Genomic DNA, 72,089 nt, shown 5'->3' on the forward strand with positions numbered 1-72,089 from the left:
AATATAACACGTAAATTGATGACTCATTGAAAATAAAAACGATAAGATTTATAAAATAAAAAAAATAAATATTCTCATAAAAATATTTAATCACCCATTAATTTAAATTAATATAAAATATTTTGATCATTTTAACATTAAATGTTCGTATTCTTGATATCCATAGTGTTCAAACTTAAAAAATAACAATAATTTCTTTAATATCGAGATTACTTGGTTCATGCATAAATCTTATCTTTATATATATATATATATATATAAACAAATAAATTAAAAGGGGACCATCTGTTGCAATTTATTCTGAACGTGTGATCAGACAAACATTTAAAAAAGAAAAAATAACATCAGTGACCAAAAATGCCTTATAATATACGATTTTAACCAACTTTTTTTGGATTTGCCAAAATGACCAACTAAATCGCAATGCGATCGATAATTCGCAACGCGATCTCCGGTATCGCAAATCAGTTTCCAGATTCGCAACGCGATTCTGACTATCGCATTGCGATTTCCCAAATTCGCGTTGTGATTTTCCTAATTCGCAATGCGAATACGTAAATCGCAACGCGAATTTGAAAAATCGCAATGCGAATACGTAAATCGCAATGCGAATCTGTAAATCGCAACGAGATTCTGACTATCGCAATACTGAATTTCAAATTCGCAACTCGATTTCTGAATTCGCAATAGGTTTTAGTTTCGCAACACAAATGTTCTGGGTATATAACTACGCAGCAGCAGCAACTCATAACCTAAATCCCTAAATCGCAACTCATTTCATCTCCATCTATCACTCTCTCCGGCGACATCCGTTCCTATATCCAACGACATCCTTCCCCATCCGGCAACAGGTTTTAGTTTCGCAGCTCGTTTGTTTAGTAAATTAATTTACAATAATGAAATCATCTAATGTTGATCATGTTTGGATAGATTTGTGTTTTGGAGGGTCATGGGAGAATGTTCATAGTGTTTTACAATATATGCCTTTACCCATGAATCTTCAACTAAAATTGTCATTAAAAAAGTTAACTTATGAAACTCTAATGTTACGTGTTGCAAATAAATTGAATTTAGAGCCCCTAAGTGGATTTAGGCTATCTTATCAGAGAAATGGTAATGTTTATTTTTTAACCGACAATGAAGATGTTGAACGATTCATTGCTTACATTAGTGTTTCAAGTGATGATGTTACATTGTATGTTGTTGAACCTAGAAGTAGTGAAGTTGGGTCAGTAGCGGGTAGTAATCAACTAAGTTTTTCAACCCTAGTTTATGGTGCTCAAAATTTAATGGTTCCACCACAATTTCATCACCAAGCAAATTTTGTTTCACCACATTTCCAATACCAAACACAATCTCAAAACCCACAACCTTTCCCTAATCCAAATCTCAATCAACTTTCAGCACCAAATTCCGGTTTTCGTATTGACCAGTTAGACGATGATGAGCCAACAGAAAAATTGTGAGTACTAGTCAGTATTCGAAATTTGATCTTGGTCAATACCCGGACTTTGATCTTGGTCAATACTCGGATTATGATGATTTTTCAGAAGAAGAAACATACCCTACATGTAATGATTTTGATATTGGTCAATACCCGAATTTTGATGATGAAACAGCCGTTGCCGAGGAAGATGTTGTTGATGATAATGAGGAGGAAGTTACGACTGTAAATGAACATGTTGAACATCCATTCTGTAATTCATATAACACTGAAGAAGAAGAAGAAGAAGAAATCCCCAAAGAAAAGTCCCCGAAGAAAATGCCACGGGAGTATAACTGGAATATGCCAGAATTACTTCAGATACCGGAAGAAGAGTTGGTAAAGATAGCAGTTGATTGTTACATAAAATTTATTCGTATCAAGAAAGATGATTGTTTTGATACAAAGGAAGACTTGAAGATAGCTTTGTATACGAAATGTGTGGAAGATGGCTATCAACTAAAAGTTAACAAATCAAGCAAAGATCGTTTCAAAACAAGGTGTATGATTGACAAAAACTGTACGTGGCGTATGATTGCAAAGAGGATAAAAGATTGCGAAATGTTTCAAGTTAGGACTTTTATTGATAAACATACATGTTCAAGAACCCAAGTTTTTCCTCACCATAGACAGGCAAACAAAAAGGTGTTGGGTGGTTTTCTGGCTGAGTTAATGTTTTTGAATGGCAGGGTATATCGGGGACATGAAATTATGACTGACATGAATGCTCGGTTCAAGATTAGTATCTCATATTCTCAAGCTTGGAGAGCCAAATGTTATGCCTTGGAATTGTTGAGGGGGTCACCAGAAGCATCGTTTGCCCAACTGCCGGCTTATTGTCACAATTTAAAGCTGAAAAATCCTGGGTCGGTAACTCATATCAAAACAGATAGAGATGGACGCTTTGAGTTGCTGTTTATCGCCATTGGTGCTGCGGTTAGTAAATCAATATAATTTTGTTGACTCATTTTTGTTAGTTACATGCATTTCACATTTAAATGATTATATTTCTTGTGTATATGATTTTGTAGATTCGTTCGTTTATTAATTGCATGTGCCCAGTTATTATAGTTGACGGAGCACATTTAAAAGGTCGATACCTTGGAGTAAACTTATTAGCAGTAGCCATGGATGCTAACAATGGGATACTGCCAATAGCTTACGGGGTTGGCAAATATGAAACCTCTGATTTATGGACATGGTTTATGGGGCATCTTAGGGATTGCATAGGTCATATTAGCAATCTGACAATCATATCCGATAGGGCAAACTCAATTGACAATGCTATTAGAAGGTGTTTCCCAGATGCTTTTCATGGACTTTGTGGTGTTCATTTGTATAGAAATCTAAAATCAAGGTCTACTGGTATAAAAAATCACAAATGGACATACTGGAAGGCTGTAAAAGCTTATCGGGAAGTGGATTTTAATAAGCATATAAACTGTTTAAGACGTGTTTTGCCTCAGTGTGCTCAAACACTAGAAGATGTCAGTTTTGAAAGATGGTCAAGAGTACATCAACTTGGAGGAAGATATGGTTTCATGACGTCTAATAGTGCAGAATCAATCAACGCTCTAAGTCGTCATTCCCGGAAATTACCCATTACTATGTTAATGGAGTTTTTTCGAGCCTCTATTCAACAGTAGTACTACAAGAAAAGAAACCATGCATGTATTATTTCTTTAAATTCGTAACTTATCATATATTTTACTAAGTATTATTTATTTAAATTTACAGGAACATTGGAACATCGTGTTACACCATGGACAGAAAAAAAGATAACGAAACGTATTGTGAAGTCAACGTCATGGAGAGTTGAACCATGTTCAAACACTTTGTTTGAAGTACTGGATAATAACTTAAATGGGCTTGTCGATCTAAATGCAAAGACGTGTAGTTGTATGAAATGGCAAACATCTGGTTATCCGTGTGGCCATGTTATAAAAATTTCTCTTCATCTAAACCAAGATGATTCAAGCGCATACGCTATGTATTGCTACACTACAAAAGTATATCGACATACTTATGGCGAGATTGTCTACCCTATTCCACATCCTTCTGAGTGGGACATACCAGATGACTTACAAACAGTTTTGCCACCAGCCATGGACAGAAAGCTACCTGGCCGACCAAAAAGTCACGATCGTATACTGTCTAAGGGTGAAGAGAAGAAGAGATCGACATGTAGTCGGTGCAAGGAAAGTGGTCATACAAGGTTGACATATGGATCACCAGTGCCATCACAATCATCTTTTCCTCTACCAAAATATGGATCCTCATCAAAATCTCAATCACAACCGGCTTCACCTTTTGGGACTGTTAACTTAGGTGATTTTTAAATGCAAACGTTGTATTATGTGTATATTATGTGTGAACTTTTAACATTTTCAGTTAGGCATGTATTAGTAACTTGAGTTTGAACATTGCTATGATATGTTCAGTTGTTATCACTTATTAGACATTCATTTGACTATCGCAACGCGGAAATCGCAACGCGAATATGACTATCGCAACACGGAAATGACTATCGCAACGCGGAATTGACTATCGCAACGCGGAAATGACTATCGCAACGAGAGAATCGCAATGCGAAATGAAAATCGCAATGAGTGAATCGCAATGCGAAAATGAAAATCGCAACGCGAAACTAATTTCGCGTTGCGATTTTCATTTTCGCATTGCGATTCACTCATTGCGGTTTTCATTTCGCATTGCGATTCTCTCGTTGCGATAGTCATTTCCGCGTTGCGATAGTCTGTTTTGCATTCAACATAATGCAGATTGAAATCAACAAATCAACTATTACATTTCAATCAATTAAACAAGCACAAATATTATGTACACATCAATTAAACAAATCAACATTTACAAATCATCTTTTACAAATCAATTAAACAATCAAAAAATAATAATGAAATCAACTTTTGCACCCATAAATCCATTTCACGCAGCTCACTTCAGGATTAACCTGCAGAAACCAAACATTGAATCAACAACACTTTCTACACATCTAAAACCTACAAACAGCAAATTATTGAATTCTAGCTACTTAACCAAACATTTTCAAACCAAAAAGAGTATATATGTTTAACAACACTTGCATTTGACTTACAAATTGTTTATGGACACTTTCATAACGCGGATGCAGGTAGGCAATGTCTCACATATATCGCTCTAGTCATAAAATGCCGAAACCACAAGCCTACTGCACCTCTATCTCTATCGGTGGGAGGTAGAAAATGTGTACTTCTTGTCGTCAAACGCTCCAAGCACATGCATACGAGAGGACCACAATCCCCTCTGGCTTCCTTCGTTTGTTGTGGCGCGGTCTCGTCTCTGATAACTGTAACATTGAACTTCTTTGGCTTCTTGTTTCCAGACTTAGTCCAATAATTAATTGCATCCAAGAATTTAGCCAAATGAGAGCTCCATCCCTTAATAATATCTCTCAAATCAGACAATGATATGTAATTTATCATGCTGTCATATACTATTGTCTTTAGGGATGGGAGCTGAAGCTCGACGAGAAGCCAATGAGTACGGTCCAAAACAGGGATAAACACCTGTATCGAAATGTAATAATTCAAATTGCACACTTATTTATGAACACCTTTAAAATATTTAAACAAATATACTAACCTTATCGACCTCCCATCATGCAGGATAAAGTTTAGCTTGTCTATTAGCAAACACATATGATTCATGTCGTTAATTCTTCAAGTGAACTACGTGAAAAGACGTCGGCATAATTGTATATCATGTTTTTTTATATATTTCTTCAATTTCCTTACAATTAGAAGACGTGTCACTCATGCATCAATATGTTGTTTTACAAAAAAAGACATATATTAGTGAATTACATAAATTTAAAAAAAAATTAATCAAACTGAAATATAAGAAGAAATATAAGACTTACCCCCCATCGAAATAGTTGTTGTCTTCAACCCCTAATAATACACCCCACCAAGACCGTTCAATCAACAAATGCATATCATCGTTGAGTTTGTATATATCAGTGTAACACCCTTGGCTCCGCTCATGTATATAAAAATCAACTCGGTCTTAGCCCAAAGGGTATTATCCAGAATTGTTTCCGGTAGTTGTTTCCTCTCCACTTCATCTACCGGAATGGTACTGGCCGGTAACTTATACGAAAGCCAATAGTCATCCATCATGTCCGGTACGTGAGGGGGCTTCTCATTAATTCGATATATTACGCCGTGTGAATCGGGCTCTAGAATGTTGGGAGGGACCTCTTCAACGATGACAGTGGCCTCTTGAACGGTAGGAGGGGACTCTTGAGGGATGATAGGGGCCTCTTGAACGATAGGGGAGGCCTCTTGAACGATGACAGGTGAGTCGGGCTTTTTCTTACGGATTCTTCGCACTATTGGGGTGAACGGAGACGTAATGGCACGTGCACGCCGTCTGATGCGTGAACTCCGTCTTGCAAGAAAAACCCGACGTAGAGCATCCACCTTAGCGGGCCGCTAAAAATAAATTAATACATAAATCAGTAAATAAACAGACATGATATTAAACAGTGAAAACAAAGACAAATATATTTCAAACTTGCACGGTATTCACCCAAGTCATTATTATATCATTGTTTACAAAATGCATCAGATAACATTCCAGAAGTAAGCACTTATATAAACATTTAAAAGGACAACATATAGGTTTAGTGCAGGTTCAATGACAACATAAAGAGTAGTAGTTTATTCTTGAAACTTAAATTTTCAACACTGTGAAGTTAGTATTTATCTTTTGGTTGAAGTAATGCAATTCATTCAAGTTTCAATTTGCACAAGGAGAATAGAATCTGAAACTTAAAATCGCAACGCAAAAATGACTATCGCAACGAGAGAATCGCAATGTGAAATGAAAATCGCAACGCGAAAATGACTATTGCAATGCGAAAATGACTATCGCAATGCGAATTTGACTATCGCAACGAGAGAATCGCAATGCGATTTTCATTTCGCATTGCGATTCTTTCGTTACGATAGTCAAATTCGCATTGCGATAGTCATTTTCGCATTGTGATAGTCATTTTCGCATTGCGATTCTCTCGTTGCGATAGTCATTTTTGCGTTGCGATAGTCATTTTCGCATTGTGATAGTAAACTATTCTTCTTCTGCAAATTGAAACTTGAATGGATTGCATTACTTCAACCAAAAGACAACCAAAAACAAATACTAACTTCACAGGGTTAAAGAATAAACAGTTAAACAATATTGGCAGCAACCGAATGAATTTACTAAGCAATCTAAGTGAAATTACGAGTAAATTTATCATCAAGTTAAATATGAAAAATATTAAACTTACCTCGTTGCATAGAGTATGAACCTCGTTCTGCAACGGTGCTACAATCTCACGTAGAGCTGCTACCTCACCACGTAAAGTAGACACCTCAACACGCCATGCACCATTGTCATCGCGTAAAGTACCGACCTCCTCACGCAAGGCATTGACCTCATTTCGTAAATCCCCTAACTCATCCCGTGGAGGTGGAGAACAGGGAGATAAACTTCGTGGCATCTTTGCCGGTCGCCTATCATGAGGTGATGGTGGAGAAGAGGCTCGATGATGTGACAGAATAGGTGATGACTCTCGTTGTGGAGGTGTATATTCGGGTCGATCAGGTGATGGCTCTGGGTGAGGTGATGGCTCTCGAAGTGGTGGCTGCTCATCATCCGTGCTATCAAAAAAACGCTTACTAGCTTGCCACCAATTAGTGGCAAGCTCAGCTTCCGTGGGTGTCAGCCTCTGTAATGGAGTGTTGGCCTCCTAACAATATAAAAGCTCAAATAAAGTTAAACGTGTACTAGTAATAACTTGTTTATAAACATATGGTAGTATTTGTGTTAACTTACATTATTTATTGTAGTATACAGTAGTAAATCTTCCCATTGCTGCAAGGACCGTTTTCTTTTCCAGGAAATAGCCCTAGGAATATCATTAGAAGTTTTTAATGCATATGTCTGCATGGCGGGAAAGGCCTCAAATATCCAAATCTACAAACAATATAATAACAAACATTAGTAATTGTTAAAGAATTAATTATAATTTTGGAAACATTATATAGAAATTATTACCTTAAAGGCCCAAATAAAGCCTGACAAAGTGTATTTGGAACCATCGCCACGCAAACTTTTTCGATCATCAAAGGCAGATGACAACTTATTCCCTGTATCTCTCCATAGATACGAACCCCACGGAAACAAGTTCCATGCATTTAGGTCCTCTACCAATTTAATTAGATCATTAGGAATAGGTTGTCGGGCCTCTCTGCCTAAAAAGCCGGCTTGCAAAAGTATTAGAAGGCATACTCGGACAACATCGACGCCATCCATCCGAGTAAAACCATATTTCTTATTCAATAATCTCGTCAAGTCTTCCACATGTAAATTCGGCTTCTCCGTTGACAGCTCAGGAAAAACTCGGGAAAACCATGATAGGCGGGTAATATGTCTAGTGTACTGATCTACATCATCGTGTCCGAAGCGTAGACCGGTGATTAAGCAAAACTCCTCCCGCCCAAAACACGTATACGCCGGTGGAAAATCAAACCATATCTCTTCATCACGACGTTGTATAGTCTCTGGTAGATCGCTAGTCATGGTTTGAAGAAACAGATGGGTCAACATAGCATCTCCACCCGGATGTTGTACTTTCAGCCATGGCCCGAAGCAAGTATCCTCAAATATTTTTCTTTGTGCATGTGAAAGCTTCGATGCAATTGTTTTGGCCAGGCTTACTTTATTTCTTAAGGTCAATTGAGCCGAATAAAAGTTCTGCAAAAACAATAAACATACCAATTTAGATATACCAAAAACTACACTGTGAAGATATAACAAGAACAATAAACATAAAGAGTAGTAGTTTATTCTTCAAACTTAAATTTGCAATGCTGTGAATTTAGTATTTGTTTTTGTTTTTTTGGTTGAAGTAATGCAATTCATTCAAGTTTCAATTTGCAGAAGAAGAATAGTTTCTGAAACTTTAAATCGCAACACGAAAATGACTATCGCAACGCGAATTTGACTATCGCAACGCAAGAATCGCAACGCGAAATGAAAATCGCAACGACAGAATCGCATTGCGATAGTCATTCTCGGTTTCAAATACTAAAATTGAAAGAAACTTGAATGGATTGCATTACTTCAACCAAAAGACAAAACAAAGACAAATACTAACTTCACAGGGTTAAAGACTAAACAGTTTAGCAGTATTGGCAGCAATCGAATGAATATAATAAGCAATCTAAGTGAAATGGTTAATCTATTATTGAAAATACCAGTAAACTTATCATCAATTTCAATATAAAAAAACCTAATAATAATGCAAAAATTTCAAAATAAAAATAATTAAAAAAACTAACCCTCGGTGGTTGATTTGGTTGATTTTCCATTTCTGACCGTGAATGATTTCGCCAGAGATAGAGACTGATATCGTCGTGGGGACTGATTTCGTCGGAGATGGAAACAGATGTCGCCTTAGAGAGTGAGAGATGGAGATGAGACTGAGTTGTGATTTAGGGTTTTAGGTTATGAGTTGCGATTACGGGATATATTGTGGACGGTTCAGTATTCCGATAAATTAATATATTCGTGTTTGGAATTTGAAAAAAAAATATGCGTTAATACGAATGGCGCTATGTAAATCGCATTGCGATTTAGGAAAATCGCAACGCGAATTTGGGAAATCGCAATGCGATAGTCAGAATCGCGTTGCGAATCTGGAAACTAATTTGCGATACCGGAGATCGCATTGCGAATTATCGATCGTATTGCGATTTAGTTGGTTATTATGGCAAATCCAAAAATATTTGATTAAAATATTACATTATAAGGTATTTTTGGTCAATGAGATTATTTTTTCTTTAAAAAATAACAAAACCAAAGAGCAGAGCCAAGGGTAGCGGTGAACCACACATCTATATAAAAATATAGATGCTGTTTGACTAAGCATTTTTGTTTTTTCTGTTATGTATGAAAGTGACTGAACCACAACACGTTGCACCCAAGGCCGGGTCGATCGATAGTGGAAATTAAAGATTCCTCTAGAGGAACCATACACGATTTCATAAGGTTTTTATTTATCGTCTTTCTAGTATGTCTGTTATCCTTATTCCTATTTTTCTAAGAAAGACCAAGTAAAAGAAAGCCTTTGTCTTGATTGAAACCTAGTGTGTTTTGTTGCAATGGATGCGTTGGGACTTCTGAGAATCAAGGTCATAAAAGGCTTCAATCTTGCTGTCCGTGATAAGGTATCGGGTACCAGTGATCCTTACGTTGTCATCACCACGGCTGGTCAGGTTTGTTGTGTTTGTGTTTCCCTTCATCTCAGCCATTAAAGTCTCTTGGCAAATTTCATCTGGATAGATTATGTCATAATTTAGGACCTCTCAATGAACAGAGTATAGGGTTGTTGATTTATCTGACAATAAATGTTGCAGAAAGTGAAGACCCGCGTTTTGAAGAAAAACTGCAATCCGGAGTGGAACGATGAGTTAACTCTCCAAATCAAAGATCTCAATGCTCCGATCACTTTAGTAAGTAACATCTGATTCCACCGCTCCAAATCTGCAGTTTCTATGCATGCCATTCACCGCAACTTACATCGAATTCGAATTCGCTTCGATTTTGCAGACGGTGTACGACAAGGACACGTTCAGCGACGATGATGCGATGGGAACCACGGCGATCGACATTCAGCCGTACGTAGAGGCAGTGAGGTTGAGGAAGAGCTTGGGAGAACTCCCGAACGGCGTTGCACTGAAGAAGCTACAACCATCGGGGACAAACGACCTGGCTGATGAGAGCTGCATTATTTTGGAGGATGGGAGGATCACCCAAAAGATGCGTCTCAAACTCAATGATGTCGAAAGTGGGCAAGTGTTGATCCAAGTGGAGTGGGTCGATATCCCTGGCTCCAAAGGTTTGGACCCTGATTACTGAACCTATGTATGGCTTCAACAAGTTTATTCTATCTGCTTTAGAGTTTCTGTGAACCGATCAGTTAGTACGTTGTTCCACTTCCAGTATATTCTGTAAGCCTAAAAATCTTGTTTCGATTCGTATGTAATGATGCAGAATAGCACGTAATAGATGAGTTTTGACATAATATCTAAACTAATAATTGAATTTGATTCAGGGGTGTAAATAAACAAAAACGTATGATGAATTGTTTGTGTAACATTCGTTTATTAAGCTAAATAAAAGAGTATGGGTAAATTTTTTTATTCATTTAATAAACGAATGAACATAAATAAATGTGTGTTCAGTTCGTTTATATTTAAGAGTAAACTCATTTAAAAGTTGATTTATTGGCTCGTTTATCTTTTTCTTTTCCTTTTATTTCTTTATATTTTAAATATGGGTGAAGATAGAGACTAAATCAAAAGATATGGTTTAGTGATGAAATGTATAACATTTTATAATTGTTGTCCCTAGAATTAGAAAAGTTGAGTTATAGATTAAATTTATTTAATCTCAATTATTATTTTTCATTAATATAAAAACATTAAATTTATTTAAAATTAAAATAATTTTATACTATGTAATTCGATGTTATCTCTTCTAATCTTAACTCTAAATATCTTAATATAAATATGCATTCAAAAGTAAAATATGATTTTACAAAACATAGCGAATGAAAACATATTCTAATATTTTATGACTAATTTAATAATAATATTATATTTAAAATTAAACATTAAGTATCTAGTTTTGAAATTTTAATTGATAATAAAATTTATAATTTATAATTTTATTTTGTTTATCGAATATATCATATCACAATTTTTTGAGCCAAATCAATAAGAAAAATGTCACAAACTCTAATATATCTTATAGGTCAAGGTTGGGTTAAATTACAATCCCTAAAAATAATTGAATTTGAATGAAATTAAACATAAATGATAAGATTTATATATATATATATGGTTTTTCATTAAAAAAATATATCAATAATTCTATATATATTTGATTTTCCCCATACTCAACTCAACTCGAATTGACCCTAAGATTCAAGTTTGACACAAACTAAAAATGCTTGATCTGATCCGAGAATCAAGTTATTCGATTTGACCTGACCCAAAATCAAATGATTTAATATTTACTCGAACCAAAACTCTAATTGATATGATTTTGACCATAACATACACCCGATCCGACTTATATACCTGAATAAAACCAAATCTCAAAATAACAAACGTGACCCGAATCAAATTTAAACCCAAAGTAACTCGACACAAAATGACTCGAACAAAATCCGATCCAAATAATTCGTTTGCTATCTTTATAGTTTACCTTACATCAATAAGACAAGTTTTCATTATAATACTTTCCATATTATATGATTTTCTAATAACTGAAAACGATTATAAGAGAATATTTGTTCATAATTTTTTCTTAGTCGTTGATAATATATACATACTCTACATATAGAGTTACTCGAACATGGGTCATTTAGAGAAAATAGCATTATCTTTTATCATTGAAACCACTCAATCAATGATAGACCGCCCTTAATCGTCCAAAAAAGTTTTAAGTTATTATATATTTCATTTTTTTCCATTGATAATCTATTTTCCCTCATAGAATTTTATAAATTCATCACCTAATCTTTTAAAAGTTCACCCTTAACATAAAATTATATGTTTGCATCTGCACCTAATGTGCTCCATATTATATGATCTTGAATATTCATATATAGTTTTTATCATTGACTATTTTATTAATTTATATATACGAATAAATCTATTAAAACAGCAAATAATCTATAATCGTATACCAAACTTTTTATGAAGTCAATATGATAATTACTTTCACAATAGAATGGCAACATTATGTGCCATCAATGACTTCGGATTCATCATGGAAAAACTCAGATCAATTAAACTATCCATTCTGATTTTTTAGGGGAGAACAGAAAGAGTGAAGATGAAAACGAAAATCAACCACCGCAGCTTGTAATGCATGGAATGCGACCTACATTGATTAAAATTAATTCAACCTCATCTTTGGGTGGTTGATACTGTGATGAAACATCAGCAATTCCAGGCAAGTATACAGCCTTTGTAGGGCCTGCTTTTATTAGCCATGCTTTCTATACTGGAAATAATAATCAATAGTGGGCTGAAAGCAGTAGCGAATGTACGTGTTCTTCAAAATGAGTATGTGTTTATTTTAAAATTTGAATTGTTTTTATGTTAGTTATTCGTTTTTCGATGTTCACATTAAAATCTTAATCGTGTATGTGCATACGAAAAATTTATGTTATTAATATATATATACCTACTATTAAAATATTTCTAACTCTATTAGTGAACTTGGAAGAGAGAGATGAGGTAAGCAGTTCTTTAAGTCACAGTTTTAAATGCCCCATCCCCTCCCTAATGGCTCACAGGCAAACATTCATTTCATTGGGGGAGAATACTATACACTTCCCTTGCACAAAACTAGTAGCTTCTTCTCGTACTTCCAAAGAATCTTTTGAACTTCTCAAAACTTTATAATATTTAGAGAAGAAAGTTCTCTCCTTTTTTCAAGTCAATTTTATATTTCAAAGGGTTCTTTTTTCTATGGGTTTAGTTTGACAAAAACTGATTCTAAGGAAGTTTCTATGACTTATCGTATATCTCTCTTCAGTCCCCTTTAGTTTTGAACTTTGCTGATTACACTATATAACAGTATAATTTGGTAAATTATTTATTTGGTCACCCACTCATTACTTAGCTTCTATCTTAATCATCTAATTATTATTTTTTCAACATACTTAACATTATGTTTTGGTTCTATTTAGATAACATGCCGTTAAAAAATTAACAATAATGTTAGTATGTCATCTTAAGGTAATGTCACGTCTGCAGTATTAAAAAATAATTAAAATTTTACTATATCAATATTACAGTTAATTTGTTAATGACAGATGATTAAAATAGAATTAAAATATAATTTTAGATGTAATTTTGATAATAAAAAAAATCGTAGTTATCTTATCCATACAAAAATTAAATAATAGGTGAGTGATAAGAAGTAAGTAGTTTACCCTTTAAAATTATATGTCAATAACCCACATTGGCACACTGAATAAATGTTAAGTTCCAACTAAAGATACAGTTTGGATATATAAAAACCATGACCTACATCCCTAGGCTAAAACCCTAATAATAGTAGTATTCCCAGATGTCAGAAATTGCCTTAGCTTCAACATGTTTCAACTTTTCATTGTTGGGTAATTAAAATTGATTGAAAAGAGAGAAGAACATGGTTTGGTTTTGTCCCATAGTAGTTTTCATATATTTGCACTCTTATTTATATTAACTCGGAGGAGTAGGTAGAGTGCATATGAGGATTGTTTGGTAAGGAGTGGAACTGTTGTACATAAATGAACTGTGATTTTTTTATCCGTTTGATTCATCAATTTTTTTATCCGTTTGATTCATCAATTATTTCAGATTAAATTCTGAAGAAGTTTATATGAGAATAATCCTCTTAATTCAATTTATTTCATTCGTAAACGTTAAAATAAAGATTAAATGTTAAAGTAATTATAACGCAGGATGAATATGGTAGGTTTCAAGATCACCAATTCCATGACAGAAATGGAATGGGAAAGGGAAACCAGCGTGATGGGCAGGCATAACAGTTGCAGAACATAGTAAAGTAGAAGAGTGAAAGCAATTGCATATCGAATTAATGCAGAAGGCAAATTATATTGAATCTTATAGCATTATAACAGGAGAGCGGGTACAGGAGAAACAAGAGCATTAACACTAGCCTTTTCCCTTGTCTTCCCCTTTTTTTCTCATCATTCTCTAGACCATTGCTAAAGGTGCACTGCCCTATAAAACCCTCATTTAAACCTCCCACTGAAAAGGATATATTCAATACTCTCCCATTCACTGTAATAAATAATAATACAAAGAAAGAAGAGAAAAAGCTGGTAACATGAAAAAATTGCAGAAAACTTCCCTAATTGTGAAGAGGATTAGGACCCGTATGAACTATCCTCTTTTCATCTTCATTCCCAGCAAACTGAGATAAGCTTGATGGAGCATGAAAAGAAGCAGTGTCCAAAAACTGGGTTTTCCTTGGAGGATGAAACGTAATACTAGTGCTGGTGCTGGCTTCTTCATTATGAACAGCACAATGGGAACTAAACTGATAAGAAATCAAGATAATATACATCAAGAAAACTACAGGTCTAACTCCACTAAATCTTCCAGTGCCACCTGTAAGAATTTTCATTGCAGCTGAAGCATAGAAGGACCAAATAGGATAATGCTGAGTTGCTGTATACAGTGTAAAAAAGAAGGGAGTTTTGAGTTAGTACTCTCTCTAAATCTATGGAATTTGAGAGGAAAAGAAAAGGTCCTTACCTTATTGGAGTGGTCACATGATCTTGACCCTTGATTCCCGGGAACTTCTTATTTTTCCGCTTCTGAAATCTTTGGACTTTGCACCTTTTTTACTCTCCCACTGCTCGAATTTTCTTTGCATATGTTTTCTAGTTTTGGTTTGTGATTGTTTATTACATACTGTATGTACTATTTTTTTGTTTCTTTTTTTACACTCAAATGTTGCTGGGAGAGGGTGTTGGAGAAGACAGTCCAGTCTTAATAACCGTTGTCTGCGGGAATTTACACTTTTATATTGCTGTTTGATGCGCCATTGCCCTTGGGTAAAACAACACTTGACCCTCTCCTACTCTTTCTATTTGTACCACTGTTTCTGTTTCTGTATAATGAATTAATTGAATTGCATGTCCTACAAATACCCTTCCTTCGTATTTCTATATACTAGACCTAAAACGGTCTATTTATCTTTTAGATTGAAGCACTTCTTATATATTATGATTTATGGTTCAACTGAATCTCGAGATACATGTTCGAAGATCCGCCTGGAGGGATCGGCATTGCAACCGCCGGTCTTGCTGATGACGTCGCCTGCCCCTGCAGATGCTGCCTATCCTTGGGTGCCTGCAACGGGATCATGCCGGTCACTCAGTCAACAAGCCAGGCTGTATCATAGCCTGCTCTGCCCGACTCCCAAACAACTTAACCATGGTTTTGGGGTTTCCTAGGAAAGTCAACACCAAGTCCTATGATTAATTTTTTCCTATAAATAGAAGATGAAGCCACAATGTTAGAGACTTTAGTTCCACCCTGATTTGAGCTTAAAAAGTTAGAGAAAGAAGGTCACACTTTTCTCAGTCAATCCTACTTGCTGTGGCATTTCTCCTAGACAAGCCTGAGGGAGTGGCGTTCTAAGCATCCGAGATGAGCTAGATCGCTAGGGGCAATTCTTGGTGGTCGAGGGAAGCTCAGGCAGTGCACGTCGAAGGCTTTCTCTCCTCCCCTTAGTTCTTTGTTTTCATATTTTGTTATTGGGTTGTAAGGAACGAATGAAACTTGCTTTGTGCTTGTTTATTTCGAACCTCACCATGAACTAATCCTATTTGGTGGGAGTTTGCTTGAATGTTTAAGTTTTTATTTAAATGAATGGTTGATTTTCTATGCTTTAATCTATTTTGTTTATGAAACTTAATGCCTTAAGGTTGTAGGAGCTACGAGAGTAACCTTTTCTTAGGAGGTTTTTAGGGTTCGAGAGAATACCTTGACAAAATATCCTTAGTATTCTAGAGAAACTAGGGAGGAACTACATAAACAAAGGGGTTCTAGATAGTAACTAGGCCAATCCACCTTAGAGATAAGGCTAGGATTTCATTCGACTAAAATGAGTTATACATGAACGCTAGGTTAGATGTTAATGCTGTCGTAAAAAGGTATTACCGAGACATATCCTGTTGTCTGGACCAATAGGATCACTGCAGGGGCTTACGCCAATCGGTTTTGCCAGGACATCTTCAATCTGTCGAGTCCCTTACTAGAGATAGCATAGGGCACTTTAGGAGACTTTGTCGGGCAGACTAGGCATAGAAGAAATACTATTCGTAGAAATATACTTAGATTTTCCCAGTGATTCCTATCACTCATTCCCATAGCAGCTTGTCGTGTGAGAAAGCTAAAGTCCTACATTTTAAATCTAGTATTTACATTTTATTTTGCCTTGACATTTCCATTTATTTGCACGCATCACAATTTATTTCCCACGACATATCCATTTGCTACCACACTACCACCATTCGATTTTCACATCAGTCATTCCATTTTGCCACAACATTCCCATTTGTACATACCATCACTAACTTTGCTTAGGTGACAAAGTAAAGTACCTTGACAAACATATTTGATTTCACCAATTCCCTGTGGAGACGATACTCAACTTATCACTGTATTACTTGTTCAATTGTGTATACTTGCACATATATTCGCACCCATTTATAGTACTCACAAATAGCGGACAATACCCATTGTATGAGTGTTGATACTTATAATCGAAATCCCTTTGTTTTTAACATCTATTTTGGACACGAAATACTCTATTTTGGGCACGAAAATGTCTCTCCAACCCTCTCAAATATCCTATTGAGGTTCCCAAATGTTATTAGAGTGTTATGTTTGATAATAGGGTCATAATAAGTCTATAACATGTTGAAAACACTCAAACACTGAAATTTACCATGAACATGCTTCATGACTCATGCAAGCTAACAAATTCACCTAGTGATCTACAGTGCAGTAGAGTTGAGTTAAAAGTGAGTTACCTTAAATGTCTAGACTGCTGGAAACACACAAGGATCAACCAAGCACTAGCTTCTCATTTCCCCCAGCCTTGAAGCATTCTCTAACTTATTTCACTAGAAAAAACCAAGCATAAGTGTTACTAACGTTGTTGGGAAGTTTAGAAAATGGTTTAGAATATTTCTTGAGGTTTAAACCCCTTCAAAAATGAGCTGGACAAATAAAGTTCTCTTAAACCCCCATATTTGGTCACCATAAAATTACCAAAGAGGGCTTGAAATGAAGCTTGGAATAAGGAGATTAAAGTTCTTACCTTGGTGTTGCTAGGCAAGGCTTTCAATAGAATAAAGCTTGTACATTTCTTAAGATGCTAGGGAGGAGAGAGTTTGAATGGATGAAGAATAAGACAAAGTGTTTTTGAAAAATGATAAATGAGAATTTTCTCCCCGTTGACATCAGCCTTCATTAAAAAGATTTAGCCTTTGAGAAAGTTTAGGGGTAAATTACTTTTTAGGTCCCATTTATTTTGGTCACCATATAAAAATACCTTTTTTAAACACATATTGGGCCAAATCTAAGCCCAAGTCAAGGCTAACTTGGTCCAAGTCTTCTTACGATACTAACAGATTTATCTAAACCCACTTGAGTTAACCTGAAACTACTAAGTTGGGATTCGGGGCGTTACAACTCTACCCTCCTATAAAGAAATTTCGCCCTCAAAATTTACTTAGATAGAAGAGGTAAGAGTACTGAAGCTATATGTCCTCCTTGGTGTCCCAAGTCGTTTTCTTAGCACCTTCATTAAGGGAACCTTCTTGTTCCTTAGCTCTTTTACATCTCTCGCTAAGATTTTGATCAGTTCTTCCTTATAGGCCATGTATGGCCTCACTTCGATTTGATCTAGAGTTATGACATGATAAGGATTAGAATGGTATCTTCTGAGCATGGATACATGGAACGTATTGTTAATGAGCCCAACTCTAGTGGTAAGGCCAACCGGTAAGCCACTAGTCCAACTCTCTCTAGTACCTCGTAAGGTTCTATGAAGCGTAGAGTCAACTTTCCTTTGCACCAAAGTGAAGTACTTTCTTCCATGGGGAGACCTCTAAGAACACTTTGTCCTCCACTACGAACTCTATACCTTTGCGTTTTAAATCCGCATGGGATCTCTGTCTATCGAAACTCTCCCTCAACTGACTCTGAATCAATCAGATCTTTTCCTCAATTTCTCTGATCAAGTTTGGACCTAAACTTTGACCCTCACTAAGCTCTGTCCAACATAAAGGAGTTCTACCAACTGTTATTGTACGTGGACTCCACTAGTGGTAAGTGATCCTCCCATACAAGGCATCATACAGAGTTAACTGAATGCTCGACTAGAAATTGTTATTGTACGTAGACTCCACTAGTGGTAGGTGGTCCTCCCAACTACCCTCGAGATCTATGATGATACCTATAAGCATTCCTCTAGGATCTGGATGACACGTTTTGACTAACCATTTGTCTGGGGGTGGAAAACGGTACTGAAGTTTTGTTTGGTGCCTAAGGATTCACGAAGTGATTTCCAAAAATGAGAAGTAAATAAGGATCTCTATTATAAATAATGGAAGTCGATACTCCGTTTAACCTAACTATCTCACTGATGTACAACTAAGCTAGCCTCTCTAAGGTATAATCTATTCTGACTACGAGGAAATGAGTTGATTTGGTCAAATAATCTACTATGACTTAAACTGCATCTTGCCTCTATCTGTTCATGGGTAACCCGGTCACAAAGTCCATGGTTATTTTGTCCCATTTCTACTGATGAATCTAAATGGGTTAATATAATCTTGAAGACGTGACATTTCTCTCCAAAGATGTAATGTCGATAAATATTCAAGGCAAATATTATTGATGCTAGCTCTAGGTCATTGGTGGGATAATTACGCTCACGACGTTCAAGCTAGCGGAAAGAATAAGCTATGACATTTCTTTCTTGCATCAAGATACATCCAAGACCATTCAACGAAGCGTCACTGAAAAACTATGAAGTTCCTATCTGACTCCGTTTGGATCAACACTATAGCCTAAGTTAAAATGGTATTTAACTGTTTGAAGATCTTTTTTCACTTCCCATCCCACGCAAAGGGAACTCCCTTTTGAAGCAACTTGTTCAGCGGAGTAGTTATCATAAAGAAACCCTGAACGAATCAAAAATAGTACATGGATAAACCTAGGAAACTATAAACATCTAACATGTTCTTAGGTGGCTCACACTCAACTATGGCCTGAATCTTTTGAAGGTCGACTCGGATGTCTACTGTTGATACGACATGAATCAAAAACAAAAAATCTAGTAACCAAAACTCACACTTACCAAACTTGGCTTACAATTGTCAATCTCGGAGTGTTTGAAGGATGATACGGAAGTGTTGGTTGTGCTCTTCCTCTAATCGGGAGTACACAAGGATGTCTTCTATAAACACCACTAGGAACTAATCTAGGTAGGGGTGAAAGACTTAGTTCATCAAGTCCATTAATATCATCGAGGTGTTGGTGAGTCCAAACAACATTACTAGGAACTCATAATGATCGTATCTCGTCCTGAAAGTTGTTTTTGCCACATCGGTATCCTTGATCTTTAACTGGTAATAACATGATCGCAAGTCGATTTTGGAGAACACACATGCTCCCCTAAGTTGGTCAAAGAGATCGTCTACCCTTGGAAGTGAGTAACTGATCTTGATGGTTAACTTGTTCAACTTTCTGTAGTGGATGCACAGTCTCATTGACCCATCATTCTTCTTAATAAACAATATTGACACTCCTTATGGAGAGATGCTCGGTCGAATAAATCCCTTCTCTAACAACTCTTGTATTTGAGCCTTTAACTCCTTTAATTCTATCGATGTTATGTAGTAGGGAGAAATGGACACCGGAGCTAAACCGAACATTATCTTGATGCCAAACTCTGGTTCACGAACGAACGGTAAGCCTGGTAACTCTTCTGCGAACACATTGGGGAAATCTTGCACTGCTCGAATATCCTCGAGTGTTGGAATTGAAATTTGGGTGTCGACCATATGAGCCAAGAATGTCTCACAATCATGGTCAATCAACCTCTCAGTTTTTATAGTTGACACAATCCTTGACTGACTCGACTTCTCACTAGTAATCACTAACTTGGTACCATAATATGTTCTAAGCTTAAGTTATTTGGCTTTGCACTTTAAACTGGCGTCATGCTCGGTTAACCTATCCATACCCAAGATCATATTGAACTCTCTAAAGGGTAACTCTATTAAGTATTCTAGGAATGTATGACCTTGAATTTCTATTGGGCATCATTGATGAATCTTTTCTACTAGAACATCTAAACCTAGAGGGCTTGATACTCAAACTCCTACCTTTAAATCTTCGATTGGGATTTCTATCTCTCAAACTAGGTCAAAGCATATATAGGAGTGGGTGGAACGGGGATCTATTAATTCAGTAATTGGAATGAAAAATACTATGAAAGTACATGATATCACGTCAGTTGCATCACACTCCTCGCGGGTTCTCACCGCGTACTGTCTAGAGGCTACCCTCGACACTTCACCGACCACTTATCTGGATATCCCTCTACTCTATTTCCCAGATATAGTACTATCACCTCTCACTATCCCTTGGCCTCTCTGTTCAAATGATGTTGATCTCTGGGTTAATGCTAGAGTCACTCCCTAAACCCCCGAACAATCTTTAACAAACTGATCTAAGGAACCGTAACTAAAACAAACCCTTGATCCTTACTAGCATATCCTTAGGTACCTCTTCCCAAACTAAAAATAAATAGGGTGGGTGAAGACTCTCGTTAAATCACTGGCACTAGCTCTAGAGAATAAGGTCAGAGGTCTATTCTTGGACTCAAATCTACCCCGTCAATCTTAACTCTACCCAGCTCTCCTCGACTACATAACTGGGGATCTCCATAAACTTTGACTATCTCTGGCCCTCTTGGACTGAGTCATCGATGACCTCACCAATTCAGTGGCTCTCCTAGTCTATCCCCCGATCACATTTAATTGTCTAGCCCTTATGTTCAAGACCCTCTTGACTGCCTTCATTTGGCAGGATAACTCAGCAAAGACTCTATGAGGGTCGGGTGCAAGGTGTGACAAAATGTCAAGGTGTAGGCCCTTTCTAAATCTACGAAAGTGGTGATCCTATATCAAAACCAACTCTGGCACGTACCTATTCAATATGAGAAACTTTCAGTCATACTCTATCATAGAGCGATTCCCATGGGCTAAATGCAATAACTGCTCCCTTAGATCATTTGTGTAAGCCTCTTTGATGTATTTATGTCTGAGCTCAAATAAAAATATCTTTCATGACAACCTCTCTGGATCTAGTACCAACTTTATTGTCTCCCACCAGTCAATGACGTCACCCTTGAGCAGGGTGGTGATGCACTCGAGCTTACCCTCTGGGTAAGGCGCAGTTATCTAAAGGTGCAGAAAGTCTCCCTAAGCCACTGGTCTGCTACTATGGGATCGACATCCCCTAAACCATAGAAGTTGATAGTCTTGTATCTACGGAGCCTCTCTACTAGGGACTCTTGGAGCACTACTACGGGTTGGGCTGGAGGTACTGATAATGGAAGTGGTACAACTAAGGTGTTAGGTATGGCCCTAACTATCTGTCTAAGGGATGAGATGAGATCCCTAAAGGATGTTTCCTCCTCAACCCTTGTATCTACGAGTACCTCCTACTGGTCCATATCTAGGATGAACTCGTCATCAGTTTCGACCACTAGGGATGCATGATACTCGTCCCTACCGTCTTGATTGTAAGTTGGATCGTATGTCATAGGTTTTCGCTGAAATTAGAAAGAATTGGAGGTTATTATCGTCATTATAGTCTTTATGGTACTCTTGAATCTTTATAGGCATGTACACTTATAGACGCTGACTGACTCTAACCCAATTATCCTAGGAACGACTAAACCTGACACACTGATACCGCTAATGTAACATTCTAATCTAGTCTAACCCGAAGATTCATGGATTATGATGTCTCAGATAACCACTAAAGTGGCTAACCCAAAAATTTTCTTTTAAAATACCATATAAAAATCCATTCAAGGAAAATGAGATAAATGTAATAATCAAGTTTATAAAATATGGGGGAGCTTCCAAATCATCCAAATAAATACACTAAGTTTAAACTAAAATAGAGTTACGATTGAATACAAAAGGGGTCTATAATAGTACATATCCTCTAATACAAATCAATATGTACTTTGAAGTCTATGTTGTGCTAGAATATTTGGAGACGATAACGTTCCTCAGACAACCTCTTAAGAACTTACGCACAAAAATTTATTTGTAACATTGAGCTTACAAGCTCAATGCCTTATTAATAAATGTATTATACTACATGTATTCACTAAATATGTATGCTAGTGGTGCATATATAAAGATATGAGAATACTAATCTAACATGCTGAGGTAAGCATCATGGTGTGGTTGAGGGTTCTGCATCTCGGAGCTCACACACACCTCTAGCCTTCTTATATACCTTTCGGTATCTGGGGTAAGGTTTGGAACTACATTGGAAATATACACCCGATCAACTTACTCCATCGAGCCTTGGGGAATCTACGCCCAACTGACAATTAAAATACCTTGTCATTGACTGGGATATCCAATTGTATGATCGTATCTAATAAAATAACTCAGGTGACATGATTGTGTCCCGAGCGTCAAACAAGGCTAGTTTCACTAGTAGAAAAAACTTTTAATGACACGCATTGCGCGTCATCTATGGGTGTAGATGACACACATTTGTCTGTCGTTGAAGCCACCGACATGAATTTAAGATGATGCGCAAATGTGTGTCATAAATTTATGACGCGCATTTATGACACACATTTATGACACACATTTATGACGTACATTTATGACGTTCATTGAGCGTCATTGAAGCCCCCGTCATAAATTAAGATGACACATATTTGTGTGTCATAAATATATGACACGCATGTATGACTTACATTGCGTGTCATTGAAGAACACGTCATAAAAAAGATGATACACATTCGTGTGTCGTGATTGTATTTCGTAAATTATATATATATATATATATATATATATATGTAGATTGACAAATAATCAAACTAAATCACATTTAATGCCTCATAATACTATATATATATATATCATATTATATATAAGCAATCCATTTGCATACAATATATTCACATTAAGTTATCTAAAATATTGTAATCATATGTCGATACAAAATATCACGGCATAATAAAGTTCTACTAATATGCCCTCGTCATCCGGGATTGTACACAAGAAATAATTGAAAATAATTGTAACAGTTAAAACTAGTTGCAATAAATAGAACAAACACATTCCTAATATGCACATTAAACTTCTGAAAACACCTTCCTTGGTCCAGTATTTTTATGCACAAACATGCACTCATGTTTCAACAAACAAAGGGACAACTTACTTTTTGAAACTCTATCAGATTTTTCAGCAACTTTGTATTCTCAATTCCAATGGAGTTGAGGCTTCCTGATTCTAGTTGTGTTTCATCAACCATCAAGTTTGAGTTCGCAGGTAGCTGAAGAACTCCAGGAATCAATCTGCAATACAACGTGAAGTTATTTAGAAAAGAAAAACCTGAAGGTTCCAAGTTGCTTTCTTAATGCTTGCAGACATTAACTTCCCCTAGTTGCAGGGATACGATTAAGGATACTTGTTTGTTTGATAATTCTTTTTTGGGGTAAGAGAGGCAGTGTTTAGATATTCCAGTATAGAATCATATATATGAAATAAAAAAAATGGAAAATAATCAGCCTTGGTTGAAAAGATAAGAACAAAGGGATTAAGAATCATATATCCCAAGAAGCAATAATCTGATACAAATACACCATGTATATGCAAGAATAATCACCTAGAAATAAGACACACAGATCTAGTAAATGTCTTTATAAAAATAAGCAGCAGATTCTCAAATCATTCAAAAGAATTGCAAATTTTTCATATACAAATATAAGAATTGATCTCAAGTCCCACATCCATCCAATTTCTCAGTACTAATGTGGTTTTACAAATAAATCCAAATAAAATTGCTACATGAAGCATAAATTTTCACTTCTAGAATGTCCTACAAAAAGAAATGAGCAAACTAGTTTACTAAAAACACATTGACCAACCGATGACCTGCACAATCAGACATGGTTCTATTCTTCATAACTAAGCACAACTAAATTAAACTTGCTTCTTTATACAGTGAGATTGACATATGGCAAATAAAGCAAAAGAAAATCTAGACTTCAATCACTTCACTGCATGGCCTATCTTCAAAAGACCAGCACTAATTGTCACTATAAAGAACAAAATTAACTGTAGCAAACTCATAATAGCATTTGTTTCATCATTTTGCTTTAGGTAAAAATAAAGGAAGACGAAAATGTTAACAATCAGAATTTGAGCCAGTTAAACAAAAGTAGATGAGAAAATGAATAAACTGCTGCTTCGACAGAAAGCTTGTTTATTCATCACCCAGATAATTTTCATAAATTTATATGACCATATTCATGAAAATTTTAAGGTCATCCCTCCATACTCCAGACAAACTCACTTAACACGTGATAAGCAAACCAAGGTTCTTACTATGACTAAGAATACTAGATTTTCAAGTGAACAATCCTATTCCAGTTTTAAAAGCATAAGCTAATATCACATAGGATAAAACTAAGGAACATTGACCAGAATGTCAAACTAGTCAACTTAATATTCTTTTTTATCTCATTAGTTACCTATTGCAATAATTACATCTCACATTTTATACACATTAACATGTAGCTCAAGCACAGACAACTGTGTATGAAAATACCATGCACATACCATTGTCATTAGCTACTACCAGTTAAAATTGAAGACAAAATATGAATATCATATGAAAATAAAAGAAATGGTGACAAACACAATCTCATGATAGAAATTTGTAACTTCAAACGAATAACACCAACACATACCGGAAGGAATTTTGATGATTTCTTCATAACAGCTAATGTACTGCCAAGACAACCTGATCGTTGTCAAGAGAAAATGTAATTGTATCTTAGCCTAGAAAGCATTTTAAGAAAAAAAAACAAAGTTAAAGTGCCAAGTAGAAAATTTTTTAGCACAACCAAATATGTTTTAGAATGGATGTTTCAACAGTATGTAAAATGTTCTGAGTTGGAATATATTATTAGACTATAGACAAATAATGATGTTGTTTAAGCTCTCCAAAATGCATAAATACATGAGTGAGGTATTTGAGATCTCAGTTGGCGTTTACTCTCCAGCAAGAAATAAACCACCTAAAATGATGCCCTAGGACTACATTTTGGTCAGCTCCCAACAATCTATAAACTAAGACCAGTGAAAGTAGTAACAGACCATGTGTGATGATCTAAGTGATGTCAAGGAACAAGAATCCAAAAATGGATATCATGTAGGTCAATGAATTAGTGTGCCTTCTCCATATTTTATGCAGCCTCTGCCATGAGGTCATTAATGTTTCTACCTTGAAACATGTCTGAATTTGAGTGCTGGGAAAAAGTCATGAGGAATGAAATGAAAAAATGCCCTGAGGAAAATGATGGATGAAGGAAGATCCATGACATTGCGGATTAGAGTGACTCTTCTTGAAAGAAAGAAGAGGAAGCTCGTCATATGCATGAAACAGAACTCTGAAGAGCTCCTCCATTAGATCCCAAGAAAATCTTACGCCAAAGAAAATGTTGAGTATGGGGGCTTTTTTTTAAATAGTTTTCTTAAACATCTTGGACCCCCAGTAAAACTCAATGAATGATGATTGATGCTGCTGAGTCGTGTACTATGAGGTCATACTGTTGTGTAGCCATCATGATACGGACCAACACCTTAATGCTCTGGAAGTAGGATACTTTTATTTCATTACAGCAGGAACTTTATCTCACCGCGAAATGTGCATACATATTGCTCTATATTCTAATTTTTACAAGCATTTACAACTAATGCGTGTTATCCTTCTGTTAAGCATTCAAATTAAGTTAGTTTTTTAATAGAGTACCAAGATTATACTTGCAAAATTCAAGTTCAACACAAAAAAACAGCTTGGTTTCGTTTACACATTGAAACTAAAAACCATATGAAATAGATTTTAACTATGATATAATTAATAAGAAAACAACCTTTTAAGATCAAAATACGCACTTACTTTCACTTTAAGGCTTTATTGAAAGGAATGGGAAATCTTCTTATTCCTTAAAGGTGAGTTTTCTTACTGGTTCAAGGAAGCTTTGTCTGCGTTCTAGTAAGCGCCTCTCAAAGTAAGCCTATCCATGATAGTAGAGTCTGAGAAAGCAAGCACTAACATGAGAAAAAATAGTTTAGAAAATGAGCATGAAATGATGCTCACGATTCTCACATGGAACCAATTGCTAATAACGAGAAACAATACTCACCGGACTTCATATCTACTCTTTCAACTCTCCCAAATTTTCTGAAGAGACGTTCCAAATCAAACTGGCGTGTATCATACTCAAAGTTTCCACATAAAATAGGTCTCATGTTGCCTGAGCAGAAGAGATGACAATATCACATTAGTATTTCACACACAAAACACATACATGTGTACAAGCACAAACAAACTTATGAAAGAACAAGTCAAAACTAAAGTGTTAACTATCAAGTAGTAATGCACTCTTAACATGAACAAAATAGAATGAGCAAGGAAGCAGTGTCAACAAATATTTGAAAGCTATTTAGTAAACTAATAGAGAGCAAACACAAGATAACTGACAAGACAAAGGGATCTTCCCAGCTATTTGAAATATAGAATTGAGGTCATTCCATAAACACTCTCCAGAAGAAGATACTTTCTCTAAATGAATTACATCTCTCATTATTTATATTTTGATCCATCACACAATAAAAAGAAAATTATCAATCGCATCTTAGTGCACGATGTTTTCGAGGTCTTTGAAAAGAAGGGGAGTTAAAATCAAAATTACAACTGCTGGATCTACATCAAGAAAAAATGAAACCAACCAGCAACCAAATCACAATAAAAATATACAAATCATAGATATGTTCTAAAACCTCTTCTTAGATGCTAAGACAACAAATACGGTGAGATAAATGACTGGAACTGAACAAATTAAATTAAAGAAATCATAAATACTAATTTTCCCATCATTTTCATGGAAAATAAATCAGACGGCTCCGGAAATTAAAATTAAATAGAATTTGAACACAGAAACGATGGTTAGAGTACAAAATTACCTTCTGCATCAATGATTCCAGAAAGAAAGAAAAAATCAGGGAAAGTTAGGAACCCTAGTGAAAGAACCTTGCGATATTTTTCACGAAATAAGCTCGTGAGTCAATAAGTATAAAAATATATATGGATGAAAAGTATAAAAATATGGATTGATTAAATCCACCGCTCAAAACTAGATAACCAAAAGTACCAGCTTGTAAGCATCGGGAAGCGAAAGCCACTGCTCAAAAAGCTTGTGCGTGAATTCGGGATTGGATTTGAGAACAAAATGAGACATCTCCAGGAGTTGCGATAGCTCCGGTTCCAAACACGCTACATCTCCAACAACAACTGACTCCATCTTCTTTTCTTCGCATAACCAAATGCATCTTAAACAAAGTCTCCGCGCATATCAAATGTAATGAGCTTTAAAAGAATACAACCAACATATATGAGCTCAGAAACTTACTTATAGTAAGTAATTGAAAATGTGAACAAGGTAATTCAATTTGTAACTGGGAAACAATTGGAAACCCTAGATCTCCATGGAAACAGGGAAATCGAGCTTGGCGATTTATTTTTTTTTTCTTTTTCCCCGTTAGCAAACGAGTGATTTGGGACGAAATAAAGTGGTTTACAATTGAATGGTGGAATAGAGAACGAGGAATACCTGTGGAAACCCTTGAATTTAAACCCTTGAATTTTGACTCCCTCGTCTCTGCGTTGTGGTGAAGGCCAAACCAGTGGGAGGTTGCAAAGAGAAAAAGGGAAAAAGAGAAAAATGGAAAAACATGCGGCGTGAACTATCGAGGGAGAAGAAGCGGTAAAGATGAAATTAATGGGGAAAAATTAAAATATGACTTTTACAGATGAAACACAATTAAAACTGTACTCCGTATTTTTGGAAACTTTTTGGATTATGACTATTAAATATGACAAACATTATTGTAAGTCATAAATCGTTCAAATTTTAAAAAACATGACATTTTTTATGACATACATTTTTTGAAAGTCATAAATTAGCATGTGTCATTAAAGGTATATTTTCTTGTAGTGTTTTATGGCATCTTAGCTGTTATTTTTTATAGTTGTTCTGATTTTATTATTATTCTCACTTGTAGTTTTATTTCAAGGTATTTTGGTGTAATTGGGTCCCTCAAAACTATTCCTTAAAATCTTTGGGTTTCTTAATCAAAACTACTAGTAGGTATCGATACTAAGCCCCTCTATATCGGTACTGACCTCTAGGTATCGATATTACTAACTTATTGAAGGTTGATAACAAAGAAATGGTATATATACTCTAGTTTGAGTATCGATACTTCTAGTATATAGTATTGGTACTTTCTTGAGTATTGAGTATCTATACCATATTTAACTTTGATGTTTTGAAAAATACCTAAGTATTGATACCCCTATTAGAGAGTACCAATACTATTCCCTTGGTATCAAACTCACCTAGTGAACTACAATGTAGTAGAGTTGAGTTAGAATTGAGTTACCTTGAATGTATAGACTGTTAGAAACACCCAAGGATTAATCAAGCACTAACTTCTCATTTCCCCCCAGCCTTGGAGCTTTCTCTAACTTCTTTCACTAGAAAAAACCAAGCATAAGTGTTACTAATGTTTTTGGGAAGTTTAGAAAAAGGTTTAAAATATTTCTTAAGTCCCTTAAAAAATGAGCTGAACAACTAAGGTTCTCATAAACCCCCCACAAAACCCATATTTGGTCATCATAACCATAACTTACCAAAGAGGGGTTGAAATGAAGCTTGGAATGAGGAGATTAAGGTTCTTACCTTGGTGTTGTTAGGCAAGGCTTGCAATGGAATAAAGCTCCTATCATTCCTAAGATGCTAAGGAAAATAGAGTTAGAATAGATGAAGAATAAAACAAAGTGATTGAGGAAAATGAGATATGAGAACTTTCCCCCCGTTGACATCATCCTTCATTAAAAAATCAGCATTTGAAAAAGTTTAAGGGTAAGTTGATTCTTTGGTCCTCTTTATTTTGGTCACCACATAAAAATACCCTTTTAAACACATGTTAGGCCAAATATAAGCCCAACTCAGGGTTAACTTGGTCCAATTCTTCTTATAATAGTAATGGATTTATCTAAACCCACTTGAGTTAACCTGAAACTACTAACCCGAGATTCAAGGCTTTATATCAACACTTATAAATTTTAATTTTTTTTCTTTTCTTTTTCAATAAAAGATTAATGACTTTCACCTCCTCATCGTGTGATATATAAATGTTTATGTCTATGATTTGTACATACATTTTTGTAACACCCCAAATTTTGATATAGTAGTTTTGTGTTTACTCGTGAGGCATGTGGACCTTGTGAATTTAATGATTAAAGTCGTTAAATCAAATTGGGCTTAACTGGGTTGGAATTGGGTCCAATTAGCAATAAAAAAAGGTTTTAAAATAGTTTAAAGATGATGAATAACCAAAGGATTAATTATCCCATTGAAGAAAAATAAGGTTGATATTAGGGGTTTTGTTATATTTTGGGTATGGGTTTTGTTGGCTAAAACCATTCTCTTTGTCTTCTTCTTTTCTCTTCTTCTCATTTTCCTCCAAGCTTCATTGCTCTAGTGGAAGGTGTTATATTTTAATCTAAATTATAATTGATAATTAAGATAGATTTTATTATAATTCTAATGGTTGAAGATTTCTTGGTAATCGAATTTATTTAATAAAGTAAATATTTATTTTAGGCAATAATTCTTATACCATAACAATTCTTGGTGACCAAGTATTTGACTCTATAAATAGATATTATGTCTTAGCATTTTGGGTAACGTGAGAGAGAATTATTCTGGAGGAATGTAATCCTTTTGGGATCTCTACAACTTTTTAGGTTTATGTTGTAGAAATAGTTTTGTAGGGATGTTAGAAGAGAATTTTGGGATATATATGGTTTTGGTATCTATATTAGGGTTTTAGAATACATGTGATATCATGTATTTATACTATTCGTGTTCTCTACATTTATAGTGGATTGTTGTTCATCTCGCCCGTGAAGGTAGGAAAGTCCTAACCACATTAAATTTATTCTCTTGTGCATGTCTTATTTTTGTTGATATTGTTTTTTTTTATTTTCCACTCTCAAATTCCTAACAAGCGGTATCATGAACTATGGTTCAGGCTACGGAATTTTGAAGGAATTTGTTGCAGCATATTTTGTTAGTGATTTTGGAGAATGAAACATAAATTTGCTACAATGAGTTTTCAGTTGCATGGACGATTGATTCAGTGATACTTCAATGTATATTGGGTAAGAATTGAAGTTATTGAAGATTTGATAGTGTTGCTTCAACGGATATACGACTTACACAAAGATTGAAGTTGTTGAAGACTTGAAGACCAATTTCTGATGAAATTACAGTCAATGGGGAGATTTCTTACATTTTTTTACCTAAATTATAATTGATAATGAAGTTATATTTTATCATATTTCTAGTGGTTGAAGATTTCTTGGTAATTGACTTTATTTAATAAAGTAAATATTTATTTTAGGCAAGAATTCTTATAGAATAAGAATTATTGGTGACCAAGTATTTACTCTATAAATAGGGATTATGTCTTAACCTTTAGGGTAACATGAGAGAGAATTATTTTAGAGAGATATAACATTTTAGGAACTCTATAACTTTTGGGGTTTATGTTGCAGAGATAGTTTTGTAGGGATGTTAGAATAGTATTTTAGGATATATTGGGTTTTGGTATCTATATTATGTTTTGGGATACATGTGATATCATGTATTTATACTCTTCATGTTCTCTATGTTTATAGTGGATTGTTTTTCATCTCACCCATAGAGGTAGCCAAGGTCGAACCACGTTAAATCCCGTCTCTTATGCATGTCTTATTTTTGTTGATATCGCTTTGGTTATTTTGCTGCTCCTAAATTCCTAACAAAACGTAATAAACTTTCTTCTTCACTTTATTAGACTTGAAATTCATCCTTAATCATTTCTAAAACCTTCTTTGTGCTAAGAAAATCTTTGGGTTTCTTGTTGGCTAGAGGAAGTGGGTTTGGTGTGCTCAAATGCAAATAGAGTACATAAAGAAAGAGTAGTTGAAGAAATGAGCTTCATTTTTGGATTATTTAACCAATGTAATGTATTTCTAATCCTTTGGTGTGTTAAGACTTTCATAAGCATGAAGATTTGTTACGATTTGAGCATTTGAGCATTTAAGCATTTATGTTTAATTTCATGATTGAATAACATTTTAGATGTAAAACATGTGTTTTTATGCCACTTTAAGACCCTAAGTAACCTTCTAAAGCTTATCACATGATTAGAAACCAAACTAAGATCTTTGGGATGATTTTTGGGTGTTTCCTGAGCTTAAACAATATATTTCTAGGCTCGAGTATCGATACTAGAAGAGCAATATCGATACTAGATGAATTTGAATGATTTCTGAGTAAAATACATAAGGAGTATCAATACTCTAAGGAGAAGTATCGATATTTTATCCCTGATACCGATACTAATGGTAACAATATCGATACTGAGGTAATTTCTATAATCCCGTAGCCATTTTTGGTACAGATACTCATAGGGATATCGATTTTATACTACATGTAGGGTATCAATACTACTCATTTTGAATGGTTCAATTCGACTTCTTTAAAGCCTGTAAGAGTTAAAGATGACCCATAATGATGGGGCTTAGCTTGTAAGGGACTTAAATGGCCAAAAGGGTCTAGAAACATGCTTAGAAGTGGGGTGTGGCCGAAGTAACTATGTTAGGCATAATACATCCAAGTATCTTCAATCGAGCACATATCGAATAATTAAGAACGAGGGATCGTTGCAGAGAATGTACCAGCAAGCAATACAATAAACTAATAATATCATGAAATAAAAGAAATCAAATACTATGAGAAAGTCGATAAATTAAGAATCTCTAATTCAAGGATGAATTGATGGAAGTGCGATAACGGTGATTAGAGCATCGCTACCTAGTAATGAACCCAAGTCAGGTATAGAGCTAGTTAGTATTTCAGCCAGCGAACATTAAACGTAGTAATCATCATAAAATCATGAAATGCATAGAGACCTCTTTATAGGCTAAAGTGACTAAAATGAACATAAGTAACAAATGACCATAATAGAGCAACTTAATAAACTAATAGAAGTAACAGACTAATAAACCCTTGCATAACAATCTAGATAAGAGAACGAGCGATATACCAACTAGTGAGAGGATGTCCTTACTTTAGTGTGTCTAGTTATGTTAGGGTGTAACCATGCTACCTTAGTTTCCTTAGGGGCATTGTTAGTTATGCGGTCTTAGGACCCTCAGTCATGCAGGTGTAGTTGTATCAGTCCAATACAACAATTATCAAAAAAAAGTTTGGCTTGATGTTATGTGATACCAAGTCAATGCTTCAGTTGAGAGGGAATTACCGATGCTATGTGATACCAGAATTCCCCCTCTAAGGTCTAACTGGCATTATGTGATACTAGGAGATCATTCAGCATCTTAAAGAGGATTTTACTGATGCTATGTGATATCAGTACCCTTTCCCAACAGGCTAGTATCTAATGTTATGTGAGACCAGATACTAATACCTTAGTGTCAATGTTGCATTCAGATAATGCATATCATTGTGTAATGTATCACATTTAGAGAATGCACAAAAGTTATAGTCAGTTTGGGTAGAGACCCAATAGAGATGTACTCATGGCGAGACCTTTAGCAGAGGATTAAGGGAATCATGAAACCCCTACTTCATCGATAGAATAGTTAAACCTTAAGTAGGTATCACTTGATTAAGATCATGCATGTACCTATACTTAATATCATGTCTATAGAATACTTATGTTTAGACTCATAATGATGCTCTAGATTAGTGATTATACCGATGGGTTTTGTAAGCTTAGCGTTCGAATATTTTCCGTTTTCATGTCATTAGCTTGAGCCGTTCGTGGAACATTGTCGCAGCAGGACTTCCAACACCTCTTCCAGAGTATTGTATAGTAGTTTTAGTGGGCATATGTATTCATAGGACCCTTATTATTGTACTCAGATTTATAACTCTAAGTTTGTACTATTTGGTTTTAAATAATGTGTCACGGAGCTCTGATTTATAAAATGTTTTTATAACTGTCATGAATATCTATTTTGATACCATAGTGTATGTTTCGAAAAGAAAATGAACATGTTTTGAAAATCAAGGGTTGCCTTGACGGCTAAACGTGAAAATTTAGGCTCATTCGGGTTTACGGTGTTACATTTTCAAACACAACTCAAGGCCCAAAACTCTTTCACCTCTTGTATTCATTAGCTTTAGCCATAAAAATGGGTATTTATAAGCTTTAAATTTGCTCATGAAAATGTAAAACAAAGAATTTAAATGCGTAATAGGAGTGGTGTAACTCCATCCTTCAATAAAGAACAAACTTCAATGTTTAAAATTTTGAAGAAAACCTTTCTCCGTAGCTGATATCTCAGGCCGTAACCTGTATTTTCAGTTATCTTAAAGTTCATATTATTCCTGTTGTTGCTGTTGCTGTGTATTACACTTAATTTATAGCATGCAATGCTCACGTGCATGTGTGTATGTATATTGGGAGAGAGATTAGATATTAAACTACAAAATTACATAATGTCCATCTGAAATTATCGGCTCTAATTACATTCCTAGAAAAGTTGTACAACAAGAAGAGGAAAAAGACTGCAACATTTGTAGACAAGATTAAGCAAAAACCCTTGAAAAACTGCTGTGTTGTAAGACATACATATGTTAGACAAATGTCTGAAACAGACCAATGACTAAAAATGATTAAAGGATTGTATATCCAGCAAGAATTGCTGCTAACAAAACGAAATTCTTGGAATCTAAATGAGTTATACATGAAAAATAAGGACCCTGATTTCTGACAAAATGTACACCAAATTCCTTTGTCTAAACACTTCAAAACGCAACTAATTTACAAACAATTAACAAAACCAGGGTGTGAAGGAATACAATGTGTTATACCGACTGCCTTATTAGATACAGCAGCTGTAACTGCAATCGAGAAACGATCTCTCCGTTTAATGATGGGATTACCTCTCGTAGAAAAATTGTTGATCTCCTGTTCTCTGGCATCATATACAAAAAAGATGCAACTCCCCAATCCTGGTGAAGTAATTAGATCGATAGATCAATGTGACCTCTGAAAAATAAAATCATCAAAGCTCCCAAAACCCAATTGTGTGCCCTCTTGCAACATGAAGAGGAAAACAAAATTAAAAAGCCAGACACAAAAAGCAGGGTCAACAGCAAGTTGTGCTCTCTAAATTACACAGGTACAAGAAATGCTCATCAAAATCCCTCTCCAAGTTGATCACGTTGCTGATGATGATCTTGAGGCGGCTGATTTGTTTGTATGACACATGCAATCAGGGCATGGAAAAGTATATATCGAATCACTTGGCCTTTTCAGCTCAAATCCCTTTGAGTCACTATGAGACCGCATATTCAGCATTTGTCTCTTAAAACTTTTCCACCTGGAATAAAAAGGAAAGTGAAGTGAATCCAGCAATTCTTATTACAAGTAAGAAACTGCAAGACTAGCAGATAAGAAAGTTGTTTCAATATGTATTTCTTCATGCTTATCTAACTGCCAATATTTCCAATACTTGCAAACGTCAGTGGTACTGCTAAGAATTTTTCTTTCTACACTACATAAGCCAATAAACGTAGGAGAAACTAATCCCTGCCTTGACCCGAATCTTAATAGTGATTACATATCTTTCAATCATTTTAACGCTTCTTTTTTGGCCCACTATATCAATCATTTTGGTCCAAATAAAAACAGGTAACTAAAAGTATGGATTGATTCAGAAATAATATAAATGCATACCCAATATTAGGATTATCAAACAGTAATGCCAACTTCCGCTTGTCTGGTCGAATTGTTTTGGAGTGTCCTCCATTCAAGTATCTCCTGTGGCCCATCAGAAAATGAGGAAAATTCCCACCTTGAGTAGTCACGAATACCTCACTATGAAGGCAAACAGTATAATCTACGGCAGCCATCCTGGACGAGAAGTACTGAAAGCAGTCATCCAAGTTAAAGAGAACTTATGACAGTGTATATATATATATATTGAAGACGGTGAAATCTTATATATTCCAACCTTATATGGTGCAAGTTCCTCCTCGGTCACCAACATCTCTTTTGTTTGCAAGTTGGGAAACATTTCTAATAATGGGGCCATTGTTTTCTCGGCATTGTATATTTTTCCAGATGCCAAAAAGATATATGTACTGTTATCAAACCCCATTCCTCTAAGCATCAATCCAACCTGATAGGTGCAAAAAAAACAGTTATAATAGATATGAGAAACAATACTGTGTCCTTACATATATTTTCTCCTTGACAATAATTAACACAAGAACATCATAATCAAAACAGTAGCAACGTTTACCATGTCATGTCGATATTTGTTTTAATATGTAACTTTAATATGCCAACTTTATTAAGGCCGAGCAACATACTAACTAAACCGTCTAATAGCCAAAGAAATTCCAAAAGGTAAGTCCAAAAGCAACAGTAAGTCATCTTTCTTAAGATTCCATTATTTCAAGCAGCAGCAGAATTCATAAAAGAGTTGTCATATTCGGAGGTCAGTCCTTGAAAGATACCAGAATGCTGATTGAGTCACTATATTTGGGTAAATTGAGTCTCTACTATTTTGAATCAATTAGTACAAATAATAGATTATGACCAGGTAAAGGAACATAACAACAAATAATCACTGAAACAGAAAAACAGTTCCATAATTACAATAAAATTAATTCTTTTTGCCAGGTAACACATGCTATATAAACTTATTGCAAAGCAGTCTAAAAATTCCAGTTTCATTTGGTGCTATATGATATTGAATAGAGAAATTTCATCATTTCATCAGGTAATATAAATATTTTGAAAGCCTCTGATACCATCAGCAAACAAGACAATAGATAATAAACTAATCAAGAAAACCGATAAACACATTCATAAAGATGTTCTTTTACCTACACTAATCTCTGAGTACCATCCCAATCTAACAACAATGACCTTTTCCTTTATGGATATCAATAATTAAATCAACTTGTAGAGATAGGTCCAGTTCAATTTTCAATTGACAGCTACTTTAGCAAACAAAAAAAAAGTGAAACCAAGAATACCTCTAAAGGCGTAAGTGGACATTTCCCATTAATCCTGATTGCTCCAGGGCGTATAACTCGACCAGGTTTTGTAAACTTCCCTTTCCAGCCTCTTTCCCTTGCTTTCATCATGTCTTCCTTTTCCTGCTCCCCACCATCAAATATGCAACAAGAGAAGGCAACCATATCCTGCACATTAAGATTGTTATATACTTCTTACAAAAATGGAGTCAATAAACTACTAGTTTTTAACGGTGGAAAAACCATGGCAACTAAGTCATAGTAGTAACTTTTTATGTTAGAAGGACAATCATGATACTAACCTCCTCAAAACGAAGATGTACAGAAACATATTTGCCACCATTTTTTGCACTTAGCTCTTTCATCCTTGCAACCAAAGTTTCCCCAAGGTTTAGTATTGGACTTGAAAACCGTAAAGCTTCATAATTTGCCAAGCACCTGAGTCTTTGAACAGCTGGAGGAGCATCAAATGATAAGCGATTTGCAAACGGAGAAATCCTTATAACCCTGAGTCACTCAATCAGAAAGCAAGTAGCTTAAATTAAGACAATTACAAACAGTGTTTATGAATAGATAAAGACAACTAGACAGAGTAAATTGGTGTAAATATGCTGATCTATGCTGCATGCATTGAAAGAAAAGATGGTCCTTTCTTTCTTCATGCAATGTTGCCGTGAGCAATAATGCTTCGAATCACCATGTCACTCAAGTAAACAAGCTAAACTTAAAACGTAACAATTATGCAACAAAAGGGTCAAAAGAGTTCAAACTCACTTTTCTTCAAGGAGCTTGGGTAGGACTACATCCTTAAAATACTGAATGGAGGACCATGCTTTAATTCTGAAGTTGTAAACATTGGTCAAATTGTGATCAAATCGTTCTATTATGTACTCAGGAATCTTATCAACAATCCGTACATCATTCTTCAAGGCACTGATGAAATAATCTTCATCATAGATATCTTTGAATTTGCTGGAAAAGTTAAAAGTTATACGGACTTCAGTTGACATGATAACAAATTGATTGGTATAATCACAGTACATGATGTTTATAAGGAACAAGTGTAATGCACAAAAGAAATTATGTGCAAACTAATAATTGAGGTACATGAACCAAGAAAATTGGAAATCATATTTATTGTTCAAGGAAGTTTTCAAAAACTTTTATTGCTTCTCTTTAATGGTATAGTAACAACATGACATGACAACTGGAAATAGATTATCAAAAACCTGGGATCTCTCCATATGCTATGAAAATGGAAATTCGGGATTAGAAGTGTTGCATTAAGATAGCCAGCCACAGCAACTGCATTGCATATCTGCAAAGTATCAAAAACCAACCATGTAGAGATCATAAAATAGGTAAGTCTTTATAAAATGGAGGTAAAACATAAATGCTTAATATAGAAATTTGAGAAATAAAACCAACCGATGTCCTCTGCTGATTTAAGCCTCCATTAGCTTCAACATATATGTAACCATTTGATTCAGGCAAGCCTATAGTAGTTAACAGAACAAGCCCAGTTTTAAACAAATGATGATAGTCGACAACAAAAAACCATACTCATGAATATAATTTGGAGAATGCATACACACATGCACATAGAAAACAAGCAAATACCTCAAATCTGCAAAGCACCAAAAATGGCACATGAAACTCTAAACGAGAAACATTTACACTAGAATGTTTTAATGAGGCACCTGAGTTCCAGACATATTCGGATTTTGCCAAAGTTCTAATTATTCTCTGACACGGTTGGACTGACAAATCTACTCACTCCCTCTCAAGGGCACTCTCAAACGTTGTTACGCAGACTCAACTTATGGAGAAAGAAATCATAACAACGAATAATTCATATGTTGGTATGGGATAGTTTCACACACCTTTAGCACAAACAATGTCATTTCAAATGCTATAAGATCTCCTTGGCATAATGGCTAAGAGTTATTGCAAAACTTAGTCAAGTTACATATATGACAATACTATTTAAACTGTCATCAACACAAGAAGCCAATGGTAATCCTCAGTACTCCCAAGATCATTGACTTACCAGCCTGGAAACCCACTCAATCAATAATTGAGTTGTCTGACACTTAAACAAATGACTTCTTCTACGTCTAAACTAGATTTATACATGGGCTTGAAAATTATATAAGTAAGGGATGGCCAGGAAGCTCCAGTAAAGGATTTTAACTCTTCAAGTGTCCAATTCCAACTCCTTTTTGGCATGTACCATTGATTTAGAAAATTACTACTATTCCAATTTCTTGGTCAAATTTTGATGCTTGCAACAATTATCATCAAACCAAAAAATAAAGTAGATGCTAGATATAAATTAAAAGGAAGCAATTTGTTAGCATTAGCCAAAAGTAATGCCAACAATGAGATTCATCAAAATGGATATTACTTGTAATAATTAATATCAATGAAGCTACAGAAACATAATCATAACCTTCTTAATATAAAATGAAGAGAATAACCCATAGTTGCATACCTTCAGATGACTTATTTACACAAGGCCTCCACTCCCCTCCTTTATAGAAATTTTTCCAAATAGTTGAAATCTACAACAAATTGAATAAGTTTAGGGCAGCTAGAATCACAAATAATGAACCAGTGTCAAATGTAAATTGCAACAATCAAGTTAAAATGCACAAAGCCTTCACCATGCAACCATCGCAGTATAAGTTAAATGGACAGTTCAATTGCACGGAATCATAACTGATACAAGCAAATAACAGATGCACAAAGTTTAGTTATACACATTCCTCTTCTGCAAAAGACTGTTATCAAATTACCAAGTTAGATTTAGAAGATGCAAATCATCAATAAAACACCAGTGCTGCACTGTGAAAAGATATAATCAATCAAAGGAATCTTCTGATTTCAATTCACTTGCACAGTAAACGGACCTTGGAACAATTATCTTTACTATAATATCTAAAGAAAATAAAAAAGACAACTGGCTAGACAATGTAGTTTCCCATGTTCTTCAGATCCAGATACAACACTAAAGATTGATACAGCTGGAAATGAAACATGTACAGCAAGACACAATGGTCTACTTCCTCAGCAAACAACAGTGAAATTTAAATAAAATAAAAAAAGGAATAATGCTAACAATGATTCCTTGATTCAGCATTCTATTTCTAGGGAATAATGCTAAAAATGATTCCTTGATTCAGCAGTCTAAACTTGCAAGAATTGGAAGAACTATTCAAAGCATTAACAGAATTGGAAAAGAAATAACTAAATCTATCATCCAAGTTGCTGATAATTCCACCAAAATCCAAACTAAGGGGGGTGGGGAAATCAAACAAAAACACAAAATTTGGAATGCTTCAACCAACAAATCCGACCCAAAACGGAAAATATTACATAAAATTCATCCGGTAATAATAAGATCAAAGAAGCCGTCAGAATTGAGTAAAAAGGAACGGATCAAAAACAAGTTACTCACCGCATCAACAGAGGAATTATCGGCATTCATATCAATTTTAAGCTTCTCATAAAGCTGAGGACTCCGGTAAACGGAGCCGGGGGCAGGTCGGTGTTTAATAACGGGAACGACATCAAAGGAGACGGTGCCCATGTAAAGAAGCATCCCAGAGATGTAAATGAGAGGAGCAAAGAGGAAAATCCCTTGTCGACGAAGAAGAACCGAAAGAAGTAACCAAGCGAGACGATGGGCAATGGTTCGCCCCGGTTGGAACGGGCTGAACCGGGCCGACTTCCTTCCGTGGCGGTATCTCGGTGAACGTAGTGGTGATGACGGCGGTGATGGGGTGCTGTGACCGCTACTTGGAATTCTATTTTTCGCGTGCATTTGAAAAATAAGAAAACAAATAATCCTCTGTTTTTTTTTTCAAAATAAAAAAGTCTTTCTTTAACGGCTACGTTATCTGGAAGACTAAAGCAGTTTTTTTTTTCCTCCTGTTGATGTTGGTGTTGGTGGAAGGAGAAAGAACAAAGACAAGGAAGCGAAAGAATAGAAGACGAGGGAAGCGAAATGAAAATTATATTTGGGACTTGAGAGTGCCTTTAGTTCGATATTAATTATTATCATTTCTTTAACGTTATATATTTTAATTACGGAACTGTCTATGATATTAATTTCTTCTTTTAAGTTACACGTATCATATGGTAATTTTAAAAAATTTATTTAAAAATAAAAAATATATAATATATAATTTTAAAAGAAAATACAGCTTTTGAAATAATCTCAAAACTTTAAAAATCTTCATTTCAACCCTTATCACCCTTTACCATAGGTGACGCTCCATCCGATCTCATCTCCCCCAACAACTAAAACCCCTATGAAATCATGAACGATCGATGATCGATCGAAAATAAATCGACGTTTTATACCTCGTGAACCCTAGGGTGAAACTCATGATTCCAACGGTCAATCGAAGACAAAATGATTATAAAATACTATTTATTCAAAAAATTATACTTTCATATTAACTATTTTCTTAAATACTTATCTAACATTTTTAAATATCTTAAATGATTATAAAATACTATTTATTCAAAATTTTATTAATTTATTAATAATACACTCACACGTTACAAAAGTTAGCACTCAAATTCATGAACTCCGAAAAAGAAATCCTTACCTCTCTCTCAGTTGTAAAAGAACGAAGATACAAAGCAATGAAATGGGGGAGGTCTAAGGTGTAGCAGCCTTAATATATGGCCAAGGAAAGACGCTATCGGAAATGTTAATATTTTTTTATATTTCCGATAAAGCGTTACCTAAAACATTATTTTTTTACCAAAAATGTTTAACATTTCTGGTAAAGTGCTACCTAAAATATTATTTTTTTTCTACCAAAAATATTAATATTGGGTTTTACTAGAAATTAGTTAGTGAAATTAACATTTCCGATAAAATAATGTTTTATATAATACTTTACCGAAAACGTTAAAAAAATTAACATTTTTGGTATGATCTTTCCTTAACTGTATATTAAGGTTGCAGTACGATAAAACTATCCAATGAAATGCTTAGAAAAATGTGATTATTTTGGAGAGGTACATAAGAAAAAAATGAAAGGGGAGTCTAATCAAAGTATGGCCATTTGTATCATTTTCATGGCAATGCTGATGTGAAGAATAATGGTCGCAAGTACCAGACCTCAGCATCACAAAAATGAACACATACAAAAAATAATTTAATTGTTAAATCATTGTCTTAATCAACATCTACCACACAAGAGAGCAAGCAGATTGTAACAAGAGAAAATAATTTCAATGATCGAAAATGTCTTATAATATACGATTTTAATCAATTATCGCGTTGCGAATTTCGACTTTCGTGTTGCGAATTTAGAACCTGGGTTGCGAAATTTGAATTCGCGTTGCGAATTTGTTGGTCATTTTGGCAAATCCAAAAAAAATTGGTTAAAATCGTATATTATAATATATTTTCGGTCACTGAAGTTATTTTCTCTTGTAACAAACCCTCATCATAAAAAAAATTAAATCTATTTTGCAATTATCAACGAAACAATAATTTAGATTCCAATGATTAATCTGTTCAATTTAAACTTGGAAATTAGAATACCCACCAAATTAATGAGCATGCTCTTTATCCCCAACCTTGGCCTTGTCAAAACACCAGCTTCAGCTTCTTTGATAATCAATTCAATTGTTAGATCATTAAACCAAACAAAAAGTCTCCAAAACATTAGGCCCATACAATAAACTCTCAAACAACTCTACTCTAAGGCTACTTCAATTAACTTGATCCATTCAACCGGGGAGGGGACCAGAGATTCGGACTAGCCCTACTCAAAGAGCTCGGACATTTTATTTTGGATAAAATACTTTCTAATTGAATAAGTATTGTTTAATCGATTAATAATTAATGTTTGTTGTTGACGTGATAAACTTATGTGTCCAAAGCAATAACATAACATACGTCACGATATTACTATGTACATATGGCATGTGCCACATCATCGATTATGTACATGTGATATGTAACATGTGTCATGTAATCATTTATACAAGCCATCACTAATGTACACGTGACATATATCACGTCATTATTTAGAGATATAAAACTTGTCACATCAGCAATCAATGTTAATTGCTAATCAATTAACCGGAGACCATTTTATCCAAAATAAAATGTCGAGACTAAAAGGTTCCAAGAAAATAATACGGGTCAAAAGTGATTGTTTAACCAAATTTTAAGAGTATTTTTTTATCATTATGTCAGAAAAATATATAATAATCAACTTGTTAATGACTCATTAAATAATTTCAGTGGTTAAATGGAATGTTATTATCTTTAAGATGTAAGTAATTGAATGTGTCTTGTTAATGACTAAGAAAATTCAAAACGTATATTATTTTATAATCACTATCATCAATTAATTTATTGATTTTGATAATCTAACACGATATATCTTAAAGACTCCTTTTGGGAATGCTAAATAGAACCATTCCATTTCGAGTAATCAAACCAGAGTTGGAAATCATCTCAAAGCAAACGTGTGAATGTTTTGGTGGGAGAAAAACCAAAGCCACATACAAATTAAAATTATTTTCTTCATTCAAATTATTTAAATTTATATGCTCTCCAAAATGTGATTTCAAGTTGAAGATACATGTCCATATTAGAATTTGAATTTTCACTTAATAACTATCTATTTTTATTTTGTTTACCTTGAAATTTTATTCAGTCGCTCACGTATAAAAACTTTATATTGTTAATATATATATGTTCACTCTCGAAAATATTTCTGGATTCACTATTAAATACAGTTCAATTAGAGTTAAAAAACGAAATACCTAAAATCATTAGTTGATAATGCGATAATACAATCTAATTAGAGTTAGAAGGCGAAAAAGCTTAGACAATCGGTCCATAATATTGATCGAACCATCATCGTGACAGCTCTCCACAACTTGTCTATCCGACATTTCCAATACAAACTTTATTTTTCTCGGTTTTAGAAGCATTAACCATTCTATATAAGGCACTCTCCTAGGCTTAACTTTCACCCAAACTCCACTTAGTAAGTACTAGCAAACGATGGCTCAGACCAGGAGTATTGATTGCCAAATTGAGGTCAAGTCCTCAGCTGACAGCTTCTTTCATGACCAAAACTCACCTGATGCCAAAGATGTCCACCCAACTTATATCCGACATTAAACTTCTCGAGGGTGATTGGACTTCTCTCGGCTCTGTCTGTCTATGGTATTTTGTCGCTGGAGGTAATCCCTAGCCCCTATTCATATTCACTCACATAAAATCTTACATACGTCTCTAATTATAACAATTCTGGTTAATTCCGTCATTTTATTGCTCTCTTTTAGATAAACTTGAGACGGTTAGGGAAGTTCGAGAAAATGAGGATGAAACAAACAGAACTATGGTTTACGAACTCATGGACGGTGAAATCGGGAATGCTTACAAGACTTGGTGATCCACCCTCAGCGTCACCCCCAAGGGGGAGGGAAGTTTGGTGAAATGGACCGTCGAATATGAGAAGCAAAACGACGACGTCCCCAAACCTGTCAAGTACCGCGATTTCTATACCAACCGGTCCAAAGATGTGGATGCTTACCTTCTCAACAATGCCTAAGTGATTAAGAAAAAGAGACATACAACAATATATAGATTATATGTCTCCTCCTTAATTAAATATTAGTATAAAAAAACTCAATATTTTAAAATAAATTCGCTTCCTCTGTCATGGGAAAGTATTGTCATGAAGTATGCGTTTATGAATTATCATAATAAAAGCTCTTCAATATTTATATTAAGTTCGTTTCTTCCATCATGAAAAAACAATCTTTTGAAATATGCGTTAATGAATTATCTTAATAAAAGGGTTTTTTTTTATAAGTATATTTTTTCCATTAATCAAGTTATTTATCTTCTTTTCCTTATATATTTTAGGTTATATGTTTTAACTTAAGTAGAAGTGCTTACTCTTCATCTTTCTATTAGAGTTTTTCATTTTCTCTTCCTTCTTTCTCACTAAAATTAATATTAGATTTAGAATTTATAAAAAAAATAAAAAGATTTTTTTATTTAGTATCTTTTAAAAATATTAATATCGAGAAGACAAAAATAACATCTATTTATATTATTTTTTAGATTAACATCTTTTTTATCCCGTAGAAGGGGATAGATGTAAAATTTTATGTTGGGGGCAAACTTCTAAATTTGTAGGAGGGGTGAACATATAAAATTTTAAGGGATGAAAACATATTATTAATAAAAAATAAAAAATATCTAAAATATATGATAATTTAAAATATATAAACTTATAAAAAATTTTGTAGGGACAAAGCTATGTTGGGGGCCAAAGGAGCCTCGGTCCCTGTAAAAATTTTAGGGTAAACTACACATGTGACCACTCAACTACGGTCAAAAATCATTTTGACTACCGATGTTTTAATTTGATCAAACAGACCATCCAACTACCTAAATGTTTCAATCAAGCCACCTACCGTTAACAGTTAACGGAACATGTAACATGACAGTTATAAACATTTTGGTATAATTTCACAATTAGTCCATGTTACTTATATATTCTTTCAATTTGGTCCTTATTTTAATAAATTAAAATAATAACATGTGTCATCATTTGATTGGAGAAATAAATTTATTTTATTTTTTAATTTAAATAAATTTACTTTTCTCTAATCAGAGAGTGACACATGTCACTCTCTAGTCGAAAGAAAATAAACCAACAATTAACAAGGGCTAGAGGGATTCAAACCATAGACCATTTGGGTGGCTAGAAAACACCAAACCATTAGGTAAAGGCATGCACTTGGTTACCTTTATACAACAAATAATATATATTTTGTATCTTAGTAAGTTTTTCTTTATACAACAAATAATATAATTAAAAAAAAATTAAGAATATTTTTTACATTACTAAAAAATATAAATATACAAAACATATTAATATTTAATATTATGTCTATTTATTAATATATTTTTATTAATGTAATATGAATAGTAAACCTTTTGCTAATATAAAATATTATTTGCATATTTGTATTTTTTATTAATGTAAAATATATTTTAAATTTTTATTTATTAATTATATTATTTGTTGTATAAAAAAAAGTTTACTAAGATGCAAAATATATATTATTTGTTGTACAAAGGTAACTAAGTGGATGTCATGGCCCAATGGTTTGGTGCTTTCTACCCTAATTAAGTGGTCTTTGATTCAAATCCTTTTAACTCCCTTTAATTGTTGATTTATTTTCTTTTAATCAGAGGGTGACACGTTGTTGGTTTATTTTATTGGAGGAAAGATAAACTTATTAAATTAAAAAAATAAAATAAATTTAGTCATCCAATCGAATAATGATATTTGTCATTATTTTAATTTATTAAAATGAGGACCAAATGGAAAGAATATATAAGTAACATGGACCAATTGTGTAATTATACCAAAATGTTTTAACTGCCACGTTACTTGTTCCATTAACTGTTAACGGCGGGTGGCTTGATTAAAGCATTTAGTTAGTTGGATGGTTTGTTTGATCAAATTAAAACATCGGTGGTCAAAATGATTGACCATAGTTGAGTGGTCACCCATGTAGTTTACCCAAAATTTTATAAATTTGATAGATTTTGATCTAATATTATTTTAGTTCATATTAAAATAAGTATTCGACTTAAAAAATATAAGAATTTATTAAATATTTAATTAAGTAGGGGTTGAATTAAAGAAGGATAATCAAACATTCTCAAATTTTTTGTCTAAAAACAATTTAAGTCATTATAAATTTAAATATTAGACATATTGCGTACAAAAAAATATTTATAGAATAAAACATTTTATAATCACATGCTCGATGTATATATATATATATATATATATAAACATCGAGCACGCGGTTATAAAATGTTTTAAAAACCAGTCTTCCATTTTAAGATTTTTTTGGGTTGTAGTTTAAGATATGTAAATTTAAAAATTATAAAATTATTGAAAGGTCTACTTTTTTTTTCATAATAAATGTAGTATTTAAAAAACAAATATGTGAATCTAATTCAACGGTAATTCAACGGGTAGTATGAATTTTTTTTCTGATAAGGATCGTACGCAAATTTTAAACCAAGTATGATAATTATTTTTTATAAAGATTTCTATTTAAAATAATATGAATTTTGTATTTTTATCAATGAATCGGATTTTACTAGTTTATTATAAGTAAGTTAATCGAATTTATTTTTAATTTTCAACCATGCATGATCACTTAATTTATGGATAATCTATAGAATTATAAATCATTAATATAACAAATAATTTTTTTTATATATTTTTACACTTTTGAAATAAATCTAAAACAATATAAAAATTGGCTTAATCATAAAATAAGTCCGCAAACTATCCCACTTTTTTAAATAGGTGTCCAAACTTTTTCTCAAATCATCCAAGTGGCTAGCGTTACAAACATTACCACTTTAGGTGTCTAGGCTGTAATGGCTATTAGAAATCTCGTTAAGTGATATGTGTCACGTTTATAGAATTTTGAGTTTTTTATTTTTTTTAAAATATTTAAAAAAAACTTCCCCGACTCACATCCCCCTCTCCCTCTCTTGCTTTCCCATGGCAAAACAACCAATCAAATGACCAAACGGACGGCTGCCATAGCTGGCTAAACGTCTGATTACCACGATCGACCAAAGGAATTTAAGGGATTGGGTATTTGAGGTTTTAGGGATTAGAGATTGAAGTGTAGAGATTTGAGAATTTTAGGTTTTGAGATAATAGCAAGGGTTATGACCAGTTAGTGTATGATCGATGACGTATGGGTGGTCGGAGATGATCGGCGATTGGAGTAAAGGCACTATAATAAGAGAATTTAAGAATTTGAGGTTATTTTTTAAATTTTAAATTTTTTAAAGGTTTTTTTAAAATATTAATTTTATGTTTTTTAAAATAAATTTTCAAAAAAATATATAAATGTGACAAATGTCACTTAATTGGATTTTTTAACGGTTGTTACGGTCGAAACACCTAAAATGATAACATTTGTAAGATAAGGTATCTAGATGATTCGAAACAAATAAACACATGTTTGAGAAAAATGATATAATTGGAGCACTTATTTTCTAATTAAGGCAAACAAATTCTTGAAAAAAGAGAAACCACAAACAAAGGGCACCAATAACGGTAGGAATCTTTTGAAAATTAGCGGTCCTAAATCGTGCCGTAGAAAATTTTGGAGTTGGGCATCTTATCCTATAAAAGGCCTACTTCACGTACGAATTAATTGATTTTTATAATAAAATAATTATTTTTATTTTTAAAATTAAATTTGAGTACTATAAATATTTAATGTTAAAAGATTAAAAATTATATTTAAATAGATATTATCTTTTAATTTAATTATAGTAATAAAAAACGTCCTTCCTCCTTAAATTATTAAATTATCATTGTATGCTATTTTTAATAAATCCGTAATATTAAAATTTAATTTCTGTATTTTATTTAAAATATTTAATGTCTTATTATATCATATTAATTAGTAATAAATACATTATTTTTCTTTTTGCTTAAGCCTAACCACTCAATTAAATTAATCAATTCAAAAGATTTATCAAAATATAAAATGTACTTGGATTGTATATATAATATAACAAGACATACCCACAAACTAATCGACCTCAATAATAAAAGAATATCAGGGATATGAGCATTCAATGTCAAATGATGAAAATTATCTTTGAATATATTTTCTTTAGAGGTCCCGAATTCAAGCAATTGTGTCTGTAATTAGGGGTGAGCAAAACTCGACTCGATTCGAAAAGCTGAATTTTTCGACTAGATTCGACTCGGAAAAAACTCTACTCGAATTGAGTTCGAGTTACAATTTCATTAACTCGACTCGAAAAAATTTCAAATTCAAATCGAGTTGTAAAATGCAACTCGAATAACTCAAATTTTTTGGTAATTAGTAGATTTATTTTCAAGTTTGACTCGATTCTTTAGATTTGTATGATATATGTATATCATATATGAAAAAAATATTTGTATTGTATATATGGTTATAGAAAGTCACTTAAATTGGAATAAAATAATAATATAAATATTTACAATTAAATTTAAGCATAAACTCGAAAAATCAACTCGACTCGAATTTTATAAACTCAACTTGACTCGAAAAAATTTCAAATCAAATCTGAGTTGTAAAATAGGACTCGTCAACTCAAATAACTCGAAATATTTTTACTCTATTCAACTCGGTCGAACGCTTACCCCTATATGCAATGTGTGCCATTAAGAATGACTTCAAATAAATATTATATAGTAGTTATCTTCGATTATTCAAAAAATAATTTTACCATATAAAATATGAACTCATTTTTAAATTATTTTACATTATAAATTACCTTTTTCTAAAAATTTAAAACATGCATAAATTTTCGCACGAAATAGTTGGGGACTTATCAAATTTTATCTATAAAATAAATGTCCTTTTAATTATTTTTTTGAATTTACTTTTAACAATTATTTAAAATAATTGGCTTAACATGTATGTCAGATCACATCATTTTATATAAAAAAAAATTCAATACATGATATTAAACTAATATACAGATTTAGAATAAAAGATGTTAGATAGATTTTGATTTTAAAATTATAATAATTGCAAATTAAAAATAAATAAATCAATACAATTTAAGATAAACTATGTATTTTCACTTTGTTGACTAACTATTTTTTCAAAAACACACCTAAAATAATATTTTGGTCGCTCCCGTTAAAAATTAACGATGATATTAACATATCACTGTAAGATAATATCACATAATTATTAATAAATTTAAAAAAAATTATCATGACAATAATTTTATCTATTTTTAATGATAGATAAACAAAACATAACTTTAAATATAATTTAAAAAATAATAAGATAATTAAATGAAATTAAAAGATAATTAGGTGACTAGATATGTAATTTAACCTATAATTTATCAATGTAAAACAAAAATAGATCGATATATAATATACATTTCCGTTAATAAATAAAATATCATCATGTCAAATCCTATTAAACTTTAAACAAATAATTTTTGTTATTAAAACCTATGCCCCAACATGTATCTAAGATCACACTTAGGTACGGCCAAAATTGATTAAATATATATATATATATATATATAATTTTAAATTAACTAAACTTTATCATGTGACATGAAAATGTATAAATAATCACAGCCAATTATTAAATCACGTCATATTATTAAATCAGGTATATATATATAATCACATATAAGTAAATTATTAAATCATGTCATGTTATTATTATTATTATTATTATAAATCAATGATAAAAAATAATTTATTGATTTTACACAAATTAACTTATCTCAGTGGTTAAAGGAATTATTACTGTTTTTAAAGGTCACGAGTGTTCGAGTACTAGCAGCTGTATCAGAGTGATTGAACGTTCATTATCAAAATGATCGAGAGTATTTAAAACATATATTACTTTATAATCATCTTAACTTGATAAAAAAATTAATTTATTGATTTTAAAAAGAGTGTAGAATAGGTATTAATTTATTAATTTAAAGGAATTACTTTGAAGTTTCCTTTTTTATTAATTATAATTTTCCGTTCTAATTTATTCTTGATTTACTTTAAATAAAGTTAACGTTATTAAAAATAAATAACTTTGAAAATAAAACATTGATTTTAGATATTTTAAATATGAATACCTATGAGGTCCACAAAAAATATAACTCTTAAAACACGTGAAATTAGAGAAAGATATGGCCTCAACGTTTTTTTTAAAAAAAATCAAGTATTACTGTTTTGACCGCAAAAAAGGAAAATAATATTAATATAGAATATACAAGTTTATTATTTGTGAACAATTTTATTTGACAGCGAAATTACGTTGAGCCCCAATACTATTTCCTGACGTGGCACCACCTCCTTCATTATCATCCACAAACACGACGTTTGGCAATGCTAATAAAAACCCGATATCTAGGGAGTGCGAGGAAGGTGAGGGAGGTGGGAAAGGACCTACGGAGCTCAGCCGCAACTCACCGACTCACCGCCCGCACGAAGCCGCCGATTCATCGACTCACCGATTCGCAGACGCTGCATCAGTAACACGTCGCAACTCGCTTTGCTTTCCCCTTCTGGTAAGTTTTCTACTATCATCTCATCTATAGCAATGCTCTTTATAGCTCCGGAAATTGAGGATAAGATAAGGTTCGAATTTCGAGCAAAGCTAGAAAATCCGTTTTAAGATAAATTATAATATAAATAAATATGGCCCTTTTTTCTTTTGTGAAGGATAGAGTTTTACTTTTTAAATTCGGTTGTAAACTTGTAATATTTTATTAATTGTTTTCTGCATAAATAGTAATGATGACCGTTTTGTCATATTCAAGTTTTTGTCAGCATCACAGTTGATACGACTTTATCTATACGTATAAAAATACGTTTACGCTATACTGTATTTGCATACGTACAAATTGTTGCAGGTGTTATTTGAGCAGTTCATATCTTGTCTCCGAGTTTATTTAAACGGAGCTCTTGCCATCATTCTCCAAGCTTCTTCAGCTCTGCTTTGGCGTCCTTTGCCGACAGAAAAACTGTAATTTCTCTTCTTTGCTCGTTAATCGATTTATCTCTGTTTTTCTTTCAAATGAGATTTGGGATCTATATTTTTGTGGTTTGAATGTGTGTTTGATGAGCAATATTGAAGCATTTGATGGAAATTTTAGCCTTTAGGATGAAAATGACTGGAAAAAATGGGTTTTGTTAATAAGATTAGTGGGTTGAATTTATTTTCTTGACTTTTTAGTAGTAATTAGTATTTGTCTGCATAAAGGTGATTTTTTTATGTTTTCTTAGCCACTTTCTTGGGGATTATTTTCTAAGTCTTAAATATTCTCCAAATGGTGACAGTTATTCTTAGATATAGAAATTTTTTAAAGGGAATGGTGAAAAGATTGTTTTTGATGTGTATGTTTTTGTCTTTTTTTCTTGCTTAATGAACTAAAATTTGCATCTAATTCACTTGTTACGGTTGCTAGAGATCTGCATAATAGCATTTCTTTGAAGAAAATTAAAGTTGAAGTTATTCTTTCTCTAGAAACAGATTTTTGGGATCTTTAATTTGGTTTCATAATACAGATTCATTTTGTTCTATATTGAAATCTGAGTTAATCAATGTTTTTTAGTGTAATCTTGAATTCACACATTCATGAGTATTATTACCACACTACTAACGAAGGTTGACATCTAAGTCTAGGATAGGTGGTTTCGTTTGCTTAATTGTATTACTCCGAGTACGATGCGATCATGTTAGGTTTCGTGCTACTTTTCTTTCGGTTGGAATCTGATGGTTATTTAATTTATCAGAAAATGTTTGGCAAAGATTTTTTCACCGAATATGGCGAAGCAAGTCAATATGAAATAAAGGAAGTAGTTGGCAAAGGAAGTTATGGTGTGGTTGCGTCTGCTATCGATACTCACACTGGAGAGAAGGTAGCCATCAAGAAGATGGCCAATATCTTCGAGCACACCTCTGACTCCACAAGGATCCTTAGAGAGATCAAACTTCTAAGGCTGCTGCGCCACCCAGACATAGTTCAGATTAAACACATAATGCTTCCTCCATGTCGAAGAGAATTCAAAGATATATTTGTTGTTTTTGAGTTGATGGAATCTGATCTTCATCATGTTATAAAAATAAACGATGATCTCACACCCGAGCATCATCAATTTTTCTTGTACCAGCTTCTTCGGGGTCTGAAATACATTCACACAGGTCGGCTTATTTTATGTGTCAATTGTTGCAGAGGTTTCTCCAATTTGTGATTACAAATGACCCACTTTTTTTCATCCCATCAATTTTTCAGCTCATGTTTTCCATAGAGATTTGAAGCCAAAAAATATACTTGCTAACTCGGATTGCAAATTGAAGCTTTGTGATTTTGGACTTGCTCGGGTGTCATTTACTGATGTTCCTTCTGCTATATTTTGGACCGTAAGTGCTTCTTTCTTGGTTATGACTGCTTTGCTAGTCATGGCCATTGTGTATACCATGTTAGCTGGTATTGTCATCTAATCATCATTTAATCTTTCAAGGATTATGTGGCAACTCGATGGTATCGTGCTCCTGAACTATGCGGTTCATTTTTCTCCAAGGTAAGTACTGGTTCCCTTTTTCTCACTTCAATCTGTTTACTATAAAATTGTTAGCCAGCTTTATAATTAGATATGAATTTCTTTCTCTTGACCTTTTTAGGGATTTTATGTTAATAGGCAGCAACAATATATTTTAGTTTTCGTTGTGTAATGATTTGTACATAGTTTGAGCTGTAACATAGTCCGTGCTCAAGTACAAAGAAGCTTTCTTGCGTATCTTATCTTTGTGGCCTGAAACTGAAGAATGTGGATATATGTGTCAAATACAGACACTGGCACACTGCTAGTAGAAATTAAAGGAAAATCTCTTAAGAACTTGTTTTAATTGAATTTTAAAACCTATGTTTTCTGCAGTACACACCTGCGGTCGATATTTGGAGTGTAGGATGTATATTTGCTGAGTTGATTACTGGAAAACCATTGTTTCCCGGGAAGAATGTGGTGGATCAGTTGGATCTTGTGACTGATTTGCTTGGCACTCCCTCTGCTAAAACAATCGCAAGGGTTTGCCATCTCCTTTTGCATTAATGAGAATTGTCAACAGGGACAAGATCTTTTCTAACCATGTTGATTATTCATAATATCTGCAGATTAAGAATGAAAAAGCTAGAAATTATTTGAATAGCTTAAGAAAAAAGAAACCAATTCCTTTCACGGAAAAATTCCCAAATAAGGATCCATTGGCCCTCAAATTACTTGAGCGTCTGATTGCATTCGATCCCAATGATCGTCCAACTGCAGAAGAGGTAAACTCTAGGGGTTCTAATAGTTTAAGATTTAAATCCTTTCTCCTTGTACTCCATTATATTTCATAACTTCTATGATTTTTCTTCATGCAGGCATTAGCTGATCCATATTTCCATGGATTGGCAAATCTGGACAATGAACCATCCATGGAACCCATTTCAAAATTGGAATTTGAGTTTGAAAGAAGGAAATTGTCAGAAGATGATGTCCGAGAGCTAATTTACAGAGAGGTATTTATGTGCATAGAGATTAACTCTTGCCTGAATTATATTTTTCTTGTTTTAATCCCCTCTTTTATTTTGTGTTTACTTGTTAATCCTATCTTAAATTGCGAACAGATATTAGAGTACCATCCACAGATGCTTCAGGAATACCTTCAAGGCAAAGATCATATTAGCTTCATGTATCCAAGGTAAATCATCCAACTAGTATTGACATAGAACATAAATCATAAAGATCAAACCCTCTTTTTAGTGTCATGACTGTTGGTGAAGGTCAGGTCTTACATGCTGAAACTACGTGATGAATTCAATTGTTATGTTTCGCTATATGCATAACTGAAAGACTAAAATATTGTTGAATTTTAACCAAGTGTGTTGTGTAAACCCAGCGGAGTTGATCGGTATAGGCAACAATTTGAATGTCTTGAGGGCAAAAATGAAAGAGGCATTGTGCTGAGAAGGAAATATGCATCTTTGCCTAGGTGAATTTCTAGGAATATATACATATTCTTATTTGTTATTTATTTGACTGAATATGCTTCTTTTATTCTTACCAACTGGTGATTATTTATTTCTTAGGGAGCGAGTCTGCAATGATGATAACGATGACATTGACCAATCAGAAAAACGTTCAGCTGCTTCTGCTAATCGTGCAACCCTTCAGAGCCCTACAAAGTTGCAAGGATGCAGGGAACAGGAATCTGCCAACCAAAATGTGCCCGGGACTCCAAAAGCCTCTTGCAAACCTACACAAAATGGCCATCGCTTGTTGAGAAGCGAAAGCATCAGTGCTTCCAGGTGTGTGGGTGTCATTAGAAAACCTCATGGGGTAAGTAACTCTAACTATGGTTTTGACGTATGTCATCGGTGTTTTTACTTCACAAAGTGTTTGGTATATCTATCTCACTTCTCTACTCATTCCAGGTTCACAGAGAAGTGCAGAAACTGGTTGCTTGACATGCTCGGAAACTTGCAAATGTTCAACAAAGATCTGCCGGTTCATGTTTTCTTTTGCTATGCGCATGACATTCCTTTGGAGGTTCCTAGTCCCTCTTAATCAAACCAAATATGTTGGACTTTCCTCTCTGTTGTAAACTGGACAAGGAAAAAAGTAGTATGACTTATGGTTTAGTTTAGAAGCTATTTAAGGCAGGAGATCTTGCGATGACAAATTGGGTCATTTCTCAATAGTTCACAGGATTCAACTACTGCACTAAACAAATGTATCAAACAATTTAATTAGAGGCACATTCTGCCCTTTTTATTGTACATATCAAACCAATGTCATATTTATAAACATGAAACATGCAATTCTACTTCAATTGGTGGCAGCTGTGGATGCATTTGAGATTTGTATATATTGATCTAACCCTTATAATTTAAGTGTAACAAATCCATACGAAAGCAGAATAACATTTATGTATCGGTGAACTTTAAAGTCGATGTCAAATATGGAAAACTACGGTGTCTCAAAAGTACAAACGAATTCTAGAGCATAGACCAAGGAGCCAATATTAAAGTGCAATGACAATATTGTATGGTTTCTGCTCTTCTTACATTGCTATAAGCATCACTTCGAGTCCATTTCACGTGTATGCCACTAATATGTTTTCTTTATGGAACTTACACCTAGCCACTCCCGTCTAGTTGACCACGAGAAAGGAGATGCGCCATGTATTGCTGCAAGGATATAACACCAGAATTAGCGAACAGTGAGCTAAAGAAGGTCAAAATTTAGAATAAAAAACCAAAAGGATTCAAAGTGGTCTCCACACATTGCAAAAATTACGTCCCAGCAACAAAATTGGTCAAACAACAACAATGCCCTCAGTGATGTTAACGTGCCTCTTGTTCCAGTCATAGTAGAGTGGATTTAAGGCCAAATAACAGCAATGCCCTCAGTAATGTCAAGTGTATGTGAATATGACATAAATCCTATTTAAAAGAAAGGGATTCAAAAGAGAAACCATTGTGTCCCAAAAACGAGGAAAAGAGTTGAGTAAATGAAAATAACTAAATAAGGCCATCTAACAGGAAAAATGCATAGGCTGAGAGCAATCAGCAGCGCCCTGTAAACAATATAGTTAGCCTATTTATGTCAATATGGTGTTTTCTTCCATTCAATGAGCCACCACTTGGATGAGATGAAAATAAAAAAGAATCTTGCCTTTTATGACAACCCAGTCCCTTTGTTCACTCAGAGTGACAAATGACCATAATAACACTATCCCAAGCAAAAGTGTGCCCTGCAGTTGAGCAACTCCTCTCGTTGATAAGAGAGGTTGGATTTGGAAAAAAATAAAAGGTGGAGAAGAATGAGATGACAAGTATCATGAGTACAGGAAATGAAAGAAATTGCTCCATTCAATCCAACTCAAACTGCTGACTGGTATATCAACATACAGATAGAAATCTAACCAAGAACTCATCTTTTGACCCTTTTCACCACCATTTTTTTTTATCAAAATAACAAAACAAGCTATATATATATACTTATAAAATATGCAAAATACAAGACAAAGTTGATATAAAGATGTACATGTATCTACAAACATCTACAACACAAAAACACGATACTGAGCTATAGCAAAACAAATATATAAAAAAAAAGGAGTCCTAAATATTAAAGCAAAAATAGCAACCAAAGATAAAATCTAAGAACATGAATTGCATACTCCAATCGCAAAATAAAAAAGGTAAATACAACTAACAGTCTAACACGAGGGACTCATCGAACTGAAATAAAAAAATGGTAGAATCTAAAATAAATAAACATGAAAATGTACAAAGATGAAACAGATTTGGAGTAATAGGTGATAAGAAATATGCATAAAAAGGGGATCAAATTGATTTCATTGCAGAACCCAAAGGATTACATGCATAGTATAGTGTTGCAGCAACACATGAGGAGATTCCCAGAGGCCAACATTCTGTCGCCGAGCATCTCTTTGCTGCCATCACTGGGTTCACATCATTAGATCCGTTGTTAAAGGATCGTCCCATTTATATCACCGGTGAGAGTTATGCAGGAAAGTATGTGCCTGCGATTGGGTACTACATTTTGAATAAAAACCCAAAGTTGCCGGTGTCACAAAGAGTGAACTTGGCGGGTGTGGCAATCGGCGACGGACTAACAGATCCGTCATCCACGTGGCAACACACGCCGACAGTGTTTATAATTCCGGTCTAGTCAACGAGAGGCAAATGCGTAAACTTGAGGAAGCACAAAGGGAGGCTGTTGAGTTGGTTAAGATGGGGAACTGGAGTGAGGCGGCAAATGCAAGAAACAAGGTGATGAGAATGGTGGAAAACATGACTGGTTTGGCCACTTTGTATGACTTCACGATGAAAAAGCCTTATCAGACGAGTTTAGCAATCAAATTTCTCAACATAGCACAACGACGTAATGAAGAGTGTCAAGTACATGGTGGAGATGTTGGTGAAGAAGAGCAAGGTGTTATTGTATCAAGGGTTGTATGATTTAAGGGACGGCGTGGTATCAACAGAAGCATGGATGAAGACGATGAAATGGGGAGGGATCGAGAAGTTCATGATGGCCGATAGAGTGATATGGAAAGTGAATGGAGAGGTTGCTCGGTACTTGCATAAATGGGGGAGCTTGACCCATGTTGTGGTTTCAGGGGCGGGGCATCTTTTGCCTGCTGATCAAGCTTTGAATTCTCAGGCTATGATTGAGGATTGGGTTTTGGAGAACGGCCAGTTTGGTTGGAAGCAAAGTGGTTCATCTTCCAAATTCAGGGCAACCCTTTGAATTTGATTGCTCTGCTGTACTTGTTCTTGTTGTCGTGCTTTCACTGATCTGTTGTTTCAAGCCCTGTAATGAATTCTACTCAATAAAAAAGAACACACTCCCTTGTTTATCTGTAAACATGAAGCCATAATCTTATTGTTGGTGAATTATGTGCTCTAGCAGGCAAAAGATGTCGAACATGTTCATCCAAACAAGACATGGTAAACGTTGTCAATGTTGATCCCAACAAGATATGTTCAACAATGTCGAGAGTTGCAAAAGTTCGATCTCATGAGATCCTTTACTATATCATCGTCCTCAAATTAATACAAAATAATAATAAACCATTCATCAGATTAATTATTCTTTTTTTTGAATTAGTTATTAAAATACGATTTATTAATCGACTAATCCAGATCGAGTACCGCAAAAACGAAGACCCTCCCAACCCAATTTACCCATTAACAAAAGCCAATATTCGATCCTTGACCTTACCTAAGATCAGCTGGTTGTTAATCTAATCATTCTATATATATATATATATATATAAAGTTGAGTTGGATTTTTTCATCTAGACCCAACCCAAATCTATACTTCAAAAACTCAATTTAGCTCAAATCTAAACTTTCAAAATAACACTGAATCAATGATAACTTATGTAATGGCGTTTGGAGGCGGGAATGTGGTGAAAATCATCTGATAGGGATGGCGAAAGATGGAAAACTGGTAAAGAAAGCCAGAGATCCGATTCCGACGACCAAAACCCAACCAGAAAAAAAGAACACAAAAACCCGTACTATGATGCCATGTTTGATGTGCAGGGCTGATTTGAAGGCAGGGCAGCCTGTAGAGAACCCACAGGTATTTTAAGAGCCACCAAAATACTGCTCTCCCCTATTTGCCACAGCCCTTTAGCTTTTACAAAAGAAACATGCTATAAAAAAAGAAGAGACTTGGATGATTGAGTTGAAGGCCTATTTCCTAACCTAAGTGACGAAGATTCTCCAGGTCTTAGTGCTAGGAGACGATGGCAGAGCGGCTGATACCAATACCTACATTGAAATTCATGATCAATTTATAGAGCAAATGCTCACGTGATGCTCACGTGGTGTTTAAAATCTTTTTCTCTTGTTAGATTTTTTTACTAAAAGGGTTAATATTAATTTTGCTACCTAAATTTGTCTTTAATGTTCAATTTGATACCTAATTTTGGCTTTTTGTTTGAACTAGTATAAAAATTTGATTTTTTAATTTAAATTGATTAAAAATGTAAGTATGTAAAAGCAAAGAGTCAAGTACATATACTAATTTGAACTAAAAAATCAAATTTAAATACCTAATAAGACAAAAAATAAAAAAACCTTATGAGCTATTATTTTTTATACTATAACTATTCATTCAGAAAATCCTAGTAATATAAAATTCTTAGAAAATTATTAAACTAATTAGAGTTATATAAGAGATCTCAAAACTAAATTTTTATTCTATATTGTTGTGTGTTGTGACTACTATAAAATTATACGCAATTAATGTGCAAGTATACACAATCACGAAAGTAATATAATGACGAGTGAGTATCGTCCTCAGGGATTGGTGGAGTTTATGAGTTTGGTCATAGTAATACATTAATTTATTTAAGTATAGTGATGATATCTACACTAATGATGCCTAGGCAAAGGAATTGTGAATGTGGGGGTAGAATGATGGTGAGAAAATATGGATGAGTGAACAAATGTGATGTCGTGGAAATGGAGATGTTTATAATCTGAATAGGTGAAAATGTCAAGGCAATGAAGAATGGTAAAAACACAAAACAAATGAAATAACTTGATAATCCTCACACGGAAAGCTTCTACGAGAATGAATGGTGGGAAATCACTTAGGAAACTTAAACTTATCTCTTAAGTTGATTTATTCTTCTAGTGCCTTACTTGTTCGACAGAATTTACTAAAGTTGTTCTATGATATCTCTAGTCTAAAAACCTAGCAGAATAGGATGGCATGGCATCTGCTCTATGCTATCTCTTAAGATGATGAAAGAGAGATATTTAAAATGGTGTCATTTTCTTTATAAATATAAGGAATGTGCTTAGGGAATTTTCTCCAAAATTCCCATCACACCCCTAAGTACACTCCAAATGCATGAAGATTGATTCCATAGGTGGCAGTGGGTCTCATTCAGGTGGTTACCAGCACAAAACACGTGCTAATAACAATTGTCATTTGTGAAAAAAATCTTTTTGTCCTTTTATGCACCATAAATGCCAAGGCATTGCAGTATGCTTCAACAACTTTTGATGTTGTAACATTCTTCTCTGCTCGCCTTAAGCTCTTTGTTTTCTGCACATCACCAAATAGCCACACCTTTCCCATCATATAGCACCTTTACAAAGTAAAATGCAATGGCACGCGAAACATAACCACCAAAATGCAAGTATATGAAACTACATGCACCTAAAATGACCTATATGAGCCTTTAGACAATCAATAACTTAAGTGAAAAAGGCTTTAAAAGTAGCATTTTTACGGAGTTATCATATGTTAATCTCTAAATTTTAAAAAAAGTTTATTTTAATTCTCAGACTATCAAATAAAATAAAACAAAATAATATTGAATGACATAATTGGAATAATATTAATAATTTAAAGAGTAAAATATAATGTTTTAACGTTTTAGGATCAATATAAAATGAGTGTATGGTAAAAGAATTTAGGTCAATTTCCTGCTACTTGATGATCTACAAGATTATCACTAGAATTTTGGTCACTAGGCTTGTGAGTTATTTCCCTAGAATGATATTCACGGGCCAGTCTGCCTTCATCAAAGAAAAAAACATTATGGAAACACTTTGTTTGCTCATGAGATGGTTTGTGGTTATTCTAGGAAGTTACTTTCCCCTAGGTGTGCAGTCAAAATTGACTAATAAGATTTTTGACTCGGTTGATTGGGGATTCTTAATAAATGTCCTTGAAGCAGTAGGGTTGCTTGATATGTTTAGGGGGTGGGTTAGAGCTTGTGTCACTTTTTTTATATTTCCAACTTCCTTTAATAACAGTTTGATAGGTTATTTTAAGGGGAAAAGGGGGTGAGACAGGGTAACCCTTTGTCACCTTACCTTTTTGTGATGGTGATTAATGTTTTTTCTCGCTTGTTGAATGTGGTTACTTTCAATGGCATATTTAGGTACCATCCTAAGTACATGCTAGTCTTCCTTACTCATCTATGATTTGCTTACGACTTGCTTGTCTTTTATCATGGTTCTATTGACTATGTTATAGGTGCTTTGAGTATTCTGGATCAATTCTATGTTATGCTTGAGCTGAAGTTGAATGCCTCTGAGATTGAGTTTTTTTATTGTATATGAATGAAAACATAATTAATGTTATTCAAACTGCTACTGAATTTGGGCTAAAGATGCTTCCAGTTAGGTATCTCGGGTTGCCTTTGGTGACCATAAAACTTACTGAGGGAGATTGTGCTCTATTGTTGAAAAAGATTAGGGGGAAGCTTGGGGCTTGATCAAGGCAAAACCTTAGCTATGGGGAGGTTGTAGCTTATTCAACATATTTTGTGTAATATCTCTAACTATTGTATAGGTTATTAGTTTTACTCAAAGTTATGGTTCAGAAAGTTGACCAGTTGTGTATGTATTTCTTTAGGAGAGGAAATGATGTTCCTACTAGGGGAGCTAGGGTAAATTGACAATAGATTTATACCTTAAAGTTTGAAGAGGGTTTGAGACTAAAAAATCTCTTGTGCTGGAATAAGGCTTGTAGCTTGCTTCTTGTGAGAAACACTATGGCTGATGAAGGGTCCTTTTGGGTCGCTTGGATTAAGGAGCATGCCTTTAAGGGTGCAGTTTTGACATGTTGATAGCAAGATGCATTTCAATTGAACTATTGGACTTTAAAGAAGTTGTTAAAGCTTATAATTGAGTCTAGAAGACTATTTGTGTAATACCCCCAACCCGTACCCGATCCAAATACGAGTACGATATGTCACATTGACTTTTTAAAACAATATTCTTTTCAAATAATAGAACATTTGAACTTATATTAAGAAAATACAATAATATACTATTAAATTATGTTTCATTATAACAAATTTGAGGTAAAAACGTTTTTATGAATAGTACTATATAGTAAGAATAGTACCATGAACAGTAATGAACAAAATCGTGAACATTACCATGAACAGTGCTATAGTGTACCGATGCATTGCTACAGTGTACCGATGCACAAAAACATCGAATATAAATTATGTATCGATGCACTGCTACAGTACTTTAGCAAAACATATATAAAAACTCATAAAAATTTAACCTTTCATCAGTATAAAGTTACCGTTTACATATATACGTTTAAAACATTACAAAACTTGTCAGAGCATATACATTTTAAAACATTAATTACATGCCAACTACTTTCAATATCCAAAATACATATGATTCAAAATTCTTTTCTGATCTGATCTTCGGAAAGAAGCAACTGACCTGTCTTGCTCCACATTGCTCTTTATTATTCTCGAAACCTACGTGTGAAACCATCACAAGCTAAGTCTACGACTTAGTGAGGCATATAAACATATAATAGAAACTCTAACTTATAATCATGCATGAACAATTACTATTATCATATCATACTCCAACATATTTCTATTCATATATCAAATCCACACATGTACATATATGATTATCTTCTTTCTTATCATTATCCTATTATTATCATTAATATATTTTATCGTATAATCATATACTTATCATTTATACACATCATATATCATTTCATAAAGAAATACACATAACATCATATAATTCATGTAATACAGTCCAAATAACTAAAAGCATATGCATAACATTCATTGTATTCACTGTTATCTCTTTACTAGCCCATGTACACTTGTGAGAACTAAAGATATGTGAGTACATAGAGGTTGTGCACTTATGCTGTCACCACAGCTCGTATGGGGTCCCACTAGGGGCATGTGAAATTTGTCCCGAAGGACCAGTCCATAGATCCCAAAGAATCTAGGTAATCAGTCCATATGTCCCGAAGAACATAGGTAATCTATAACTGTCCATATGTCCCGAAGAACATAGGTAATCTGTAAATGTCCATATGTCTCGAAGAACATAGGTAATCCTCGACTCTTGGCATGCCAACTATACCTATAACTCTCTTGACACATAGCAAGGGCATTATTATTTATAACAGTTCACATATTCACATCATTTATTCATATCATTTCTCTTATAAACATATATATATATATATATATATCTTATTTTCTGCCACGTATCACAAGTACGTGTAATCATTGATCTTATAATCACATGTTTCTTCTCTTATGTCACATACCACATATATGTGTAAACATATATCTCATATCATATAACATATATCACATGTGCATGTAATCACATAGATCGTATCATATAACTTATATCATAGTTTTAGATAATCACTTATATCACATTAATTATCTATTATTTCCTTATAATTATTTAGTTCAGTTTCACATATCACATATACATGTAATCATATAGATCATGTCACATATAATAACATATATTCATTTTCATGTACTCATGTACACATAGGAATCACATAACATTTTAGGAGTCGCTTCTTACCATAGTAACTCCGCCACTGGCTCATCGCAAGCCAATGTATGTTCAATAATATAAGTACAATTAAATTGCACTCACCTTAGCCTTGCTTGCTTTGATTCGATCTTAATTTTTTGATTGTTCCGAAATTCGTTTAGGCTCAATATCTACATAAACATAATTTTCGAGATAATTATCAGAAGCCTAAACCTTAACTTAGGCTACTTTAATGAACCAAAATTCCATTTTTTTCTTTAGGGGTGTATCGATGCACTATAGGTGCATCGGTACCCAAAATAGCTTCGAAATTCCCATGCATCGATGCACTCCTTAATATATCAATGCACCTTCAAAATTTGTCTTAGTGCATCGGTACCCATTCATATTATACCGATGCACCCTGTATAGAACATACTTTTCACCCGAAAATTCCACAACTTTTCATTAAAATTCCTCATCTTTCATGTTCTGAACTTACATATCCATGCTTAAACTCATTTATATCCATTTATCCCATCATTAACCTCTATATCATCTTCTGTTAGGATTTTCGAAAGCTCGAATCGATAACCGGAACAGTTTGCAAAGAGGGGTCGGAACGGTTTTGTGTTTAGGGAGTAAGGAGATTGAAAAATAGAGAATTGCACAACGATTTATAGTGGTTCGACTTTCTCAATCAAATTCTACGTCCACTACCTTAGCTCCTCACCAAGGATTTTCCAACAAATTCACTAATTTGTTCTTTCTTTTAAAGATAAAGAGTAACCTTACAAACTCCCTAGTTTTTCCGGGCTAAACTAGAATCTTTCCCTAGCTTTTACACGGGCTAAGCTATAACCTTTTCCCTTTACAAAAGGATAAGAAATGTAAACAAGAAAACCTCTCTAAGGTAGGTGTTTACAAGATTGAGCTCACAAGAACAAAAATATATACAAGAGAAAGATGAAATAAGAATGAAAATTTCTTCTCTTGTGTTTGATTGCTTGGATAGTTGTTCTATTACTTCTTCAAGTGTCCTTAGCTTGTATTTATAGCTTGGAATGTGTTTGAAGTCATATCTAGCCATTGGGGATATTTTGGAGCCGTTTGGGAATGATTTTTCTGTAAAAATAGGCTGCCCAGAATGGGGGGAATCGATACCCCTTCATAGGGAATCAATACGCCTTCATAATATTCAAATATTATGACTGTTTGGCTGATGAACAGTGAGGGAGTCGGAACCCTCACGGGGGGAATCGGTTCCCTCCGAGTAATCTGTTATTTCTCGGAGCCAAACCATGCAGGGGGAATCTGTACCTGGGGAATCGATACCCCTGGGGGGAATCTGTTCCTGGGGAATCGATACCCCCTGGGGGGAATCTGTTCCCCCTGGGGGGGAATCTGTACCCCCTGGACAATCTGATTTTTCTTGAAACCCTTTAAAAAGAAAATATTTTTGGCTCGATTAAGGCTCGAAATACTTTGTAAAATTGTTTTAAAATAGTTTAAGTATAAAACACAATTTTACACTTTAGTAAGGATTAAAATGAACTTTGAAAGACTTGGAGTAATATTTTGATATTCGAATAATTACATCGAATATACTTAGAAAATCTTTTGTAAAATCTTAAAATTCATTTAACTTAATTTGTTATATCGAAACATCAAATATTTTTCAACAATCTCCTCCTTTTTGATATAACAAAACATTTGAGTAATTTTAAGATTTTGAAATCAAGTTTGAAATTACTCCCCCTTACTTTAACACTTCTCCACTTTAACACCTTCACACTTCTCCCCGTTTTTGTTAAATCAAAAAGACTCTAATATTTGAAGTTCAAAATAACTTTGGAGAGTAAGTAGTAAATTTGACATTTTAAAAATCATTTGAAAAAAAAATCAAATCTCCCCTCAATAAATGCATTCCAAATAAAATTTTTCTTTTAGGATATTGACACTTAAACAAAATTGAATTTCAACAAAGAATAAAAAACATGTTAGTAGCATATGAAATTCAATATATCCAAGACTAAAATACTTTATGCAATACCAATTGTTGAATTTAAGATCATATGCATAAAGTTTTCTAAAAATGTTATGCATTTGAAAATTTTTGATATCAATTATTAGAGGGATATCATTTTTATTTAAACCACATGCATAAACATTTAAATTTAGGTCAATTGTTTTTAAAGATTTATAAAATCAAAGTATTTGAAAAGTTGATATCAATTGTTAGAGAGATATCATTTGCATTAAAACAAATTTTGACCAAAATTTTATTATGATGAACTAAAAATTCTAAAAAAATATTACAATTTTAAAATGTTCATCATAATCATCTTTTCAACATACATGAGGGTAAAACAATGATGCATAATCATTTAAAACCAAAACTCATGCATGCTTAAAATCAAATGAGCAACCAAATAATCCAAAATTGAAAGTATTAAGCTTAGAGGTTACCCATTCCTTTTTCATGTGTGGCTAGAGCATCTTGAATATCATCATTTTCATCACAATTGCTTCCACACACCTACAAGAGACATTTAAGTAGATTTTGGTATCCAAATTGCTTTGGATCCTTGAACGTTAGTTACAATGCCCCTTGTTCCTTTTGGAACCCATGCTTGCCTAATTTTAAAATGTTTTCCTTTCTTCAAAGGAAAAGTATGTTCCATATGACCATGATAATGGCAATGTGAGCATTTTGCCATTTTTAAACATAATAGATTGTTTTTAGAAATTAATTCTTTTTCTTTTGTTAAGCTTTCAAGCTTAACTTATAACTCAAAATTTTTCTTTTCTAAATCATTTATTTTGATTTTTAAAAGTTCTAAATCATTTTTCAAAATTTCATTTTGATTTTCAAAATCAACTCTAGCTTTCAAAATCGATTTATTTTCAATTTTGAGTTTTAAAATTAATTTCATATATTTGGAATTCATGGTCTTAAATCCCAAATACAACCTATTATAAGCATCTTGTAACTCATCAAAGTAAAAGAATTAAATTCATTTGAGTTAGAAGATACCTCGAATTCTTCTTGAGTGGTCATGAGGCATAGGTTGACTACTTCATCTTCATCATTGGAATCATCTTCATCACTCCAAGATGCAACAAATGCCTTCTTCCCCTTTTTCTTTAGAAGAGGACATTCATACATGACATCCCCTTTCTTTGACAATCAAAACATACCGGGGGACTCTTCTTCTTGGTTGATTCATGTTTCACTTCCTTGGAAATCATGAATCTCTTGATTTCCTTCAAGAGCTTGACCATCTCTTCTTTTTGTTCATCATCGTCTTCACCCACCTCATCACTTGAATCTTGATAGCTTTCATTGATGACTACGTCCTCATTCTTCTTCTTATTCTTCTTCTTCTTCTTCTTCTTCTTCTTGTTTTTCTTCTCTTTCCTTTCTTCATCTTCCTTCACCATCATCTCATGAGTGAGAAGGGAACCAATTGGCTCGTCGAGAGTGAGAGACTTTAGGTTTCTTGCTTTGATAATGGTCGTCTTCTTTGATTGCCACTCCTTTGGAAGAGAGTAAATCATCTTCCTCACAAGCTTCTCATTTGGGATTACTTCTCCATATCCATTGAGACCGTTGACAATCATAGAGAATCTATCTGTCATAGCTTTGATGTCTTCATCGGGTTTCATCTTGAAGTTCTCGTAGCTATGGTTGAGAAGACTTTTCTTTGATTCCCTCACTTCTTCGGTTCCTTAATGAGTGACTTGGAGTTTATCCCAAATCTCTTTGGCACTGGAACAAGATGAGACTCTTCCATATTCATTTGGGCCTAAAGCACAAAATAGAATATGTATAGCCTTAGAATTAAGCTGAAAATTTTTCTGCTCTTCTCTACTCCAATCGTTGTACTTACCGGGTGGAAAGGAGTAACCGTCCATGATTGAGTATCAAGCTCCTAGATTGTATGATTGAATGAAGTACATCATCTTATTCTTCCAATGTGCATAATTTGCTCCATTGAAGAAGGGTGGCTTGTTGACCGGTTGTGAATCCATAATAAGATATTCTTCAAGATAATAAGCACCGGAGAAAAAAGTCATTTCTTTGTCAGTTGCGTCGGGAATTGGTAGAGCTTCTTCTAGGATCGTCTCAAGGTGGTTAAACCTTCTTAACGAGTTAGGCTATGATGACAATTGTTAGGATTTTCAGAAGCTCGAATCGACAATCGGAACGGTTTGCAAATAGGGGTCGGAACGGTTTTGTGTTTAGGGAGTAAGGAGATTGAAAAATAGAGAATTGCACAGCAATTTATAGTGGTTCGACTTTCTCAACCAAAGTCTACGTCCACTACCTTAGCTCCTCACCAAGGATTTTCCAACAAATTCACTAATTTGTTCTTTCTTTTGAGGATAAAGAGTAACCTTACAAACTCCCTAGTTTTTCCGGGCTAAACTAGAACCTTTCCCTAGCTTTTACACGAGCTAAGCTAGAACCTTTCCCCTTTACAAAATGATAAGAAATGTAAACAAGAAAACCTCTCTAAGGTAGGTGTTTACAAGATTGAGCTCACAAGAATAAAATATATACAATAGAAAGATGAAATAAGAATGAAAATTTTTTCTCTTGTGTTTGATTGCTTGGATAGTTGTTCTATTACTTCTTCAAGTGTCCTTAGCTTGTATTTATAGTTTGGAATGTGTTTGAAGTCATATCTAGCCGTTGGGATGTTTTGGAGCCGTTTGAGAATGATTTTTCTGTAAAAATAGGCTGCCCAGAATAGGGGGAATCGGTACCCCTTCATAGGGAATCGATACCCCTTCATAATATTCAAATATTATGACCGTTGGGCTGATGAACAGTGAGGGAATCAGTACCCTCAAGGGGGGAATCGGTTCCCTCCGAGTAATCTGTTATTTCTCAGAGCCAAACCATGTAGGGGGAATCTGTACCCGGGGAATCGATACCCCTGGGGGAAATCTGTTCCCGGGGAATCGATACCCCTTGGGGGAATCTGTTCCCCCTGGGGGGAATCTATACCCTCTGGATAATCTGATTTTTCTTGAAACCCTTTAAAAAGAAAATATTTTTGGCTCGATTAAGGCTCGAAATACTTTGTAAAATTGTTTTAAAATAGTTTAAGTATAAAACACAATTTTACACTTTAGTAAGGATTAAAATGAACTTTGAAAGACTTGGAGTAATATTTTGATATTCGAATAATTACATCGAATATACTTAGAAAATCTTTTGTAAAATCTTAAAATTCATTTAACTTAATTTGTTATATCGAAACATCAAAATGTTTTCAACATCTTCTCTTTATGAAATTCAAGAATCATACTCAAATTTCAACATGTTCTAAATTCAATTCTAACACTTAATACTTTTTAATTAGGTCGATGACAAGTCAAATCCAACTTTCAATTCTTATTATAAACTCTATTTCAAGATTTCACTCAAGAACTCCAAATCTTTAATATTTTCTAACTTCTTTATCTTTTGATTTTAAGATAACTTAAGCTTTCCTTAAGCTTAGTTATCATCTAATGATCAAAACCCAACCATAAAATCAACAAATAATCAGCTAACAAAGAAACTCACCTTTCCTTTGATAGCTCACGTCTAAGGAGGAAGAAGAAGAAGAAAATTTTCTGGAGAAATCTTCTCCCTTATCCTTATCCCCACATGCATATATATATCATCATAATTAATCATTTACTTGTCAAATGACTAATATATCCTTTACTTCATTTAATAATTACTAATAACTTTTAGGAAATATTTATAAATAAATCATTGAACTATTTAACTATTCTACTTTAACCACCAAATTCTAAAATTTTACAATTTGGTCACTAACCAGGTATTGAGGATGTTATAATTTGGAGTTGGCACTAACTAGACTTTGGTGAATAGTGGCTGAATTTGGGAAAGTGTTAAGGAGAAAAAGGCTAAGGTTTTTTTAGCTCATTTGGTTTTTTTAGCATGTTATGCCTACCAAGGATAGGCTTGCACGAATGAGAATTGATATAAATGGGATATGTGGGCTTTGTGGCGATGTCATGGAGATTAGAGAACATTTGTTTGCTGATTGCTCCTTTTCTTGTAGAGTTTGAGGTGGAATTATGCATGCTTGTAGGCTGCAACATTGAAGGATGTGTTGATTTTTTTTTTTGAATTGGGTTATGATTAATTTAAAGGCTAAGACTTTGATAGTTCGTGTTCTTAAGTTACGTGGTCTGATTTTTTGTATTGTATTTGGGTCAACATAACAATAAATAAATTGTTTGGAGGTAGTATTAGAGAGGTTGAGGATGTTATTACTTGCATTAGTGATGTAACAACCCGAAAATTTGAAAAAACAAATAATAATTTTAATTGAAATTGGACGAGTTAATTAAGTAAATTGGTGAAATTTAGGGACTAAATTGAAAGTTTTTAAAACTTGTAGCTTGTTTTAGAGATGAAGGAAATTCAGGGACCAAGCCCTGAATTTACCCCTGAAGTGTCGGCATTCACGCATTATAAGCGTGAAATTCATTATGAAATCAGAATGAATTTCACCAAATTTCCACCCTCAAAGCCCCAACTTCCAACCGCTATTCCGACGCCGTCCGACCTCCGATCGTCGATTTGAAAGCACCATCATGTTCATCATCGAGTGAGGAACAAACCCCTTTAAATTAATTGAAGTGAAACGCTACCAAACACCTGAAATTTCAAGTCAAAGTCTCGACGTTTTTTTAGCACAATAGCCGAGAAAATCTTAAATTCATCGTCGATCGTTGCTCCGTTTACAACACCTCCCGCACCATCGTGTTCTTTGTGCCGTTCTGAGTCCGCCAGTGTCATCCTTGGTCTCCGTAAATGGCGACGCGTGGGGAGGTGAAGCGGTCAAAGTTTCTGATTTGTTGAAATCGAGCTCTCCACCGTTCAAAAATTTGAACCGAGCTTTGTAAGTATCTCGAAATCGATCAAAATAATTTTAAGAAAATTTTTCGTGAATTATAGGACACCGGAGGAGGTCCTACGTGTCCCCATGCGCTGCCACTACGCGTAAGGAAGGCTCGACCAGTGCTTGCAACCGGTTTGACCGGTCCGACATGACCCGACCCGTTGACCGTTGACCATTGACCGTTGACTTCATTTGACCAGAACTTTGACTGGCCATTAAACGACCGTTAATCTTTTCCGAGTATATCTATCTTGACATTTTTTGATGCCCCGAATTCGTTTTTGGGGTCCGTTTCAGCAAATTCGAACCCGAAAGTCTTCAAATTGTCAGTCAAACCCTTTGACTTTGACTTTGACCAAGAATTTAAATATCGGGAAGGTCATACTTTATGTTTTTCGACGTCCTGAATCTAATTCTGAAGTCCGTTTTGCCAAATTATGACCCGAAATTCCCAAATCGAGCACGTGAACCAAAAGAGGGCTTATTATTTTAATATTTTAATTATTTATTTGAGATTTGGTTAAGGAATTGATTCAATAAAATATTTTATGAAGGTACTCGTGTTTCACCTGAGCGAGGATCAGTTAGGTCCGGAGTTGTTCGTTCGTCAAATCAGCCCGAACCGCGTACTACGAGAATTACCCGTAGGTTTCTGTATATTATTTAAATAAATATTAAGATTATTTATATTAAGATTCCAATATGAATTTTTCCAATTCGTAGGATCTAGCACTGCAGCAGAGCGTGATCGACAAACCCAGTAGTAGGCTTCCCTATCTGATTTCTCAGACTGTTACAGGTGTGTTTCCTGACAGTATTACATTACAATTTTAAAATGATTCATCTGAATACCAAGTATTTGATATCTGATTTACTATATATTCCGATATAATTTCTGGATTAAGGTATTTCATGCCGATTTCTGAAATCTGATTATCTGACATATAAATTACCATATATTACTGTTTTGAATTCTGATTTCCGTATTTCTGCATATGGTTTCCAAGTATGAAACTTTTTTATGTTTTAAGTGATTAATCATTGTTTTCACTTGAATACATTCATGTTTAATATTGTCATTGGGGGGTATTGTTGAAGGAAGATTATCTGTAGACTCCTCGGCTTTGTGTTCAGGGTCTAAATGGCATCTGCGGTTGGGTGTATAGTTCTGGCGAACCTACACATTTATAATGTGAACGGATGGGGATAATGTTCATGTTTTAAAAACATGTTGCATAAACCGATTTTATTGAAAGTTTTTATCTGTATGTTTTTTATATACTGTATGGAGCACACTGGGCTTTTTAGCTCATTCTGTAGTTTTTACCCTTTTTCAGATAATAGCAGATCGTAAGCTAGCAAATTTGGCATCAGGGGAGATCAACTACTTATTTTGTACGAACGTATATCTCTATATGTTTTTCGGTTATGTTTGGTGACATGTATTTGCTATCGTTTTGGATATATCTGTATTATTAATATTTTGTTCTATATTATATTTAATGTATTTTAAGGAAATAAAAAATAAAAAAAAAACTCTGAATGAGATATGTGACCACTTAGGTTTGGGTCTAACTTACAGACCGGGTCTGGAGGGTTACATTTGGTGGTATCAGAGCTTTCGTTTTTAAACACTCGGACTGTATATGGGTTTTAAACTTTGGATTTTTAAGAAATTTTGAAGAGAAAAAAAAACATGTCACCTTGTTTTATGATTTAAAGTTTTCTCGAGATCCCTGATGCTAATCTGACACATGTTTCAAATTCTTTCTGTAGAGCCTTATAAATCCAACGATGAGTGCTGCTAGAGGTCGTAGGACAGGACTTGGCCGTGGTCGAGGACGAGTCGCTCGACCTTCTGTTACGATCGATGATCCGATGTCTCCACGTGATCTTCCCGTTCCGCAAGTAGATCCGACCCTTTCTCATGATGACCAGTTTACTCCTGTAAGAGACCCTCCCGTTACTGGATATGAGGATACTAACATGAACAAAGACGCCATTAATAGAGCTATATTCTGCATGTTTCAGAGAGCTGTCAGAGCCCCTAGTAATATGAATGCGGTTGAGATTTCAA

At 34.0% G+C, this 72,089-nt stretch overlaps 4 protein-coding genes and 1 pseudogene across 6 annotated transcripts; 4 read left to right on the forward strand and 1 right to left on the reverse strand.

Moving 5' to 3' along the window:
- Nucleotides 1-9,566: 9,566 nt before the first annotated feature.
- Nucleotides 9,567-10,646, forward strand: LOC120210811 (protein C2-DOMAIN ABA-RELATED 9-like). The gene is made up of 3 exons (XM_039209476.1): nucleotides 9,567-9,804; nucleotides 9,946-10,041; nucleotides 10,139-10,646. Exons 1-3 carry the CDS (start codon nucleotides 9,691-9,693, stop codon nucleotides 10,445-10,447), a joined length of 519 nt encoding a protein of 172 aa, XP_039065407.1. The 5' UTR covers nucleotides 9,567-9,690; the 3' UTR covers nucleotides 10,448-10,646.
- A 23,545-nt stretch (nucleotides 10,647-34,191) lies between these two features.
- On the reverse strand, nucleotides 34,192-40,505 carry LOC120210826 (protein ESMERALDA 1-like). Its single transcript, XM_039209488.1, has 10 exons — nucleotides 40,065-40,505; nucleotides 39,099-39,168; nucleotides 38,033-38,100; nucleotides 37,834-37,922; nucleotides 37,379-37,576; nucleotides 36,907-37,111; nucleotides 36,605-36,772; nucleotides 35,572-35,739; nucleotides 35,295-35,485; nucleotides 34,192-34,938 (listed from the first exon to the last, which is right to left on the reverse strand). The coding sequence occupies exons 1-10, from the start codon at nucleotides 40,428-40,430 to the stop codon at nucleotides 34,776-34,778; spliced, it is 1,686 nt and encodes a 561-aa protein (XP_039065419.1). The 5' UTR covers nucleotides 40,431-40,505; the 3' UTR covers nucleotides 34,192-34,775.
- A 3,147-nt stretch (nucleotides 40,506-43,652) lies between these two features.
- LOC120210790 (MLP-like protein 165) lies at nucleotides 43,653-44,205 on the forward strand. The gene is made up of 3 exons (XM_039209464.1): nucleotides 43,653-43,745; nucleotides 43,937-43,995; nucleotides 44,058-44,205. The coding sequence occupies exons 1-3, from the start codon at nucleotides 43,653-43,655 to the stop codon at nucleotides 44,203-44,205; spliced, it is 300 nt and encodes a 99-aa protein (XP_039065395.1).
- Nucleotides 44,206-50,647: 6,442 nt separating this feature from the next.
- Nucleotides 50,648-55,063, forward strand: LOC120210827 (mitogen-activated protein kinase 17-like). 3 transcript variants are annotated; one of them, XM_039209490.1, is made up of 12 exons: nucleotides 50,648-50,756; nucleotides 51,102-51,214; nucleotides 51,985-52,393; nucleotides 52,485-52,612; nucleotides 52,714-52,773; nucleotides 53,128-53,277; nucleotides 53,364-53,519; nucleotides 53,613-53,750; nucleotides 53,859-53,932; nucleotides 54,131-54,223; nucleotides 54,321-54,570; nucleotides 54,666-55,063. In XM_039209490.1, exons 3-12 carry the CDS (start codon nucleotides 51,988-51,990, stop codon nucleotides 54,696-54,698), a joined length of 1,488 nt encoding a protein of 495 aa, XP_039065421.1. In that variant the 5' UTR covers nucleotides 50,648-50,756; nucleotides 51,102-51,214; nucleotides 51,985-51,987; the 3' UTR covers nucleotides 54,699-55,063. The 3 variants fall into 3 exon arrangements, with proteins under 3 accessions (XP_039065421.1, XP_039065422.1, XP_039065420.1); XM_039209491.1 differs by lacking the exon at nucleotides 51,102-51,214 and having other exon boundaries at nucleotides 50,652-50,756; XM_039209489.1 differs by lacking the exon at nucleotides 50,648-50,756 and having other exon boundaries at nucleotides 51,048-51,214.
- A 1,023-nt stretch (nucleotides 55,064-56,086) lies between these two features.
- On the forward strand, nucleotides 56,087-57,643 carry LOC120210791 (annotated as a pseudogene).
- The last annotated feature ends 14,446 nt before the right edge of the window (nucleotides 57,644-72,089 follow it).

This window comes from Hibiscus syriacus, unplaced genomic scaffold (assembly GCF_006381635.1).
Source record: "Hibiscus syriacus cultivar Baekdansim isolate YM2019G1 unplaced genomic scaffold, ASM638163v2 tig00109936_pilon, whole genome shotgun sequence".
NCBI classification, from domain to species: Eukaryota; Viridiplantae; Streptophyta; class Magnoliopsida; order Malvales; family Malvaceae; genus Hibiscus; species Hibiscus syriacus.

Bases quoted from the DNA above. Each gene is read 5' to 3' on its own strand.
- LOC120210827 (XM_039209490.1), top strand. From the start codon at position 51,988: ATGTTTGGCAAAGATTTTTTCACCGAATATGGCGAAGCAAGTCAATAT. The intron at 52,613-52,713 runs GTAAGTGCTTCT...TAATCTTTCAAG, and splicing joins CTTCTGCTATATTTTGGACC to GATTATGTGGCAACTCGATG. The intron at 54,224-54,320 runs GTGAATTTCTAG...TTTATTTCTTAG, and splicing joins AAATATGCATCTTTGCCTAG to GGAGCGAGTCTGCAATGATG.
- LOC120210811 (XM_039209476.1), top strand. From the start codon at position 9,691: ATGGATGCGTTGGGACTTCTGAGAATCAAGGTCATAAAAGGCTTCAAT. The intron at 9,805-9,945 runs GTTTGTTGTGTT...TAAATGTTGCAG, and splicing joins TCATCACCACGGCTGGTCAG to AAAGTGAAGACCCGCGTTTT. The intron at 10,042-10,138 runs GTAAGTAACATC...TCGATTTTGCAG, and splicing joins TCAATGCTCCGATCACTTTA to ACGGTGTACGACAAGGACAC.
- LOC120210790 (XM_039209464.1), top strand. From the start codon at position 43,653: ATGGCTCAGACCAGGAGTATTGATTGCCAAATTGAGGTCAAGTCCTCA. The intron at 43,746-43,936 runs GTCCACCCAACT...GCTCTCTTTTAG, and splicing joins ACTCACCTGATGCCAAAGAT to ATAAACTTGAGACGGTTAGG. The intron at 43,996-44,057 runs GTTTACGAACTC...ATCCACCCTCAG, and splicing joins ATGAAACAAACAGAACTATG to CGTCACCCCCAAGGGGGAGG.
- LOC120210826 (XM_039209488.1), bottom strand. From the start codon at position 40,430: ATGCACGCGAAAAATAGAATTCCAAGTAGCGGTCACAGCACCCCATCA. The intron at 38,101-39,098 runs GTATGCAACTAT...TAACTACTATAG, and splicing joins TGTAAATAAGTCATCTGAAG to GCTTGCCTGAATCAAATGGT. The intron at 36,773-36,906 runs GTTAGTATCATG...CTTAATGTGCAG, and splicing joins TACATCTTCGTTTTGAGGAG to GATATGGTTGCCTTCTCTTG.